The sequence below is a fragment of the Pseudophryne corroboree genome, chromosome 3, assembly GCF_028390025.1.
Source record: "Pseudophryne corroboree isolate aPseCor3 chromosome 3, aPseCor3.hap2, whole genome shotgun sequence".
In the NCBI taxonomy this organism is placed as follows: Eukaryota; Metazoa; Chordata; class Amphibia; order Anura; family Myobatrachidae; genus Pseudophryne; species Pseudophryne corroboree.
Genome location: NC_086446.1, coordinates 772,877,756 through 772,949,844, shown reverse-complemented (window position 1 = coordinate 772,949,844; position 72,089 = coordinate 772,877,756). Strand labels below are relative to the sequence as shown.

General features: G+C 48.8%; 1 long non-coding RNA gene and 1 pseudogene across 1 annotated transcript; one reads left to right on the top strand and one right to left on the bottom strand.

The window, feature by feature from the left end:
- Positions 1–27,551: 27,551 nt before the first annotated feature.
- Positions 27,552–27,624, top strand: LOC134899849 (U2 spliceosomal RNA; annotated as a pseudogene).
- A 13,437-nt stretch (positions 27,625–41,061) lies between these two features.
- On the bottom strand, positions 41,062–45,083 carry LOC135058255 (uncharacterized). The gene is made up of 3 exons (XR_010244709.1): positions 44,180–45,083; positions 42,297–42,887; positions 41,062–41,170 (listed from the first exon to the last, which is right to left on the bottom strand). It is a non-coding gene; the product is annotated as an uncharacterized LOC135058255 (long non-coding RNA).
- Between the last annotated feature and the right edge of the window lie 27,006 nt (positions 45,084–72,089).

Sequence of the window (72,089 nt, the reverse complement as noted above, 5' to 3'; positions counted from 1 at the left end):
TATATTTGAGCCTGGGGGTATATCTGTACCTGGCACTGGGGGGGGGGCATGTTTTTCGGCACTGGGGAATATGCGTACCTGGCACCGGGGGGGAAGGGGGGGGGCATATTTGGCACTGGGGGAGCATATTTGGCACTGGGGGATATATCTGTACCTGGCACAGGGGGGGCATGTTTGGCACTGGGGGTATATGTGTACCTGGCACTGGGGGGGCATATTTGGCACTGGGGGAGCATATTTGGCACTGGGGGGTATATCTGTACCTGGCACTGGGGGTATATGTGTACCTGGCACTGGGGGGGCATATTTGGCACTGGGGGAGCATATTTGGCACTGGGGGGTATATCTGTACCTGGCACTGGGGGTATATGTGTACCTGGCACTCGGGGGGCATATCTGGCACTGAGGGTATATGTGTAGCTGGCACTGGCGGGCATATTTGGCACTGGGGGTATATGTGTGCCTGGCACTGGGGGGTATGTGTGTAGCTGGCACTTGGGGGGCATATGGGGCACTGGGGGCATATGTGTATCTGGCACTGTGGGGGAATATCTGGCACTAGGGGCATATGTGGCACTGGGAGCACAGCTCTAGCAACAAGCATTACCCCCTGGTTACAAGCACAACATCTAGCTCATGAAATCCCTGGCAACAAGCATTACCCTCTAGCAACGAGCATGACACCCAGTGCATGAAACCCCTGGCAACGAATATTACCCCCTGGCAACAAGCATAACACCTACTGCATGAAACTCCTGGCAACGAGCATGACACCCTGAGCATGAAAATCTCTGGCACCGTGCATGAAACCCCTGGCAACGATCAGGTAATTTGAAAGTAATTAGAAGCCTTACTGTAGGGCTTAATGTGTAATGGGCATTGCGGTGTGTGGCATAATGTATCACAGGCATTACGGTGTGTGGTATACTATATCACGAGCATTGTGGTATGTGGTATAATGTCTCAGGGGCATTGCAGTGTGTGGCATAATTTATAACGGACATTGCGGTGTGTGGCATAATGTATCACGGACATTGCGGTGTGTGTCATAATGTGTCACAGGCATTGTATGTGCTATAATGTATCAGGGGCATTGCAGTGTGTAACATAATGTATAACGGGCATTGCTTGTCATAATGTGTCACAGGCATTACGGTGTGTGGCATAATGTGTCGGGGCATTACGGTGTGTGGCATATTGTGTCATGGGTATTATTTTGTGTGGCATAATGTCTAAGGGCCATTGCAGTATGTGGCATAATGTATACTGGGCATTACTATAGGGAGGAAAAATGATAAATAATGTAAGGGGTATGAATCAGGATTATTTTTTTTCCTGTGGTGGCCAACGTCTGGGCGTGCAGGTTGCAAAACTGGGGTATAAGGTAGTCTTTTCCTGCAATGCCACGCCCCTTTATGAAAAACCACGCCCATTTCAGCAAGGCCATGCCCCTTTTTTACGGCGCGCCTTTGCCGCGCACAGATTCATCGCTTTACTAGTGGCAATTATGGGGGGGCTAGAGAATGTTTTGGCTTGGGGGAGAGAAATTTCTAGTCACGCCACTGTCCTCAAGTCTGTGTTCAGGGCCCATTTATTAGCAAATATTTGCAGCACATTCCCCGAAAGCATCTATGCGATAGATTAGGCATGAAGGAAGTTTCAGCAGACTCACCTCACACGTGACTAAACCACTGGAGATCCATCTTTGTTTCTGGCAAATTTCAAAGCCTGAAATTTAAATTAACAAATTGCATACCCTCCAACATGACCCGACTCACTAGGTACAAAATGCTCTGTTTCTGGACTTCCCTCTTAATTTATTATTGCCATCACCTGTGAAGAAACAGCTTTCTTATCATTTAACTAGTTCAACACAGGTGATGGAAATCATAAATTAAGAGGGAAGTCCAGGAACAGAGCATTTTGTACCTAGTGGGGCGGGTCATGTTGGAGGGTCTGAAATTGTACTAAATAAGTTATTTCCATTTCATATTAGCACTTAGGTGTTCACATAGTAGATAGCAAACTAAGCAGCAGTACCCAAAGTAGGATTGCAGCAAAGGAGGCTAATAAGATATTAGCATGCATAAAACCGGCAATTGATGCAAGGGACGAGAGTATTACACTCCCATTATATAAATCACTAGTGAGGCCACATCTTGAATACTGTGTACAATTTTGAGCACCATACTACAAAAAGGATATCCTGGAGCTAGAAAAGGTTCAGAGGTGGGCGAACAAACTAATTAAGGGCATGGAGACACTGGAATATGAGGAAAGGCTTGCAAGGCTAAGCATGTTTACACTGGAAAAGAGGAGACTAAGAGGGGGCATGATCAACATCTACAAATATATAAGGGGTCAATACACAAAGCTTGGGAGGGACCTTTTTTCTATAAGATCAGCACAGAGGACAAGTGGTCACTCGCTTAGGTTAGAGGAGAGGAGATTCCGCACAATGCGGCGTAAAGGTTTTTTCACAGTAAGTGCAATACGTGTTTCGAAATCCCTGCCTGAGGGAGTTGTAATGGCGGACTAGGGTGGTCATTCCGAGTTGTTCGCTCGCTAGCAGTTTTTAGCAGCCGTGCAAACGCTATGCCGCCTCCCACTGGGAGTGTAATTTAGCCTAGCAGAAGTGCGAACGAAAGGATCGCCGAGCGGCTACAAAGTTTTTTTGTGCAGTTTTTGTGTGGCTCAAAACCTACTCAGCGCTTGCGATCACTTCAGACTGTTCAGTTCCTGTTTTGACGTCACAAACACGGCCTGCCTTCGCCCAGCCACGCCTGCGTTTTTCTTGCAACGCCTGCGTATTTTGGAACACTACCTGAAAACAGTCAGTTGCCACCCAGAAACGCCCACTTCATGTCAATCACTCTGCGGCAACCAGTGCAACTGAAAAGCATCGCTAGACGCAGTGCAAAACTACATTGTTCGTTGTACTTGTACGTCGCGCGTGCGCATTGCGCCGCATTCGCATGCGCAGAAGTGCCGTTTTTAAGCCTCATCACTACACAGCGAACGAATGCAGCTAGCGATCAACTTGGAATGACCACCTAAGTCAACACCTTTAAGAATGGGTTAGATAAATTCCTAATGGATAACGGTATCCAGGGTTATGGTGTGGAGTCACGCACTATAGTTACTATAAAAAGAGGAATAAAACACAACGGCTGACATCAGCATCAGACAAATTTAGACCAAAATAATCCTGCATAGGAGACCACAAATCATACTTACCTACCTTCTGGCAGCTCTCTCCGGGAGAGAGCTGCCAGGACGGCTCAGTGGAGGGGCTGGGCAATGTCGAGAGGAGGGGGCGGGGAGGAGGCGGAACGGGGCGGGGAGGAGGAGGGGAGGAGGCGGAACGAGGGCGGGGTTATAGATTTACACGTTTAAACCACGCCCCCCACTCTGTAATGCCGCGATAACCGGCATTTTACAGCAGGGGGCGTGACTATGATGGCGCGAGTCAACAAGAATCGCGTCATCTACTGTCCGGACCGCCCACTTTACTCTCAAAGTGGGTGGCCGGGCAGGGGGAACTTAAAAAAAACGGGAGACTTGCCTGCTCTTCCGTGGGGCCGGGAGGGTCACCCGATTTTCGGGAGCCTCCCGGCCATTCCGGGAGAGTAGGCAAGTATGCCACAAATAGGTTGAACTCGATGCACAAATTGTCTTTTTTCAACCTTAGATACTATGTTACTATGTTACTATATCTGAAAATGGATAACCTCCCCATGCTATTTCTGAGGATAAAAGAGGAACAACGCTTCATATTGCAAAACACTGATCATGTGCGGAATCTTGGTGTTGTCCTGGATAGTGTCAGACAGTTAAAATTCAAGTATCAGCCACTTTTTCATCTGAGGAACATAGCCAGAATTAGGCACTTCATTCCCTCAGAAGATCTGCCTAAAGCCATCCATGTATTTGTATCATCACGCCTAGACTACTGTAATGCCCTCTACCTTGGTCTCCCAGCAAAAGAATTGCATCGCTTACAGCTGGTGCAAAACACAGCTGCCAGGCTATTAACCGACCAGCCCCGTTCTAGCCACATAACACCCATCCTCTACTCCCTCCACTGGCTGCCTGTAAGATGGCAAATCATCTTCAAGATTGGCTTACTGACTTTCAAAGCCCTACATGACCAGGGCCCAAGGAACCTGAAGCAGCTTCTGATCCCATACTGCCCCACTCGCTTAGTACGATCTGTAGATGAAGGAGTTTTAGCAGTACCTAGGCTCTCCCATAATTCATCTGGGGGTTGAGCTTTTACCATGCGGCTCTGACTCTTTGGAACTCGCTTCCCCAGACAATGGGGCAGATGTATTAACCTGGAGAAGGCATAAGGAAGTGATAAACCAGTGATATGTGCAAGGTGATAAACGCACCAGCCAATCAGCTCCTAACTGTTAATTTACATATTGGAGCTGATTGGCTGGTGCATTTATCACCTCGCATTTATCACTGGTTTATCACTTCCTTGTGCCTTTTCCAGGTTAATCCATCTGCCCCAGTGTGAGAAGCCGCCATTCTAGAAACCTTCAAAAACAGACACAAGACCTGCTTACTCACGCGTTTCATAGTGTCCCTTTAGTATCTCCATGCTCTCTGTATTTTATGGAAAGCTTTTCTGTACGTCATTGTTTCTGTGCTGTATTAGGGGCCTAATTTATGTTTGTATGCAAATGTAAAATCCATTGCAATTACGATTTTTTCAGTTACGGAACCGCTTGTGTCAGCAAGTGATGCTGTCGCCCAGAAATGAAAGCAGACACGCACCGAAGCCATTGCACACTCATTCACAACTTACACGCAAAAATGAGGAACATCGCTGCTAAGGGTTGGTTTATGGCTACGTAGACTGGAGACAGCAGTAGCGACTCAGAAGCCCCAAAAACGGGTAAGGCACACCTACGTTTTCCCAACCAATCCCCATAAACTTCCTGTTAACACTCCCAAATGGTCACTTCCCATCCATCACTATTCTATGGAATCCTCATGGCGAGTGGAACGCAGCGGAACTTTGGCGCATGTGCATTGTGATCGATCGCAGCACATGCGTAGTCTGCCGATAAGCGCTCCATTGCGTGATAATTGCCCATTGTGTACAGAGATGAATTAGGCCCTATGTTCATTCTATCTCTTAAGCACCTATTAGGGGAAGAGCGCTATATAAATAAAAATGTTCTAATACAGAGAATTGGTGATGTTGCCCATAGCAACCAATCAAATGCTGTCTGTCATTTTCTAAAAGGCAATAGATAAATTATAGACAACACCTGATTGGTTGCTACGGGCAACATCACCAATTCTCTGTTTTAGAAGCTTTAGTAAATGTACCCCATACACTGAGCAAGGCTTTGTTTATGCCGTCACCTTCCTGTTTTTCCCCCCAGATTTTCTGCTAACCAGACTGCATGAAACCTGCTTCTTCAGCAGACAGAGAGAAGCCGCAGTACAGGACAGGCCAGCAGGGGGTGCACTCAGCACATACTGTAAGGAGCCGATGTCTTGTGACTAAAGACGTGAAACTCCATCTTTGTTCCTGGAAAGTCCCCTCGCCCAGACCTAACAAGATGGTCAGCAGACAGTGATAACTGTATAAAGGCTGCAGCTGTGACCATATAAATGACTGGGAATGGGACACAGCTTGTGATGCAGCCTTTATATCATATGTCACATTCTGTGTAATTACACCAGGATGTGGTCACTGCACACTGGAGTGTCGGCAGCCGTGTCCCAGGACACTGGAGCAGTAAATGAATAACAATGTGCACTGGGCAGCAGCAGAGGATACATATCTGTTATCAGAGGGGGAGAGCGGCACCTGAGCTGCACTATTGCAAATGGCCAGTGGCGCGGAGGAGATTGTGCTGTCTATTATTAGGACTATCTGGGGGGAGAGCTGGTGATTTCTGCTGCATGTAAGCCATATATTTATTTGTCTTGTTTGCAATAAGTACTAGAAGAATACAATTCCCATTCTGTTCCTTAGTGTACGGGAGAGATCGTCAGGTTGGTGGGTAGCGTACAGTACAATACAGAGCTCATTCTGATTGCAAGCAAACAAAACAGAGTCAGATTCTTAGGATATCTGTATATTGCATAGTGATGTGCACCGGACATTTCTCTGACGTCCTAGTGGATGCTGGGAACTCCGTAAGGACCATGGGGAATAGTGGGCTCCGAAGGAGACTGGGCACTCTAAGAAAGAATTAGGACTACCTGGTGTGCACTGGCTCCTCCCTCTATGCCCCTCCTCCAGACCTCAGTTAGAATCTGTGCCCGGCTCGAGCTGGTTGCACACTAGGGGCTCTCCTGAGCTTCTAGAAAAGAAAGTATTTATTAGGTTTTTTATTATCAGTGAGATCTGCTGGCAACAGACTCACTGCTACGTGGGACTGAGGGGAGAGAAGCGAACCTACCTGCTTGCAGCTAGCTTGGGCTTCTAGGCTACTGGACACCATTAGCTCCAGAGGGATCGAACACAGGCCCAGCCTCGGTCGTCCGGTCCCGGAGCCGCGCCGCCGTACCCCTTGCAGAGCCAGAAGCATGAAGATCTTCACGGAAATCGGCGGCTGAAGACTCCGGTCTTCATTAAGGTAGTGCACAGCACTGCAGCTGTGCGCCATTGCTCCCTATGCACATCACATACTCCGGTCCCTGATGGGTGCAGGGCGCTGAGGGGGGGGGGGGGGGCGCCCTGGGCAGCAATTAGAGTACCTTTAAAGTGGCTAATCACACATAATATAGCCTAAGAAGCTATATATGTGTAAAATACCCCTGCCACATTATTATTATAAAAGCGGGAGAAGTCCGTCGAAAAAGGGGCGGGGCTATCTCCCTCAGCACACTGGCGCCATTTCCTCTCACAGCTCCGCTGGAAGGACGCTCCCCAGGCTCTCCCCTGCAGTTTCCAGGCTCAATAGGGTAAAAAAGAGAGGGGGGGCACTAAATTTAGGCGCAAATACTATATATATAGCGGCTATAGGGTAAATCACTTGTGTAGTGTAACTCCCTGCATTATATAGCGCTGTGGTGTGTGCTGGCATACTCTCTCTCTGTCTCCCCAAAGGACTTTGTGGGGTCCTGTCCTCAGAGCATTCCCTGTGTGTGTGCGGTGTGTCGGTACGGCTGTGTCGACATGTTTGATGAGGAGGCTTATGTGGAGGCGGAGCAAGTGCCGATAAATGTGATGTCACCCCCTGCGGGGTCGACACCTGAGTGGATGGATATGTGGAAGGAATTACGCGACAGGGTCAACTCCTTACATAAAAGGTTTGACGACATAGCAGATGTGGGACAGCCGGCTTCTCAGCCCGTGCCTGCCCAGGCGTCTCAAAAGCCATCAGGGGCTCAAAAGCGGCCACTACCTCAGATGGCTGACACAGATGTCAACACGGATACTGACTCCAGTGTCGACGACGATGAGACTAGTGTACATTCCAACAGAGCCACCCGTTACATGATTACGGCAATGAAAAATGTGTTGCACATTTCTGACATTAACCCAGGTACCACAAAAAAGGGTATTATGTTTGGGGAGAAAAAGCAACCAGTGGTTTTTCCCCCATCTGATGAGTTGAATGAAGTGTGTGAAGAAGCGTGGGCTTCCCCCGATAAGAAATTAGTGATTTCTAAAAAGTTGCTAATGGCGTACCCTTTCCCGCCAGAGGACAGGATACGTTGGGAGACATCCCCTAGGGTGGATAAAGCGCTCACACGCTTGTCAAAGAAGGTGGCACTACCGTCTCAGGATACGGCCGCCTTAAAGGAGCCTGCGGATAGAAAGCAGGAGGCTATCCTGAAGTCTGTATATACACACTCAGGTATTATACTGAGACCGCCTATTGCTTCAGCATGGATGTGCAGTGCTGCTGCTGCGTGGTCAGATTCCCTGTCTGATAACATTGATACCCTCGACAGGGACACTATATTGCTAACCATAGAGCATATTTAAGACGCAGTCTTATACATGAGAGATGCACAGAGGGATATTTGCCGGCTGGCATCTAGAATTAATGCAATGTCCATTTCTGCCAGGAGAGGATTGTGGACTCGGCAGTGGACAGGTGATGCAGATTCTAAAAGGCACATGGAGGTTTTGCCTTACAAAGGTGAGGAATTGTTTGGGGACAGTCTCTCGGACCTCGTTTCCACAGCAACAGCTGGGAAGTCGACATTTTTACCCCATGTTCCCTCACAGCCAAAGAAAGCATTGTATTATCAGGTACAGTCCTTTCGGCCCCAGAAAGGCAAGCGGGTTAAAGGCGCGTCCTTTCTGCCCAGAGGCAGAGGTAGGGGGAAAAAGCTGCACCATACAGCCACTTCCCAAGAACAAAAGTCCTCTCCCGCTTCCTCTAAGTCCACCGCATGACGCTGGGGCTCCACAGGCGGAGCCAGGTGCGGTGGGGGCCCGTCTCCGGAACTTCAGCGACCAGTTGGCTCGCTCACGGGTGTATCCCTGGATTCTACAAGTGGTATCTCAGGGGTGCAAGCTGGAATTCGAGACGTCTCCCCCTCGCCGTTTCCTCAAATCAGCCTTGCCAACAGCTCCCCCAGACAGGGAGGCAGTGCTGGAGGCGATTCACAAGCTGTATTCTCAGCAGGTGATAATCAAGGTACCCCTCCTTCAACAAGGACGGGGTTACTATTCCACAATGTTTGTGGTACCGAAACCGGACGGTTCGGTGAGACCCATTTTAAATTTGAAATCCTTGAACACTTATATAAGAAGGTTCAAGTTCAAAATGGAATCGCTCAGGGCGGTTATTGCAAGCCTGGACAAAGGGGATTACATGGTATCACTGGACATCAAGGATGCTTACCTGCATGTCCCCATTTACCCTCCTCACCAGGAGTACCTCAGATTTGTGGTACAGGACTGTCATTACCAATTCCAGACGTTGCCGTTTGGTCTGTCCACGGCACCGAGGGTATTTACCAAGGTAATGGCCGAAATGATGATACTCCTTCGGAAAAAGGGAGTTTTAATTATCCCATACTTGGACGATCTCCTTATAAAGGCGAGGTCAAGGGAGCAGTTGTTGGTCGGCGTAGCACTATCTCGGGAAGTGCTACAACAGCACGGCTGGATTCTGAATATTCCAAAGTCGCAGCTGGTTCCTACAACGCGCCTACTGTTCCTGGGGATGGTTCTGGACACAGACCAGAAAAAAGTGTTTCTCCCAGAGGAGAAAGCCAAGGAGTTGTCATCTCTAGTCAGAGACCTCCTGAAACCAAAACAGGTGTCGGTGCATCACTGCACGCGAGTCCTGGGAAAGATGGTAGCTTCCTACGAAGCACTTCCATTTGGCAGGTTCCATGCAAAGATCTTTCAGTGGGATCTGTTGGACAAGTGGTCCGGATCGCATCTTCAGATGCATCGGCTGATAACCCTGTCTCCAAGGACCAGGGTGTCTCTGCTGTGGTGGCTGCAGAGTGCTCATCTTCTAGAGGGCCGCAGATTTGGCATACAGGACTGGGTCCTGGTGACCACGGATGCTAGCCTTCGAGGCTGGGGGGCAGTCACACAGGGAAGAAACTTCCAAGGACTATGGTCAAGCCAGGAGACTTCCCTACACATAATTATTCTGGAACTACGGGCCATTAACAATGCCCTAAGTCAGGCAAGACCCCTGCTTCAACACCAGCCGGTGCTGATCCAGTCAGACAACATCACGGTGGTAGCCCATGTAAACCGACAGGGCGGCACAAGAAGCAGGTTGGCGATGGCAGAAGCCACAAGGATTCTCCGATGGGCGGAAAATCACGTGATAGCACTGTCAGCAGTGTTCATTCCGGGAGTGGACAACTGGGAAGCAGACTTCCTCAGCAGACACGACCTCCACCCGGGAGAGTGGGGACTTCATCCAGAAGTCTTCAAAAAGATTGTAAACCGTTGGGAAAGGCCACAGGTGGACATGATGGCGTCCCGCCTCAACAAAAAACTAAAAAGATATTGCGCCAGGTCAAGGGACCCTCAGGCGATAGCTGTGGACGCTCTAGTGACACCGTGGGTGTACCAGTCGGTTTATGTGTTCCCTCCTCTGCCTCTCATACCCAAGGTACTGAGAATAATAAGAAGGAGAGGAGTAAGAACTATACTCGTGGTTCCGGATTGGCCAAGAAGAGCTTGGTACCCAGAACTTCAAGAAATGATCTCAGAGGACCCATGGACTCTGCCGCTCAGACAGGACCTGCTGCAGCAGGGGCCCTGTCTGTTCCAAGACTTACCGCGGCTGCGTTTGACGGCATGTCGGTTGAACACCGGATCCTAAAAGAAAAGGGCATTCCGGAGGAAGTCATTCCTACACTGATTAAAGCTAGGAAAGATGTGGCCGCAAAACATTATCACCGCATATGGCGGAAATATGTTGCTTGGTGTGAGGCCAGGAAGGCCCCAACGGAGGAATTTCAGCTAGGTCGAGTTCTGCACTTCCTACAGTCAGGGGTGACTATGGGCCTAAAATTGGGTTCCATTAAGGTCCAGATTTCGGCTCTGTCGATTTTCTTCCAAAAAGAACTGGCTTCACTGCCTGAAGTTCAGACTTTTGTAAATGGAGTGCTGCATATTCAGCCCCCTTTTGTGCCCCCAGTGGCACCTTGGGATCTCAACGTGGTGTTAGATTTCCAAAAGTCGCATTGGTTTGAGCCACTTAAAACCGTGGAGATAAAGTTCCTCACGTGGAAGGTGGTCATGCTGTTGGCCTTGGCGTCGGCCAGGCGTGTATCAGAATTGGCGGCTTTGTCATGTAAAAGCCCTTATCTGATTTTTCATATGGATAGGGCGGAATTGAGGACTCGTTCCCAATTCCTTCCAAAGGTGGTATCAGCTTTTCATGTGAACCAACCTATTGTGGTGCCTGCGGCTATTCGGGACTTGGAGGATTCCAAGTTGCTGGACGTAGTCAGGGCCCTGAAAATATATGTTTCCAGGACGGCTAGAGTCAGATAAACTGACTCGCTATTTATCCTGTATGCACCCAACAAGCTGGGTGCTCCTGCTTCAAAGCAGACTATTGCTCGCTGGATCTGTAGCACGATTCAACTTGCACATTCGGCGGCTGGTCTGCCGCAGCCTAAATCTGTAAAAGCCCATTCCACGAGGAAGGTGGGCTCTTCTTGGGCGGCTGCCCGAGGGGTCTCGGCTTTACAACTTTGCCGAGCTGCTACTTGGTCGGGTTCAAACACGTTTGCAAAATTCTACAAGTTTGATACCCTGGCTGAGGAGGACCTTGAGTTTGCTCATTCGGTGCTGCAGAGTCATCCGCACTCTCCCGCCCGTTTGGGAGCTTTGGTATAATCCCCATGGTCCTTACAGAGTTCCCAGCATCCACTAGGACGTCAGAGAAAATAAGAATTTACTCACCGGTAATTCTATTTCTCGTAGTCCGTAGTGGATGCTGGGCGCCCATCCCAAGTGCGGATTGTCTGCAATACTTGAATATAGTTATTGCCTAACTAAAGGGTTATTGTTTGGAGCCATCTATTCGAGAGGCTCAGTTGTTGTTCATACTGTTCACTGGGTATAGTATCACGAGTTGTACGGTGTGATTAGTGTGGCTGGTATGAGTCTTACCCGGGATTCCAAATCCTTTCCTTATTGTGTCAGCTCTTCCGGGCACAGTTTCCCTAACTGAGGTCTGGAGGAGGGGCATAGAGGGAGGAGCCAGTGCACACCAGGTAGTCCTAATTCTTTCTTAGAGTGCCCAGTCTCCTTCGGAGCCCGCTATTCCCCATGGTCCTTACAGAGTTCCCAGCATCCACTACGGACTACGAGAAATAGAATTACCGGTGAGTAAATTCTTATTTTTTTCGGGTTTTGTGTTTTGGTTTTGGATTCGGTTCCACGGCCGTGTTTTGGATTCGGACGCGTTTTGGCAAAACCTCACCGAAATTTTTTTGTCGGATTCGGGTGTGTTTTGGATTCGGGTGTTTTTTACAAAAAAACCTAAAAAACAGCTTAAATCATAGAATTTGGGGGTCATTTTGATCCCATAGTTTTATTAACCTCAATAACCATAATTTCCACTCATTTCCAGTCTATTCTGAACACCTCACAATATTATTTTTAGTCCTAAAATTTGCACTGAGGTCGCTGGATGGCTAAGCTAAGCGACACAAGTGGCCGACACAAACACCTGGCCCATCTAGGAGTGGCACTGCAGTGTCAGGCAGGATGGCACTTCAAAAAAATAGTCCCCAAACAGCACATGATGCAAAGAAAAAAAGAGGCGCACCAAGCTCGCTGTGTGACTAAGCTAAGCGACACAAGTGGCCGACACAAACACCTGGCCCATCTAGGAGTGGCACTGCAGTGTCAGGCAGGATGGCACTTCAAAAAAATTGTCCCCAAACAGCACATGATGCAAAGAAAAAAAGAGGCGCACCACAGGTATAGAATGTAGATGGATAGTAGACTTAATGACGACACAGAGGTAGGTACAGCAGTGGCCTTCCGTACTGCTATTATATATAGTATACTGGTGGTCACTGTGTCAGCAAACTGCAAAACTAAAATGCACCACAGGTATAGAATGTAGATGGATAGTATACTTAATGACGACACAGAGGTAGGTACAGCAGTGGCCTTCTGTACCGTACTGCTATTATATATAGTATACTGGTGGTCACTGTGTCAGCAAACTGCAAAACTAAAATGCACCACAGGTATAGAATGTAGATGGATAGTATACTTAATGACGACACAGAGGTAGGTACAGCAGTGGCCTTCCGTACTGCTATTATATATAGTATACTGGAGGTCACTGTGTCAGCAAACTGCAAAACTAAAATGCACCACAGTTATAGAATGTAGATGGATAGTATACTTAATGAATGACGACACAGAGGTCGGTACAGCAGTGGCCTTCCGTACTGCTATATATAGTATACTGGTGGTCACTGTGTCAGCAAACTGCAAAACTAAAATGCACCACAGGTATAGAATGTAGATGGATAGTATACTTAATGAATGACGACACAGAGGTAGGTACAGCAGTGGCCTTCCGTACCGTACTGCTATATATAGTATACTGGTGGTCACTGTGTCAGCAAACTGCAAAACTAAAATGCACCACAGGTATAGAATGTAGATGGATAGTATACTTAATGAATGACGACACAGAGGTAGGTACAGCAGTGGCCTTCCGTACTGCTATATATATAGTATACTGGTGGTCACTGTGTCAGCAAACTGCAAAACTAAAATGCACCACAGGTATAGAATGTAGATGGATAGTATACTTAATGACGACGCAGAGGTAGGTACAGCAGTGGCCTTCCGTACCGTACTGCTATATATACTGGTGGTCACTGTGTCAGCAAACTGCAAAACTAAAATGCACCACAGGTATAGAATGTAGATGGATAGTATACTTAATGAATGACGACACAGAGGTAGGTACAGCAGTGGCCTTCCGTACTGCTATATATAGTATACTGGTGGTCACTGTGTCAGCAAACTGCAAAACTAAAATGCTCCACAGGTATAGAATGTAGATGGATTGTATACTTAATGACGACACAGAGGTAGGTACAGCAGTGGCCTTCCGTACTGCAATATATAGTATACTAGTGGTCACTGTGTCAGCAAACTGCAAAACTAAAATGCACCACAGGTATAGAATGTAGATGGATAGTATACTTAATGAATGACGACACAGAGGTAGGTACAGCAGTGGCCTTCCGTACTGCTATATATAGTATACTGGTGGTCACTGTGTCAGCAAACTGCAAAACTAAAATGCACCACAGGTATAGAATGTAGATGGATAGAATACTTAATGACGACACAGAGGTAGGTACAGCAGTGGCCTACTGTACCGTAATGCTATATATTATATACTGGTGGTCACTGGTCAGCAAAACTCTGCACTGTACTCCTCCTATATAATATTATACTGGTGGTCCCCAGTCCCCACAATAAAGCAGCACACTGAGCACAGATATGGAGTGTTTTTCAGGCAGACAACGTATACTGGTGGTCACTGTCAGCAAAACTCTGCACTGTACTCCTGCTATATAATACAGCTGCTCCCCAGTCCCCACAATTAAGCAGTGTGAGCACAGATATATGCAGCACACTGAGCACAGATATGGAGCGTTTTTTTCAGGCAGAGAACGGATAACTGGTGGTCACTGATCAGCAAAACTCTGCACTGTACTCCTCCTATATACAGCTGCTCCCCAGCCCTCCCCACAATTAAGCAATAGTGCACAGCACAATCAAGTTCAACAATAACGGAGAGGACGCCAGCCACGTCCTCTCTAACATTTCCAATGCACGAGTGAAATTGGCGGCGACGCGCGGCTGCTTATATAGAATCCGAATCTCGCGAGAATCCGACAGCGGGATGATGACGTTCGGGCGCGCTCGGGTTACCCGAGCCATACGGGAGAATCCGAGTATGGCTCGGACCCGTGTAAAAAGGGTAAAGTTCGGGGGGGTTCGGTTTCCGAGAAACCGAACCCGCTCATCACTAATATTGCACACCCCATACTGGAGGCAAATAACCAAAAGTAATCCCTGCTCTGATGGGTGGTGTACAATGCAGAGGCCTGTTCTGATGGGTGGTGTACAATACAGAGCCCCGTTCAGGTGGCTGGTGTACAATACAGAGCCTGTTCTGGTGGCTGGCATACAATGCAGAGCTCATTCTGGTGGCTGATGTACAATACAGAGCCTGTTCTGGTGGCTGGCGTACAATACAGAATCCGTTCTGATGGCTGGCGTACAATGCCGAGCTCGTTCTGATGGCTGGCGTACAATGCAGAGCCCGTACTGATGGCAGGCATACAATACAGAGACCGTTCTGATGGCAGATGTACAATACAAAGCCCGTTCTGATGGCAGGCGTACAATACAGAGCCCGTTCTGATGGCTGGCGTACAATACAGAGCCCGTTCTGATTGCTGGCTTACAATGCAGAGCCCGTTCTGATGGCAGGCGTACAATGCAGAGCCCGTTCTGATGGCAGGCGTACAATGCAGAGCCCGTTCAGATGACTAGTGTACAATACAGAGCCCGTTCTCGTGGCTGCTGTACAATACAGAGCCCGTTCTGATGGCTGGTGTAGAATACAGAGCCCATTCTGGTGGCTGCTGTACAATACAGAGCCAGTTCTGGTGGCTAGTGTACAATACAGAGCCCATTCTGGTGGCTGGTGTACAATGCAGAGCCCATTCTGGGGGCTGGCTTACAATACAGAGCCCAATCTGGTGGCTGGCGTACAATACAGAGCCCGTTCTGATAGCTGGCTTACAATGCAGAGCCCGTTCTGATGGCAGGCGTATAATACAGAGCCTGTTCTGCTGGCTGGCATACAATACAGAGCCCGTTATGATGGCTGGCGTACAATACAGAGCCTGTTCTGATTGCTGGCTTACAATGCAGAGCCCGTTCTGATGGCAGTCGTACAATACAGAGCCCGTTCAGATGACTGGTGAACAATACAGAGCCCGTTCTGGTGGCTGGTGTACAATACAGAGCCCATTCTGGTGGCTGGTGTACAATGCAGAGCCCGATCTGGTGGCTGGCGTACAATGCAGAGCCCGTTCTGGTGGCTGGCTTACAATACAGAGCCCGTTCTGGTGGCTGGCGTACAATACAGAGCCCGTTCTGATGGCTGGCGTACAATGCCGAGCAAGTTCTGATGGCAGGCGTACAATGCAGAGCCCGTTCTGATGGCAGGCGTACAATACAGCACCTGTTCTGGTGGCTGGCGTACAATACAGAGCCCGTTCTGATTGCTGGCTTACAATGCAGAGCCCGTTCTGATGGCAGGCATACAATGCAGAGCCCGTTCTGATGACTGGTGTACAATACAGAGTCCATTCTTGTGGCTGCTGTACAATACAGAGTCCGTTTTGGTGGCTGGTGTACAATATAGAGCCCGTTTTGGTGGCTGGTGTACAATGCAGAGCCCGTTCTGGGGGCTGGCTTACAATGCAGAGCCCGTTCTGGGGGCTGGCTTACAATACAGAGCCCATTCTGGTGGCTGGCGTACAATACAGAGCCCATTCTGATGGCAGGCATACAGTGCAGTGCCTGTTCTGATTGCAGGCGTGAAATGCAGAGCCCATGCTCGTTCTTATGGCTATCTTAAAATGCAGAGCCCGTTCTGATGGCTGGCTTACAATGCAAAGCCCGATCTCATGGGTAGCGTACAATGCAGAGCCTGTTCTGAGGACTGGTGTACAATACAGAGCCCATTCTGGTGGCTGGTGTACAATGCAGAGGCCGTTCTGGTGGCCGGTATACAATACAGAGCCCTGTACTGATGGCTGGGGTACAATACAGAGCCCATTTCTGGTGGCTGGTGTACAATGCAGTGCCTGTTCTGATGGCCGGTATACAATACAGAGCCCCGTACCGATGGCTGGGGTACAATACAGAGCCCATTCTGATGGCCGGTATACAATGCAGAGCCCATTTTGGTGGCCGGTATACAATACAGAGCCCCATTCTATTGGCATGTGTACAACACAGAGCCCGTTCTATTGGCATGTGTACAACACAGAGCCCGTTCTGATGGCCAGTATACAATGCAGAGCCCATTTTGGTGGCCGGTATACAATACAGAGCCCCGTTCTGTTGGCATGTGTACAACACAGAGCCCGTTCTGGTGGCCAGTATACAATACAGAGCCCTGTTCTTTTGGCTGATGTACAATACAGAGCCTGTTCTGGTGGATGGTGTATAATACAGAACCCATTCTGGTGGATGGTGTACAATACAGAGCAATGTACTGATGGCTGGGGTACAATACAGAGCCCGATCTGGTGGCTGTGGTTCAATACAGGGCCCCGTTCTGATGGCTGGCGTACAATACAGAGCAATGTACTGATGTCTGGCGTACAATACAGAGCCCGTTCTGGTGGCTGGAGTACAATACAAATACAGAGCCCCGTTCTGGTGGCTGGCGTACAATACATAGCCTGTTCTGGTGGCTGGAGTAAAATACAGAATCCGTTCTGGTGGCTAGTGTACACTGCAGAGCCCGTTCTGATGTCTGGGGTACAATACAGAGCCCCGTACTGATGGCTGGGGTACAATACATAGCCCATTCTGATGGCTGGGGTACAATACAGAGTTCCGTTCTGGTGGCCAGTATACAATGCAGAGCCCATTCTGGTGGCCGGTATACAATACACAGCCCCGTTCTGTTGGCATGTGTACAATACAGAGCCTGTTCTGGTGGCTGATGTACAATGCAGAGCCCGTTCTGGTGGCTGATGTACAATGCAGAGCCTATTCTGGTGGATGGTGTACAATACACAGCCCGTTCTGGTGGCCAGTATACAATGCAGAGCCCATTCTGGTGGCCGGTATACAATACAGAGCCCTGTTCTGTTGGGATGTGTACAATACGGAGCCTGTTCTGGTGGATGGTGTACAATACAGAGCCCATTCTGGTGGCTGGGGTACAATACAAAGCCCAGTACTGATGGCTGGGGTACAATACATTGCCCATTCTGATGGCTGGGGTACAATACAGAGTTCCGTTCTGGTGGCCAGTACACAATGCAGAGCCCATTCTGGTGGCCGGTATACAATACACAGCCCCGTTCTGTTGGCATGTGTACAATACAGAGCCCGTTCTGGTGGCTGAGGTACAATGCAGAGCCTGTTCTGGTGGCTGATGTACAATGCAGAGCCTATTCTGGTGGATGGTGTACAATACACAGCCCGTTCTGGTGGCCAGTATACAATGCAGAGCCCATTCTGGTGGCCGGTATACAATACAGAGCCCTGTTCTGTTGGCATGTGTACAATACGGAGCCTGTTCTGGTGGATGGTGTACAATACAGAGCCCATTCTGGTGGATGGTGTACAATGCAGAGCCCGTTCTGATGGCTTTTGTACAATACAGAGCAACGTACTGATGGCTGATATACAATACAGAGCCCGTTCTGGTGGATGGTGTGAAATACAGAGCCCTGTTCTGTTGGCTGATGTACAATATAGAGCCTGTTCTGGTGGATGGTGTACAATACAGAGACCATTCTGGTGGCTGGGGTACAATACAGGGCCCCGTTCTGATGGATGGCGTACAATACAGAGCAATGTACTGGTGGTTGGCGTACAATAAAGAGCACGAGTTCTGTTGGCTGGAGTACAATACAGAGCTCCGTTCTGGTGGCTGGGGTACAATACAAAGCCTGTTCTGGTGGCTGGAGTAAAATACAGAACCTGTTCTGATGGCTGGTGTACAATACAGAGCTCCGTACTGATGGCTGGCGTACAATGCAGAGCCCAGTTCTGGTGGCCAATATACAATACAGAGCCCGTTCTGGTGGCTGGCGTACAATACAGAGCCCATTTTGATGGCTGGGATACAATACAGACCCCCGTTCTTATGGCTGGGGTACAATACATAGCCCATTCTGATGGCTGGGGTACAATACAGAGCACCGTTCTGGTGGCCAGTATACAATACAGAGCCCATTCTGGTGGCCGGTATACAATACAGAACCCCGTTCTGTTCGCATGTGTACAATATAGAGCCCGTTCTGGTGGCTGATGTACAATGCATTGCCTATTCTGGTGGATGGTGTACAATGCACAGCCCGTTCTGGTGGCCAGTATACAATGCAGAGCCCATTCTGGTGGCCGGTAAACAATACACCTTTCTGGTGGCATGTGTACAATACAGAGCCCGTTCTGGTGGCTGATATACAATGCAGAGCCCGTTCTGGTGGCTGATGTACAATGCAGAGCCTAATCTGGTGGATGGTGTACAATACACAGCCCGTTCTGGTGGCCAGTATACAATGCAGAGCCCATTCTGGTGGCCAGTATACAATACAGAGCCCTGTTCTGTTGGGATGTGTACAATACGGAGCCTGTTCTGGTGGATGGTGTACAATACAGAGCCCATTCTGGTGGATGGTGTACAATGCAGAGCTCGTTCTGATGGCTGGGGTACAATACAGAGCCCGATCTGGTGGCTGGGGTACAATACAGGGCCCTGTTCTGATGGCTGGCGTACAATAGAGAGTAATGTACTGATGGCTGGCGTACAATACAGAGCCCGTTCTGGTGGCTGGAGTACAATACAAATACAGAGCCCCGTTCTGGTGGCTGGCGTACAATACATAGCCTGTTCTGGTGGCTGGAGTAAAATACAGAACCCGTTCTGGTGGCTGGTGTACAATGCAGAGCCCGTTCTGATGGCTTGGGTACAATACAGAGCCCTGTACTGATGGCTGGGGTACAATACATAGCCCATTCTGATGGCTGGGGTACAATACAGAGTTCCGTTCTGGTGGCCAGTACACAATGCAGAGCCCATTCTGGTGGCCGGTATACAATACACAGCCCCGTTCTGTTGGCATGTGTACAATAAAGAGCCCGTTCTGGTGGCTGGTGTACAATGCAGAGCCCATTCTGGTGGCTGATGTACAATGCAGAGCCTATTCTGGTGGATGGTGTACAACACACAGCCCGTTCTGGTGGCCAGTATACAATGCAGAGCCAATTCTGGTGGCCGGTATACAATACAGAGCCCTGTTCTGTTGGCATGTGTACAATACGGAGCCCATTCTGGTGGATGGTGTACAATGCAGAGCCCGTTTTGATGGCTTTTGTACAATACAGAGCAACGTACTGATGGCTGATATACAATTACAGAGCCCGTTCTGGTGGATGGTGTACAATACACAGCCCGTTCTGGTGGGTGGTATACAATGCAGAACCCGTTCTGGTGGCCGGTATACAATGCAGAGCCCTGTTCTGTTGGCTTATGTACAATATAGAGCCTGTTCTGGTGGATGGTGTACAATACAGAGCCCATTCTAGTGGATGGTGTACAGTACATAGCAATGTACTGATCGCTGGCGTACAATACAAAGCCTGTTCTGGTGGCTGGGGTACAATACAGGGCCCCATTCTGATGGATGGCGTACAATACAGAGCAATGTACTGATGGTTGGCGTACAATACAGAGCCCGAGTTCTGGTGGCTGGAGTACAATACAGAGCTCCGTTCTGGTGGCTGGGGTACAATTCAAAGCCTGTTCCGGTGGCTGGAGTAAAATACAGAACCTGTTCCGGTGGCTGGTGTTCAATGCAGAGCCCGTTCGGATGGCTGGTGTACAATACAGAGCCCGTTCTGATGGCTGGTGTACAATACAGAGCCCCATACTGATGGCTGGTGTACAATACAGAGCCCTGTTCTGGTGGCCGATATACAATACAGAGCCCGTTCTGGTGGCTGGCATAAAATACAGAGCCCATTCTGATGGCTGGGGTACAATACAGACCCCCGTACTTATGGCTGGGGTACAATACATAGCCCATTCTGATGGCTGGGGTACAATACAGAGGTCCGTTCTGGTGGCCAGTATACAATACAGAGCCCATTCTGGTGGCCGGTATACAATACAGAACCCTGTTCTGTTCGCATGTGTACAATAAAGAGCCCGTTCTGGTGGCTGATGTACAATGCATTGCCTATTCTGGTGGATGGTGTACAATGCACAGCCCGTTCTGGTGGCCAGTATACAATGCACAGCCCATTCTGGTGGCCGGTATACAATACAGAGCCCTGTTCTGTTGGCATGTGTACAATACAGAATCTGTTCTGGTGGATGGTGTACAATACAGAGCCCATTCTGGTGGATGGTGTACAAAAAAGAACCCATTCTGGTGGCTGGCGTACAATACAGAGCCTGTTCTGGTGGCTGGGGTACAATACAGGGCCCCGTTCTGATGGCTGGTGTACAATACAAAGCCTGTTCTGGTGGCTGGAGTAAAATACAGAACCTGTTCTGGTGGCTGGTGTTCAATGCAGAGCCCGTTCTGGTGGCTGGTGTTCAATGCAGAGCCCGTTCTGGTGGCTGGAGTACAATACAGAGCCTGTTCTGGTGGCTGGAGTACAATACAGAGCTCCGTTCTGGTGGCTGGTGTACAATACAGAACCCGTTCTGGTGGCTGGTGTTCAATGCAGAGCCCGTTCTGATGGCTGGTGTACAATACAGAGCCCCGTACTGATGGCTGATGTACAATACAGAGCCCAGTTCTGGTGGCCGATATACAATACAGAGCCTGTTCTGGTGGCTGGCGTACAATACACTCCCCACTCCCACAACATAACCCTCCCGTCCCACAGCCAAACCCTAACCTCCCCCTCCCATAGCCTTACCCTAACCTCCCACTACCTGCAGCCTAACCTCCCCGGCCAATCCCACAGTCTAACTCTAACCCTCCCCTTCCACAGCCTAACTCTAACCCTCCCCTTCCAGACCTCCGTTCTTATGGCTGGGGTACAATACATAGCCCATTCTGATGGCTCGGGTACAATACAGAGCTCCGTTCTGGTGGCCAGTATACAATGCAGAGCCCATTCTGGTGGCCGGTATACAATACAGAACCCCATTCTGTTCGCATGTGTACAATATAGAGCCCGTTCTGGTGGTTGATGTACAATGCATTGCCTATTCTGGTGGATGGTGTACAATGCACAGCCCGTTCTGGTGGCCAGTATACAATGCAGAGCCCATTCTGGTGGCCGGTATACAATACAGAGCCCTGTTCTGTTGGCATGTGTACAATACAGAATCTGTTCTGGTGGATGGTGTACAATACAGAGCCCATTCTGGTGGATGGTGTACAAAACAGAACCCATTCTGGTGGCTGGTGTACACTACAGAGCCTGTTCTGGTGGCTGGGGTACAATGCCAAGCCCATTCTGATGGCTGGGGTACAATGCCGAGCCCATTCTGATGGCTGGGGTACAATGCCGAGCCCATTCTGATGGCTGGGGTACAATACAGAGCAATGTACTGATGGCTGGCATACAATACATAGCCCGTTCTGGCGGCTAGGGTACAATGCAGAGCCCCGTTCTGGTGGCTGGCGTACTATACAGAGCCCGTTCTGCTGGCTGTTGTACAATACAGAGCCCGTTCTGGTGGCTGCAGTAACATATAGAATCCATTCTGGTGGCTGATGTACAATGCAGAGCTCATTCTGATGGTTCGGGTACAATACAGAGCACCTTACTGATGGTTGGCGTACAATACAGAGCCCGTTCTGGTGGCCGGTATACAATGCAGAGCCAGTTCTGGTGGCTGGGGTATAGCACAGAGCCAGTTCTGGCGTCTGATTTATAATACAGAGCCCGTTCTGGTGGCTGGGGTATAATGCAGAGCCCGTTATGTTGGCTGGGGTATAATACAGAGCCCGTTCTGGTGGCTGGTGTACAAAACAGAGCCTGTTCTGGTGGCTGGGGTATAATGCAGAGCCCGTTCTGATGGCTGGGGGAATAATGCAGAGCCCGTTCTGGTGGCTGGTGTACAATACAGAGCCCGTTCTTGTGGCTGGCGTACAATACAGAGCCCGTTCTGGTGGCTGGTGTACAATACAGAGCCCGTTCTGATGGCTGGTGTACAATACAGAGCCCATACTGGTGGCTGGTGTACAATACAGAGCCTGTTCTGGTGGCTGATGTACAATACAGAGCCTGTTCTGGTGGCTGATGTACAATGCAGAGCCTGTTCTTATGGCTGCCATACAATACATAACCAGTTCTGGTGGCTGGTGTACAATGCAGAGCCCATTCTGATGGCTGGAGTACAATACAGAGCTCTAGGGGTAATTCCAAGTTGATCGCAGCAGGAATTTTGTTAGCAGTTGGGCAAAACCATGTGCACTGCAGGGGAGGCAGATAACAGATAACATGGGCAGAAAGAGTTAGATTTGGGTGGGTTATTTTATTTCTGTGCAGGGTAAATACTGCCTGCTTTATTTTTACACTGCAAATTAGATTGCAGATTGAACGCACCACACCCAAATCTAACTCTCTCTGCACATGTTAAATCTGCCTCCCCTGCAGGGCACATGGTTTTGCCCAACTGCTAGCAAAATTCCTGCTGTGATCAACTTGGAAATACCCCCCAATGTACTGATGGCTGGCATACAATACAGAGCCCGTTCTGGTGGCTGGGGTACAATACAGAGCCCCATTCTGGTGGCTGGTGTTCAATACCCGTTCTGCTGGCTGTTGTACAATACATAGCTCATTCTGGTGGCTGAAGTAACATACAGAACCCATTCTGGTGGCTGGTATACAATGCAGAGCCCATTCTGATGGCTGGGGTACAATACAGAGCACCATACTGATAGTTGGCATACAATACAGAGCCCGTTCTGGTGGCTGGGGTATAATACAGAGCCCGTTCTGGTGGCTAGTGTATAATACATAGCCCATTCTGGTGGCTGGTGTACAAAACAGAGCCTGTTCTGGTGGCTGGGGTATAATGCAGAGCCCGTTCTGATGGCTGGGGTATAATGCAGAGCCCGTTCTGGTGGCTGGTGTACAATACAGAGCCCGTTCTGGTTGCTGGTGTACAATACAGAGCCCGTTCTGGTGGCTGGTACAATACAGAGCCCGTTCTGGTGGCTGGCGTACAACACAGAGCTCGTTCTGGTGGCTGGTGTACAATACAGAGCCCGTTCTGATGGCTGGTGTACAATACAGAGCCCATTCTGGTGGCTGGTGTACAATACAGAGCCTGTTCTGGTGGCTGGTGTACAATGCAGAGCCCATTCTAATGGCTGGAGTACAATACAGAGCAATGTACTGATGGCTGGCATACAATACAGAGCCCGTTCTGGTAGCTGGGGTACAATACAGAGCCCCATTCTGGTGGCTGGTGTACAATACAGAGCCCGTTCCGGTGGCTGGTGTGCAATACAGAGCCCGTTCTGGTGGCTGGTGTACAATGCAGAGCCCATTTTGATGGCTGGGGTACAATACAGAGCACCATACTGATAGTTGGCATACAATACAGAGCCTGTTCTGGTGGCCGGTATACAATGCAGAGCCCGTTCTGATGGCTGGGGTGCAATACAGAGCAATGTACTGATGGCTGTCATACAATACAGAGCCCGTTTTGGTGGTTGGTGTATAATAGCGTCCGTTCTGGTGGATGGGGTATAATGCAGAGCCCCTTCTGGTGGCTTGTCTACAATACAGAGCCCGTTCTGGTGGCTGGGGTAAAATGCAGAGCCCGCTCTAATGGCTGGGATATAATGCAGAGCCCGTTCTGGTGGCTGGTGTACAATACAGAGCCCGTTCTGGTGGCTGGTGTACAATGCAGAGCCCGTTCTAATGGCTGACGTACAATACAGAGCCCGTTCTGGTGGCTGGGGTACAATGCAGAGCCCATCCTGGTGGCTGGGGTACAATGCAGAGCCCGTTCTGATGGCTGGAGAACAATGCAGAGCCCGTTCTGGTGGCTGGCGTACAATACAGAGCCCGTTCTGATGGCTGGCGTACAATACAGAGCCCGTTCTGGTGGCTGGTGTACAATACAGATCCCATTCTGGTGGCTGGTGTACAATACAGAGCCCGTTCTGGTGGCTTTTGTACAATAAAGAGCCCGTTCTGGTGGCTGGGGTACAATGCAGAGCCCATTGTGATGGCTGGGGTACAATACAGAGCAATGTACTGATGGCTGGCATAAAATACAGAGCCTGTTCTGGTGGCTGGGGTACAATACAGAGCCCCGTTCTGGTGGCTGGTGTACAATACAGAGCCCGTTCTGCTGGCTGTGGCTGTTGTACAATACAGAGCCCGTTCTGGTGGCTGGTGTACAATGTAGAGCTCATTCTGATGGCTGGGGTACAATACAGAGTACCGTAATGATGGTTGGCGTACAATACAGAGCCCGTTCTGGTGGCCGGTATACAATGTAGAGTCTGTTCTGGTGGCTGGTGTATAATGCAGAGCCCGTTCTGGTGGCTGGCGTATAATACAGAGCCCGTGCTGGTGTATAATGCAGAGCCCTTTCTGGTGGCTGGCGTATAATACAGAACCCATTCTGGTGGCTGGTGTATAATACAGAGCCCGTTCTAGTGGCTGGGGTATAATGCAGAGCCCGTTCTGGTGGCTGATGTATAATGCAGAGCCTGATCTGATGGCTGGTGTATTATGCAAGCCCGATCTGGCGGCTGGTGTATAATACAGAGCCCAATCTGGTGACTGGTGTATAATACAGAGCCCGTTCTATTGGCTGGGGTACAATGCAGAGCCCGTTCTGGTGGCTGATGTATAATGCAGAGCCTGATCTGATGGCTGGTGTATTATGCAGAGCCCGTTCTGGCGGCTGGTGTATAATACAGAGCCCGTTCTGGTGACTGGTGTATAATACAGAGCCCGTTCTGGTGACTGGTGTATAATACAGAGCCCGTTCTGGTGACTGGTGTACAATACAGAGCCCGTTGTGGTGACTGGTGTTTAATACAGAGCCCATTCTGGTGGCTGGTTATACAATGTAGAGCCCATTCTGATGGCTGGGGTACAATAAAGAGCATCGTAATGATGGTTGGCGTACAATACAGAGCCCGTTCTGGTGGCCGGTATACAATGTAGAGTCTGTTCTGGTGGCTGGGGTTTAATACAGAGCCTGTGCTGGTGTATAATACAGAGCCCGTTCTGGTGGCTGGTGTATAATACAGAGCCCGTTCTGGTGGCTGGTATAGAATAAAGAGCCCGTTCTGGTGGCTGGTGTATAATACAGAGCCCGTTCTGGTGGCTGGTGTATAATACAGAGCCCGTTCTGGTGGCTTGTATACAATGCAGAACCTATTTTGGTGGCTAGGGTAAAATACAGAGCCCTGTACTGATGGCTGGCGTACAATGAGGAGCCTCTGGGATGTGCAGGACTAGCATTTCTTGTTTATTATATTATTTTTTAACTCTTATAACTAGTTCCAGATACAGGAAGAAAAATCATTGAAGTCATTTAATTAATTATAGAAGTGTCTGAAGACTTGTCCGGAGCGTGGAAGCTGCTATAACGCTTGTATCAGCTTGTAGACGAGCGTGTTCCAATCAGTCATTAGATACAGAGCCCGTGATCTTCATCCAGAAGGTCTGCACAGCAGAACAAGGGCTATATTAACTAAAAGACGATTTTAGGTCTATTTAAGATCGACCAGAATAGAACCAGCATCCCGATAACATCGATTGCAGTGTTTCTATTACAAATAGCTCATTAGCTAAAAGTCGATTTTGAGTTCCATTTTAAAATCACTGGGTGATGTGAGTTCTATTTGAGGTTCTAAATGTGGTCTATTCACCAAATATCGACCAAACATCGTCCAAAAATCGATAAAATTGATCAAAAATCGACCCACGTCAAAATTATACAAAGCATTCCTATTGGCCACATGCACTGTAATACTCACAAACACCTTTATTCCTGGGCTAATTTGCATATCCACGGAGAGGAAATGCAGGTGGTTGTCAACAGGGGCGGGGCCAGGTTAGTTACATCATTAAGCCCCGCCCCCTCATCAGGAAATTGCCGCAGTTGGCATAAATTTGCATAAGGGCTGGTCCAGGAGATACATTTACATAGAAGAGTAATTATACCAGGCCCCCTTCTCGAGGACCCTAGGATTTTTTGCATTAAACTCCCCTTTCTGCCTACTTCACTAGGAATTGTGTGGAGTGCGGGAGGGCTGCCCACTCTTCTGGGGCTGCGGGTGACAACCCAAAAAATCGTGCGTCTCCCGCAGGATCCGGGAGAGTTGGTATGATAGAACTGCTTCTGATGGTTCTATTGAAAATGGTGATTTGTGGTTGATTTTGGGCTGATTTTCAAATCAACTCTTAGTAAATATAGGTTAGAGATTGATCTCTATGTTAAAGTATTGAAGGTTCTATTATACTTCTATTTAAGTGTAAAGTTCTATATACTTAGAAACATTTGCAATTCAATCATACTGTAGATGCAATGTGTGCGGCGCACACGGGCCCCTACAGTGGGGGTCCCACACACAGCACCCATGTTGTTTTAATACTTACCTCTCCAGAGTCTCACGACGGGCGCTGCAGCGGCCGCTGCAAAAATCACTCCCAAAATGGCCGCTGCGCATGCGCTGTAGGTAATTAGTCTCCGGACCATGACGGGCACCATGTTTCCGGAGACCTGCGCACTAAACTCCAGCACAATGCCGGAGCCTGCGGCACCGTGGAGGGGGTCCACCCAAAGTCTGCGCACAGGGTCCCTCCTCTCTTAAAACGCCCCTGGTAAGAAACTTAGAGCTGTAAAGTTTTATAAACAGTTCGTAAATACCTATCACACAAAATCGACTTTTAGTAAATACAGGGTATACCCCAAAGCGTCAGCTTAGATGCAGGTGAAAGTGCGGCTGGTGTGTGCTACAAACACAAGTTATAAAGGGTTAACAGCTCATCGGCAGCAGAGAGAGAGCTCTGGGCGGTTTTGTTGTTTGTTGTTCTGCAACCGGGACAGGAAATTCTCCTTCATACTTCGCTTTGGGCACTCTCAGTGGGTGTGGATCATAGGGACGACCACACTTAGGTCGACAGTGTCTAGGTCGACCACTATTGGTAGGACGACATAGTTTCTAGGTCAACATGACAGAAGGTCGACATGAGTTTTTTAAATCTTTTTTGGTGTCGTTTTCTCCGTAGAGTGACCGGGAACCCTAATTAGTGCACCGTGTCCCCTCGCATGGCTCATTTCGCTCGCCATGCTTCGGGCAAGGTTACCATTCCCAATTGTATCGCTTCTTAGCCTTTTGGCTAAGATCAAGTGTAGTACCTGCTCGAGGGAAACACTTGGTGGAGTACCTGTTCTTACACTAGGAGCGTGAGAGGTTCCTAGATGTGGAATGGAGAAACACCTTGTGGAGTACCATGCCGGGGTGTGGCAATGCCTCTGGTCGAGAGAGGAGAAAAACTGGGCTTAGTATCCGCTGCCTATTTATGGGTTGAAATAGGACCCCTTACGTGGAGTGGGAACGGCCTGGTCTAGTATCTACTCTCGTACTGGGGGTTGACCCTGGCACAGCCTGGTATGAAGCTTGGTCTGGCTGGGAGGTCGGGAGCAGCCTGAAGCACGAGGTGTTTTGTGCCCCTGGAACTAGAAGGGACAGGGGTGCCGGAAATGCACTGGGGTTTCGAGCCACCTTTGCACTAAGGCACTTTTAGCACTTAACACTTCAACCCTTCCTGTCTGCACCCACTTCCTTTGCCCTGGCCTTTTGGCTAGGGCAAGGATAATTTTTTATACCCCGCAGCCTTCTGGCTGGGGCTTATTTATTTACCCACGCACGTGTTTTGCACTTTTGGGCACAACACCAGCACTTATTTTTGTTTAATGTGTCACGTCACGGTTTTTTGTTCGGGGTTTAGGTGAGACCCTTATTGGCCACCCTCTCCTCTAGTTGCCGAGGCCTTCTCCTTTTGGGGAGGGCCAGAGGCTGTTTCGATCCCTAGGGGGAAGCTTCGGCCAACCTTGGGGATATACGAGGGTCCCTCTACGCATCGGCAAGGGGGGACCCACAGTCCCTTTTTCCCCTCAGTAGGCCTTTTGGCTCTGGGGGGTAGGGGAGTAACTGGGCCCTTCTCCTTTTGGAGAGGGTCCAAGAACCTACGCCCCCAGCACGTTTGGTCACAGACACTGGGTGATGAAGCCACGCACCTCGTGCTTCAAGTAAAACAAAAACAAAAAATTGTAGTCCATGTGGATTGTAAAGCATGAAAAAGTGAAAAAAATGTGAAAAACTCATGTCAACCTTCTGTCCACATAGAGACAGTGGCGGATCCAGGGGGGGGGGGCACTTGGGCCCGTGCCCCCCTGTCATTTGTGCCAGTTCTCCCTCCCTCCATCCCGTCCCGCCCCCCCCGGCATTGGCGCCGCACAGGGAGATGACTGGCGCTTGCTGAGATTGTGTTACCAGCGGGTGCCCGCCTCTCCTCACCTAAACCTGGAGGCAGGAGCTCAGTACTGAGCTCCGGCTTCCGGCGCTGTCACTGTGCGGCGTGCGCTATGGGAGAGACGACAGTCATGACGTCTCTCTCATAGTGCTGAGGAGAGGACGCCAAGAGGAGGACTGCAGCGATCTGGAAGCGGGAACAGGGATCGGTAAGTATGATGGTTGTATTTCTTTCTTAGTGCAGCGGGGGCATCTACTGGGGGCAAACTACGGGGGGACATTACTACTGGGGGGCATCAACAAGGGGCATTAATACTGGGGGGGCATTACTACTGGGGGCAAACTACTGGGGGCATTATTACTGGGGGGCATCTACTGGGGGGCATCTATTGGGGGCATTACTACTGGGGGCAGCTACTGGGGGACATTTTTACTGGGGGGACATCTACTGGGGGCAAACTACTGGGGGGCATTATTACTGGGGGGCATCTACTGGGGGCATTACTACTGGGGGGTCATCTATTGGGGGCAAACTCATGGGGGGCATTACTACTGGGGGCAAGCTACTGGAGGACATTATTACTGGGGGGCATCTACTGAGGGCAAACTACTGAGGGACATTATTACTGGGGACCAACTACAAGGGGGCAAACTACTGGGGGTAAGCTACAAGGGGGCAAACTACAAAGGGGCTAACTACTGGCGGCGTAACTATAGGGGCATTACTACTTGGGGGCTAAACTACAGGGGGGCCAAACTACTGGGGGATAACTACAGGGGCCAAACTACTGGGGGCATAACTACAGGGGCCAAACTACTGGGGGCTAAACTACAAGGGGGGGCATAACTACAGGGGCTAAACTACAATTGGGCAAACTACAGGGGGGCATTACTACTGGTGGCTAAACTACAAGCAGGCAAACTACTGGGGGCATTACCACTGGGAGGCTAAACTAAAGGGGGCGGGGGTAAACTACTGGGGTCATAACTGCAGGGGCATTACCACTGGGGGCATAACTACTAGGGCGCTAAATGACTGGGGGCATTACTACAGGCGACATTACTACTGGGGGCAATACGGGCATTGCATAAGGGGCACCACTACTATGGGGTCTAAATAAGGGGCACTACCAGTACAGTGGACATTGCATAATGAGCGCTACAACTGTGGGCATTGTATAAGAAGCGCTACTGTGGTGGGCATTATGTGTATTACGGGGTGCTACTACTGTGGGCATTATTATTATTGTGTGACCACGCCCCATTCTTTTGGTGACCATGCCCCTTCTTTGCGGCGCGCGCGCAATACCTTTATTACTTAGGCGCCGTGGGGAGGGGCGTGAGTTCCACCACCTCTGTAGGACCACTTTAAGCACTGCCGCCCGCCCACTATGCAAGTGCTTCAGCCGCAGCCAGAGCAGTGAGGGTCCGGGCATCCCACATATCTCACTGCGCTGCTGCGGCTGGAGTATTTGCATAGTAGGCGGCATCCTTCCTGCTGGTACTAGTCCAACCTACCAAGGAGCGCCTCACATTGAAGATCGGAGCTGCTGCGGTGGGTATGATGGCTGAGAAACCGCTTCCGACCTCAGCTGCTGAGCCTGGACACTGGTGCCAGGAAGCAGGCTTAGGTAAGCAGGAGGGGGGCTGGCCAGCTTTGCTGCTGAGAGGCAGCCCCTGTGATCAGCTCACTACTCACTACCCTGGCAGCAGCCCACATATGAGAGTTCTCTTCAACCCCACACTCACACACAGCCCCCTGCCCCTCACACACTGCCCCCTGCTCTCACACCCTGTCCCTCACACGCTGCCCCCTGCAGCTCACATGGTGCCCCCTGCCTCTCACACACTTCCCCCTATACCCTGCTCCTCACACGCTGCCCCCTGCCCCTCACACACTGCCCCCTGTACCCAGCACCTCACACACTGCCCCCTGCTCTCACACCCTGTCCCTCACACACTGCACCCTGCCTCTCACTCCCTGTCCCTCACACGCTGCCTCCTGCCCCCTGCACCTCACACGCTGTCCCCTGCCCCTCACACCCTGCCCCCTGCTCCTCACACACTGCACCCTGCTCTCACACCCTGTCCCTCACACGCTGCCCCCTGCCCCCACACGCTGCCCCCTGCAGCTCACATGGTGCCCCCTGCCTCTCACACACTTCCCCCTATACCCTGCTCCTCACACGCTGCCCCTCACACACTGCCCCCTGTACCCAGCACCTCACACACTGCCCCCTGCACCATGACCCTCACATGCTGCCCCCTGCCCCTCAAACGCTGCCCCTCAAACGCTGCCCCCTGCACACTGCCCCCTGCACCTCAACATGCACCAAAGCCGCACGCAAATGTACTTGCCCCTTCCATGGTGCCCCCCCTATCATTTTCTTCTGAATCCGCCCCTGCATAGAGACCATGTCGACATAGAAACCATGCCGACCTACTTACTGTCGACCAATAGTGGTCGACCTAGACATTGTCAACCTAAGTGTGGTCGACCTAGAGACCGGATACCATCTTCAGCTGCATTATAAAGTGATTGCACATTGGCCATTATGTATAGGTTACTATTCCCAATCGTAGTCCACGTGGATCGTAATGTATGAAAAAGGTTAAAAAAAAAAAAATTTTTTTGAAAAACTCATGTCAAACTTTTTCCATGTCGACCTAATGACCGTGTCGACCTAGTGATCTTGTCGACCTAATGCATGTCGACCCAAGTTCTGTCGCCCTAATGACCGTATCCCCAAGCAGCAGCTCAGGGAACGAGCGTTACTGTACAAGGTCTTAGAGGCGGTTTCATCTTAAAGTGGATTAATAGCCGTCCCACTCCGTAACAGAGAAGCGTCAGGACTTGGAGAGGGGAGCCGGGAATGCTGGTGTGTTCTAAGCATGGGATGGTCAGCACTGACATCAGTGGCATAGGCAAACGCGGGAGGGAGGGGGGGCGGGGTTCCGGTTGCCTGGAAACCACCCCTCCTCTTGGCAAGTGGCTCAAATTATGACAATAATAGCAATGGTATGTAATATGATTACTAGCGATGCCACCACTTCATGCAGTGTAAGGGACAGAGCAGAGCTGCTGCACATGCCCAGTGGTAGCAGCTTCTTCTACCAAGTTTTCTTTGTGTGTGGATCCTGAGGTGTCCCCAATCAGTGCTCTGGTCTAGAGAGTAGCTACCATGAAGAAGAGACAGGAGCCTTACCATGAGGTGGGAGAATGTGCTCTTAGAAAATACAGTTCTGTCTCCTACTGGTTCTGTTATGTTTGTGTATTTATGTATTATGAAATGTTTAACCTTCCATACAGTATCCAGTGTATAAATGGACCAATGTTTATATTAATGTCCAGAGTTATTATTACTAGGTTCTTCTGCTACTCCCGCACTTACTCCAATGTTCCGCAGAGTTAGAGATTGTGGACTGCATTTGGAAACCCCCCGCTAGAAATCCTGCGTTTGCCACTGAGTGTGTACGTGACCTGACGTGCATGCCAGACCTTTGTAAATAAGATAATCTGCAAACGTATTGGTCTAAGAAATGACAGGGCGCTCTGGATGGAAAATGCCTACAGATCGATGTGTCCGGCTCCGAAACCTATTTTCAGCCCGGTCAGCAGAGAGAGACCATAAAACCTTCCACGCATTAAACTTGTATTCTAATAGAACTATGTTTTATTTATAAGGGACTACAAAGTGTATGCAGCGCTGTACAGGGCAAACATAGCAAACAGTAACAGGGTATCAGATATGGGGGTCATTCCGAGTTGTTCGCTCGCTAGCAGTTTTTAGCAGCCGTGCAAACGCTAGGCCGCCTCCCACTGGGAGTGTATTTTAGCTTAGCAGAAGTGCGAACGAAAGGATCGCAGAGCGGCTACAAAGTTTTTTTGTGCAGTTTTAGAGTAGCTCCAGACCTACTCAGCGCTTGCGATCACTTCAGACTGTTCAGTTCCTGTTTTGACGTCACAAACCCGCCCTGCGTTCGCCCAGCCACGCCTGCGTTTTTCCTGGCACGCCTGCGTTTTTCCAAACACTCCCTGAAAACGGTCAGTTGACACCAAGAAACGCCCCCTTCCTGTCAATCACTCTGCAGCCAGCAGTGCGACTGAAAAGCTTCGCTAGACCCTGTGCAAAACTACATCGTTCATTGTGCTTGTACGACCCGTGTGCGCATTGCACCGCATACGCAGAACAGCCGTTTTTTTTTTTTTGCCTGATCGCTGCGCTGCAAACAACAGCAGCTAGCGATAAACTCAGAATGACCGCCCTGGAACGGCAGATCGGCAGAAGTATATAGTATAGTAAGCGCCAAACAGATTGGACCCTGTGAGTTCTACATTCAGTTGTTTGCAGGAATAAAAGCGAATGTGCTTTCATGTAAGATCTGCTATCGCTTTAAACATCCCATGAGGAGGAAACTGTAAATGGAGCGGAGACAAGAACCTTGAACCTGCAGCGCTGAGTTTCCTCCCAGCAGCCGGGCAGTGGGAGCAGTCTGCAGAGAGGAATGCGGCGGCTGCACTGCTGACTGCAGCACTGTCACATTCATGAGACCTGCCGGCAGCCACCCTTTATTGCCTAGATGCCACCATGTGCGCCCTGAGTCACAATGACCTATTTTACAGATATTAAAAGGTGGGCGTTTCTGATTTCTGACCCCCCCCCCCCCCCCCAAATAAAAGGAATCATCCTGTTAATAAAAATTAGGGATGGCCATGAATGGGTTAACTATTAGTGTTAAATGTTTTTAGCCATGAGGGGAAGTGGGGGGGGGACCATCGATAGTTAAACCATCAATGGCTGAGGACTGCACGTGCACGAAGGACAGGAAATTGCGGCTGTGCACTAATCAAAAACTATTGGTCGATAGCCGTCTTGCGCTTGCGGAAAAAGGCAACGACACGCGTGCGCAATGTGTCCGCCGTGCATGCACATTTCTGACCCGTTCGAACCGCTGCGACAAACTGCAGCGTGCGAACGGGTCAGAATGACCCCCCAGAGATGGGATCTGGAACTCCGCTCAGCAAAGATATTCTCTAGAAGCTGCACTTGTGCTTCTGTCCAGCAGGTGGCGGTGAATATTCCCAATACTATTTTCGCAACACTGGCTAGTGTCAACGGGTTCATTGAACAACTGCAGTGTGTGTGTTTGAGGAGGGTGGCACCAACCCCCCTCCCCCCCCCCTTCCTCCCCCTCATTCCCTGCTTCAAAATTCTGTATGCAAGTACCAATCAATCAGCTCCTGTCATTTTTCAAACACAGCCTGTAACGTGGCAGTTAAGAGCTGGTTGGTTGGTACTTTATCTCTCTCCACTTTATAACAGTTTAAACAAATGTGTCATCTGTCAATTTAGGTACGATATCCTCGCAGTCATAAGACCGACTGCTGAATCCCAACAGACCCTGGTAAGGATTTAACTTTTAACCCTAGCCCACCACTCCCACAGCCTAACCCTATCACCCCCCCCCCCCCCCCCCCATAACCCTTCCCTAATCCTTCCCCTCAGTGGCTAGCCCTAATAGCACTACCTACTGGTGGGATTCCACTGACGGTCTTCTGACTCAGGATTTTGACCACATCCCCGAATTATTTATTTTCTGTTTACATTTCTTCTATTTATTCACTTACTGTGGGAGGGGGGGGGGGGAGTGGCTGGGAGACTGTTGCGTGAATCCATCGCCACCGCTGTAGTAGGGATGGCCATCGTCCATCGATGATTTTAATTGATGGCCTTTGATCAATGTTGAATATGTTTACCATCTATGGGGTAGAACCAGATGGTTTCCCACCATCGATGGTACAGAGCTACTGAATTTTTTATTTTATTTCTTCGCCCCACCCCCAACACCTGGAAAGCCCCGCCCCATGCTTTGATTGGCCCTTAGCCCTTAGCTCTTTTAACAGTAATGCAGGAGTGACCATTGGTGGGTAAAACCATCGATGGTTTCCATACAGATGGCTTTACACCATGGCTAGGGAGCCATCAATGGTTTCACCCATCGATGGTTATCCCTGTTTTAATATGTAGTGGGCTCTGGGCCAATCAGTGACTGGGGACGGAGCTTCACTGATGTCAGGGGGCAGAGCTATGCTCCGTGTGCAGACACATTGTAAAGGGGCAAAAAAACTATTTGGTTGGTCTTTACCATCGACGGCAGAAAACCATGTGGTTCTCCACCATCGATGGCCAAAGAATTCTACATCGTCCATAGACCATCGATGATTTTGAATCGTTGATTGCCATCTCTACTTCTGATGCCGCTCCCACCGAGGAAACCGCCCAGATAGTGATAAGCTGATGCACTAGTGATCTGTGCTAGGGGTCATTGAGTGGACATTGGATGTTTGTATCTTGTCTGCCAGTGTTAAATCAGAGCTAATTCTTGAGCATCATCAGGGAGGTGTCAGCGTCAACATTCCAGGAGCCAGACAAATAGCAACTGAGTGTAAGGCATGAGACGCAGCAGTTACTGAAAGCTGCGGGAATAGGTAAGAGAGAGATCAGATAAGGGAGAGGCGGAGAGTCTGCCGTCTGTCCCCATTCTACTGGCAGACTCTCCGACCTCATATGACTAAGATGATGACTGCTCCCTTTGTATGCCGATCATGCTTATTCTAGCAGTGTAAGGAGGTCTACGTAGTGGAGAGAGATAAAGTACCAGCCAATCAGCTCCTAACCATACTTGCCTACTCTCCCGGAATGGCCGGGAGGCTCCCGAAAATCCGGTGGTGCTCCCGGCCCCCCGGAAGAGTGGGCAAGTCTCCCAGCCGAGTGTCCACCACTCGCAACCCCCCCCCCCGCATCTCCTAACAAACCCCCAGCGGCGTAGGTCAAAGTGGTCGGTCTGAGGGTCAGATGACGCAATATTATCGGCATTGCTAGATAGGGGGGGCCATGATGACGTGATCATGCGGCCATACCCCTCAATCCCGCCCCTAAACATCATCCTCCACCTCGCCACGCCCCTGCTGCTCCGACCTGGCTGCCTCCTCCCGGGGGGCAGCCAGATTGTTGGTAAGTACGCTCCTAACCGCCATGTTACAGGCTGTGTTTGAAAAATGACAAAAGCAGGTTGGTTGGTACTTTATCTCTCTCCGCTTTATCTCTCTTCAAGAGCTTAGTAATAGGAAGCACTACGGAACAATTATTAAATATCTGGAGGCCACTACACCAATCCCACTTGCAGCCCAGTGACGTGAAAGCTGGTAATCTGCTCCTTTGTCCGCAGGAATGCAAAAAGCTTAAATTCAGAGTCATCTTCTGTTTTTTTTCTCCACAGATAATTTGTTCCCCCTGGGGAAATTTACTCTTTCCTTTTCAAATTTTTAGGAGGGAGATAGGATCTGGAATTCCTCTCAGCGAAGATATTTTCTATAAGCTGCACTTCTGCTGCTGTCCAGCAGGTGGCGATGAATATTCCCAACACTATTCTCTTGCAGCACTGGCTAGTGTCACTGGGTTCATTGAACAACTGCAGTGTGTGTGTTTGGGGATGGTCTCCCCCCGCCCCACCCACCCACTTACCCCCCTTAGAGCCTTTCCTGCTTTAAAATTCTGTAATAGTCTTTTAGCAACGACATGCCCGAATTACCTCTGTTCTTCATTTATTTAGGGTATTCGTAATGTAAAATTAAGTGTATCTAGCCCACAGTAATGGGGATTACCAGGTTTGGAATTTAATCCTGAAAGTCGGGACGCCGGCGGTCACATGACCGACACACCGGCAGCCCGAAAATGAAGATCCAGACTGCGGATGGGTTAAGTTTTTCTACCCTACCCTCCCCTAACCGGTATCCTTTTGGCAGGTCGATCCTACTTAGGTCGACAGTCGCTAGGTCAACTACTATTAATCGACACTGACATGGTCAACATGGACAAATGGCCGACGCATGAAAATGTCGACATGGCTTTTTTAAATCATTACTAGATTTGTAACTTTTTATACGTTACCATCCACGTGGACTATGATTGGGAATAGTAACCTGCAAGGGGACGCGGGGAGCTAGTTGGGGTTCTTGGTCATGTTACGGAAAAAATTACACCAAAAACAGTTCAAAAGTCCATGTCGACCTTTTCATGTGTCGACCTGTCCCGTCCCGACCATTTCATGTGTCTACTATTAGTCCATGTCGACCAATAGTGGTCGACCTAATGACTGTCAACCTTAACATGGGCGACCATTCATACTAGAACCCCCCTAACCCTCCGGGGGTAGCGGCTATGGATAACACCCCCCTCCCCCCCCTTCCCCGGTGACTAACCCTCACACCCCTCTGGGGCTTAGCCCGCACCCGATACTCACCTTCGGGATAACGGCTGTTGGTCTTCCAGCGCCGGTCTCCCAAGCACTGTCGAGAGTCTGCCATCGATCACATGACTCCTGGCATCCCAATCGCCGCAATGTGGAACGCATCCCCATTTGCCGGCTAATCCATTATCCCCGGATAATCTTGCACAAAAGTGTTCGCTGGCCCATAGGGTAGAATTTGGCATTCGGTCAGCGGGGCGAAGGTTGCAAGATGGGCTACCGGCATTTAAACGGTGCAGCAGTGGCAAATCGCAGTTTAATTCCCCCTTCGATATCTCGTCTTGAACACCCTATGACCGCATACTTTAGGGTGCAGCTCTATTAAAATAAGCAGAAATAAAGTGCAATGTACAGTAGCTATACAGTATTTTCCACCTAAGGAAATAAATGCAGATTTATTGCACTGACCGTCAGCTGGCGGTGACTGGGTGGTAGCTTATCGCACGCACAGAGGTGGTCTATGTTATGGGAGTGCTGGTGAAAGTGGCACCATATACAGCTGCCCGACCGCTCACACAGGAGACCACAGTCAGACAGATACACCGCCCCTGCCACAGGCCTGAAGCACGTTTTGATGGTCTAAGGCCGCAACCATTGGCATTTCCGTATGTAACGATGCTGAAAGTGGGCGTGTTGCACATGCAGATGCCCAGATTCACAAAAGGGGAGAATTGCATAAAGTCGCAGAAGGATGTCTGCCGATAGACGCTATTGCTGCTGCGTGCGCTACTTCATCCGCCTCAAATGCTGACACCGCCCACTCCTTCAGCAGATAGACATCATGAACCAGCGGAGGACAGATCCTATTGTTTTATCACTTTCTGCACAAGCCTTAGATAGCGCAGTGTTACGCTCACACCCGCGGGGTGCTATGTGATTTAGAATCAGCGAACGGTTTCTACTGCGCATGCGTATGCACCTTTTTCTGGGAGTGGCGCGGCGAACGCAGGCGTGTCCAGGCATTTGGAGGGTGGATGTCTGACGTCAATTCCGAAACCTGCAACGCTGGATTAATCGCACAGGGTAAGTAACTCCTACCCTGGTCTTGTTCTACTGGCCATTTCTCTCCCAGAGTGCAACTAAACTTATCATCCACTCACTGGTCATCTCACGACTTGACTACTGCAATGTTCTCCTCACTGGCCTCACTTGCTCCCATCTTTCTCCCATCCAATCTGTCCTCAACTCCGCAGCTAGACTTATCTTCCTCTCCCGCCGCTCCACATCTGCCACTCCCCTTCAACAAAATCTACACTGGCTCCCATTCCCCTACAGAATCCTCTTCACACTCCTCACCCTCACATACAAGGCCATCTCTAATTCCACTGCTCCCTACATCTCCAACCTCCTCTCCCTTCATACTCCCTCCCGCCCACTACGGTCGGCCAATTACCGTCGCCCTGGTCACTGCTTCCCATGCTCGAGTTCAAGATTTTGCCCGTGCTGCACCCCTTCAGTGGAACGCGCTCCCCCGCTCCATTAGACTCTCCCCGACCTTGCACAGCTTCAAACGGGCACTGAAAACCCACCTATTTATCAAAGCGTACCCTTCCGATGCATAACCCAGTCCTGAAGCCGCGCCTCCACCCCTCTGCCTCGTGCCTTGACCATCTCTGCTTTGCTTACACCCTGCCATCAGGCTAACTCCCGCTTGCTTGCACCTCATGTCATCTGTCTGTCGCCCCTCCCCACTAGATTGTTAGCTCTTCAGAGCAGGGCCCTCTTTCCTCTTGTTTTCTAAGCCGTCTTCTCGACACATTTCACTCACAGCTCTCCCTTACTCAGCTGGTAAAGGCTCATCTCCATCTATGTCCGCCAGCCCCTAGTAGTACAATGATCACTCACTCACTACTTACATCTTAGCTGTATTATGTATGAGAACTGTGTTGCTCTCTGTTACCTGTACTCTATTTCTGTTATTTATTTACTGTAATGCTGAGTTTTGTCTCCCTGTACTGTCCTTTGTATGGCGCTGCGAAACACTTGTGGCGCCTTATAACTAAAATTTGATAATAATAATAATAATAATAATACACAAAACTGTTTTTGCATAGCAGGGCTACACAAGCGATCGCATAGTGCCCCCCTGCAATAATATAAATGCAGCGCTGCCAGGTCTAGATCACTGATCAGAGAATAGACCAGCCTCAGATGTGCCCGCTGTGCTTGGTGTTAATGTGGTGCCATCCTGAGATGCTCCAGTAAGATGGCCGGGCACCACTGTGAACCCATTTCTGCACCGCCTGGCAGCACGCGTCAGTCCTCAGTTCTGCCGTGTAGATTCAGGAATGTTATTTTCCACCTCTAGTCGGCCTCTTCCTCCCTCTGGAAACTGCTATTCCTGCAGAATATATTTTACAATAAAAAAAAGGGAATTGATCTGTATTCGGCGCCAAAGTATGCAAATGCAGTGCCGGCCGCCCAGCGTCAGCACAATCCGTCTTTGTTGCTGGTCAGCGTTGCGATCTGTCTGGTCCGTATACGGGGAAGCCTCCTTTTCTGGGCACTTGTGACATTAAGTCTTGTCACCAGAATTTGTCACCACAAAGGTAGAATTCAGGGACGTTTTTCACAACCAAATATGCGCCTAATTTCACTAGAATGTTCCACGTTCCACCGATGGAACTTGGCCTTAGGAGTCTCCAGACTTATCCCGACCACCCACCGCAGCAGAACGGTATCCGGATGGGAGGTCAACAGTCAACCACTAACAGGTCGGCACATGAAAAGGTTGACATGACTTTTTTACAATTTTTACACATTTTTTACTTTTTCATACTTTACCATCCACATGGACTACAAGTGGGAATAGTAACCTGCAAGGGGACGCGGGGCACTAGTTGGGGTTCATGTTACGGAAAAAAACAACACCAAAATCATTTTTAAAAATCTCATGTTGACCTTTTTCACATGTCGACCTGTCCCGTGTCTACCTTTTTCATTGTGTCGACCTTCTCACTTGTCGATCATATCCATTTCGACCAATAGTGATCGACCTGTTAACTGTCGACTTCATTCAGAACGACCCTTTGATCCATAACCAGCAGAAAACAATTATTTCCCCAGTTCTCTCTTAAGGTGCGTACGCAATAGGCGATATTTTACACGATATTGCTCATTTTTCACCCCTCTGAGCAATATCGTTTAAAATATTGCTCAGTTTGTACGCTACGACCAATGGACGATGCCCGCTCCCGCGCATCATTATCGGCCCCCTCTGTTGCCTGTGCATGCAGCTTAATTTTGGACATATTGGGGGTAATTCCAAGTTGATCGCAGCAGGAAATTTGTTAGCAGTTGGGCAAAACCATGGCCCTCATTCCGAGTTGATCGCAAAGTTTTTCGGACGCACAACATATTCGCAAAGTTGCGTTAATTTAGTAAATTTGCGAACCTCCGCCCTCAACGTATTTTTGCAAATTCGCACGCAGTATTACACAAAGTGGGCGTACGCCAAATGACATCGCAGTAATGCGAAACCATCGCAGCATTGCGAAATCATCGCAATAACACATACTTAATCGTAAAAATACTAAGTTTGAGTATATTTACAAAGTTTTGCGTAAAAATGCACACTTTTAAGGTAAAACGCACAAAAATGTTTTTTTGGCCTATTAAGTGCAATGACACCTTTCCTTTTAAAGACCACAAGCCCTTTTCAATTACGAACCCAATTAGTGTAATGATTGATAATGTTCCAAAACAATTAAGTCTGAGAATAAAAAAAAATTAACACTTTGTTGCCATAATTGGCCATCAACATGTCAAAGTGTAATTTTTTTTTTTTTTTATTTCACTTTTTTAATTTTTAAAGGTGTTGTTTGTGAATGAAGGTGTTTACATGTTTCTTAACACAATAATCTCCTTTTTTTTTTGGTAAAAATGTAACGTTAGATGTGTGTAATTTTTTGTACAAAACAAATTCTGCCTGCCAATCTGCTGATCCTTTTTTGCATTAATAAACACAACACCCGGTTAACTTTAATCAACTTTTTTATTTTTGTATTTGTTAATTTTTTTTTTTTTTTTAAATCAAAGAATAAAAGTCATGCAAATTTTTGCAAATGGTCCACACAATCCATCATTCCTTGCAGGTGTTGGCGCATGGTGTAAAGTATCCCTGAAAAACTTGTGGGATCTCCAACTGCAACATCTGAAATTAAGATGCAACACAAACATTAATAACTTAATTACATTACTTATTAGCCAAGCAAGGCGCAAAGCACACTTAAATGCTGGCATGTCCAAACTGCTGGACTCCAGCTGTTGTGAAACTACATATACCAGCATGCCTTTACACAGTTTTGTGGTCAGGGAATGGCAAAGCTGTGTCAGGGCATGCTGGGATGTGTAGTTTCTCAACAGTTGGAGTGCCGCAGTTTGGACAGGCCTGCTTTAATGTCAAAGTTACTACATCCTGCCTGTTTTATGGTACAATCATTAGCAGAACACACAAGCCTGCTCAGCCTTTTAATCAGATTTTAAAGTGTTCCAGACCATGTGTTACATTTACTACTATGTGAGTTATATTTAAGATGGAACGTTGCCCATAGCAATCAAGCAAAAATATGATTATTATATTGTAGAAGTGGATCCCAATTTTTTAAGTATAATCTTATTGGTTGCTATGTCCGACATCCCATGTTAAAGATAACTACCATCTTCGTCAATGTGACACCATGTTGGCATTCATTCCCATTTGTTGTTTTATTTGTTTTTTATTTTTAGTGGGTTGGTCCTGCATCATCACACTGCATATCCACATCTTCAGAAGGCCAACATATCATAGCATTCCCACACTCCATGAAAGCTGCCCTTACTAAATAAGTGCAAACATGTTTGACTCGAACACTTATTAATTTTGAGAATGTAACTTTCACACAAAAAAACAGTGTGTCATTAGGCTGCATAACAAAGTGAAGCATGTGATTTTTAAGTGTAAATATTCAGACTACACAGGCCCAAGTGTAAAAGGCAAACATACTAAACTCCACTCAGGTCTAACTGTTTCCCAGAAAAAGTAACACATATAAACCCTGTTCTCCTGGCAACCCTGGCTACCTAATGAGTGTCAACCTAGAGTGGACACACAAAACATTGCACACATACACACTGTACATATAATGACACTCACAAATATGTAAAGGCAACATGTACACCATGATGAAATGTTAAAATATTTTTCCAGGGTCCAAGAATTCAAACAGTACAACACTGCATGTTTTGGCATTGTAAGTGTAAGTGGGTAATCTTATTGTATAAAATTTAAATAAACTTACTTTCCTCGGAAACATCCAGACTCCCGGAATGTTCTGCAGGGGCTTCCTCTGCCCATTCACTTGGTGGGGATGTTGCCTGGATGGGGGAAGGCGGCTGGATGGGGGAAGGATGAGGGATTGGGGAAGGAGGAGGGATTGGGGAAGGAGGAGGGATTGGGGCAGGAGGCTGGATGGGGGAAGGAGGCTGGATTAGTGCCGCAAATTCAGAGGGGGGGTCTGATTGAGAGGGCGAGGGGGGCGGAGAGAAATTTAAAGCAATAGAGGGTGAGGGGGGTTCAGATGGGGATGTCGAAGTGGAAGGAGAAGGGGTATGGGAAGGAGGAGAAGGGGTCCCAGAAAGAGATGGCGAGGTGTGGTGAGAAGGGGAATGGAAAGTGGAGTGGGCCAGGGAAGCTGAGGGGGACTGGGAAGCTGAGGGGGACTGTGAAGATGAGGGGGACTGGAAAGCTGAGGGGGAGTGTGAAGGGGAGGGGGAGTGAGAAGGGGAGGGGGAGTGAGAAGGGGAGGGGGAGTGAGAAGGGGAGGGGGAGTGAGAAGGGGAGGGGGAGTGGGAAGGGGAAGGGGGTGGGGAGTTGTGCCGTTGTTGTTGTCCTAGAATGAAAATATTGTCCACATTTTTTAATCATGCAAAATTACATAGTATTGATTTTTAAATATAAATGTTATGTTACATGTTTTTTTTTTTTAAATTTAAAATAGAAAATCAAACATGTTAAGATCCTCTTCATGTTGGCCATAGCAAACAAAATGAAGCCAAACTTTAACTTTGAAGCTCATTCCTTAATCTAGTCCATTGAGTCATAGTGATTTGTCTAGGCAACATCACCAGATTACTATTCAAGGGCCCTTATTATATAGCCAGCACTTATCAAGTATTTTGGACCAGTTTCCTGGCTGCTTCTTATTTCTTGGAAACATGCACTTGTTTCGTGTCACTTTACTACAGTCAGTACTGTTTCCCCTAACCACACACACTGACCTAATTTCCTAAAAAGGAGACTGAAGGTTGCAATTAGCCTACCACTTACTGTAAAATGTAGGTAATTCAAAGGGGATTACAGCTGGAATGTAGTTTGCAATTGTCCAAAAGCATGTGCTCTGCAGGGGTTGCATATATAACATGTGCAGAGAGAGTTAGATTTGGTGGACTTTTTCAATTATGGCCATGGAAAATACAGGCTGTTTAATTTTAACACAGCAAATTATTGAGATGCTTTAACACACCCCACCCAAATCTGACTCACTCTGCACATGTTACATATGCTTCCCCTGCAGTGCACATGGTTTTGCACAATGGTTTACAAAAAACCTTTTGCTAAAAATTGGGAAGATGAAGCATTATCACATTTTAAGCAAAAAATCTTATGTAATGTAACTTACTTCGGGTATGGAGAGCACGGATTTGCTGGCGGATCTCCGCCAACAAATCTGGAGTCCGCCTGCGGAGATCACTCCATCGCCTCTCGAGCTGGATGATTGTCCGCCTGCTGCGGACGCGAGTCCGCAGCAGGCGGCGGACCTCCGCGTAGGCCTCGCGCTTCACCCGATTGGGGATGAAGCGCCCAACGCGGCCTACGCGGCGGTCCATCACCGCTACCAGCACGCGGAGCTCCCGCCTGGAGAACGGTGCTGCACGCATCATGGCAATGGCGTTTTCCTTATTTGGGCATATATTTATAGTGTCTGTTAGCATGTGATTGGCCAAAAATATGTCATTTCTAATAACTTTATTGATCTTTGCAATGCTGTGAAGAGCAGAGTGTTATTTTGCACGAGCGGAAATTCGCATTAGCATAAGCAAAAATGTTTGTTAGAAACTATTAGAATAAACACACAGAGACACAGACTTTACTGAAAATTACTAAACATATCTGTGTACTCACCACAGGTCGTGTGATCATTCAGCTGGACAGTCACAAAGTGTCAAACATTGAGGATCATTTGTTTGTGTGTTTGTTTACATAATCAGTATTTGAGGATATAAAATAAATAAGGACACTATTTATTATCATTACAGTATTTAAATTATTACATAAACATTGTCAGCTTAACGTGTTTTTGTTTTTTGTGTTTAAAAAGAAAAAACCATTCAAACACAACAACAGCATTACCCAATCACTTTACAAGAACATACTAAATGCAATCATGTTTAAAAATACATAAGCATACTGGGTTGTATTATTTGTGCAAATATAAATGTTAAAAACACTGTACCTGAAATGTTCTGCTACAATTCTTGCCCTCACTTGGCTCCCCCTCCGTGTCACACTCCCCCCACCGAAGCGTGGCACAACCCCTGGCTCCTCATCAGGCAATTCCTCTGCCTGAGGAAGCTCGACACTACTCCTTACCGCGATATTATGGAGTATTGCGCACAGGACCACTATTTTACTTGCCATCTCCGGCGAATACATGGTGTCGCCACCCGTGCGGTGGAGCACACGAAAGCGCCCTTTCAGGACACCAATTGTGCGCTCCACCAGCTGCCTAGTGGCAGTAAGCGCGGAGTTAAATGCCATCTGTGGTCCTGGCCTGGGATTACGGTAAGGAGTCATGAGCCAGGGGGTGCAAGGATATCCACGGTCTCCTGTTGGAATAAAAGCAAAATTTTAGTTCACAATTTTCATATATTTTTGTAAGTTTGTAACTAAAATATTTGAGCAACAACTCACCCAATAACCACATGTCTGGTCGTTGACTTGATCTTAATCTCTGCCATATCCCTGATTGTCTAATGACATACGCATCATGGGAACTTCCTGTAAACTTTGCGTTCAGGGAAAGGATCTGGAGGGATGGCCCACAAACAACCATTACATTCAGAGAATGAAACAGTTTCCTGTTTCTATAAATTTCTTCATTATGTCTTGGTGGCTGAATAGCAACATGTGTGCCATCCACAACCCCAATAACATGTGGGAAGCGACTACCACCTTCCGCAAATTGCCGCTTCACCACATCTAGGGCACCAACATCCAAAGGCATAGCAATAAATTGCTTAACACGCTTGATGAAAGCCTGGCAGACACGTCGCAGGACCTTACTGAACTGGCCCTGCGACATGCCAACCAGGTCTCCAACAACATGCTGGAATGATCCTGTGGCCAAAAAATGTAACACTGCAAGGAATTGTGTCAATGGTGGTATTGCTGTAGGATACCGAATTTCAGACTCCAGATCACTCTCTATTATGGAGAGAGTGTCTAGGATTAGATGTGGTGGCAGCCGGTATCTACGCACCACCACATCATCTGGCATCCCAAAAAGTATGACACGGGTTCTGAAAATTGGTGGCCTAGCACGCCTCCGTTGCCTTGGTTGATGAGGAGCCGGCTGTGGTTGTGGGGCTGGCGGTTGGGGTGGGAGTGCTGGCGTGGGTTGGGGAGGTAGGGCTTCTGCCGCAATATGTATTGACATCACACACTTTTTGGAGAGAATGTTAAGAAATGTCAATTAAAAAAAAAACAAAGTTTTCCAAAATTTTACACAATAACTGTTTTTACAATTGTGGTGTCAACTTACTGCAGGAGCGTACATTTTTTCTGTGTTGAATTCATGTCAAAAATGCAAAAATAAAAAGCAAATAAAACTAAATTTAATATTTGGATATAAAAAACATATATTAATGCAAAAAATCTTTAGAAAAAAAAAAAAAAAAATAATAAGAAATTTAGTACCTAGTCCAGGAAAGACAAACACTACTTTGCAGATCAATCCTGGAAACCCCAAACACTTTGTTTAGCAAACTTTACACAAAAAATAAAAAAAATAAAAAAACACAAACAAGCACCAACACAGGCCAACGACACTTACCTGCTCCTAAAGAAATAAAGTCTTGTTTTTGTGGACCACACCCAAAAATAAAGACAAAATTGGTTTTTCTCACCAAAAAAAAAAAACCTACAAGAGAACACAAATGACAGTCAAAAACAGCATACAGACACTTCCAACAAACAAACTCCAACACAGGCCAACGACACTTACCTGCTCCTAAAGAAATAAAGTCTTGTTTTTGTGGACCACACCCAAAAATGAAGTCAAAATTGGTTTTGCTCACCAAAAAGTAGATTCCTACAAGAGAACACTAATGACAGTCAAAACAAAGAAGCACGGGAATATTTTCACAAATGGACTTGCAAAATATATATGTGTTATAAAAATTAAAACATTAAAATTTATTACAAAAACTTGCAAACACAAAAAAATTAAAAAAAAAACAGAATACTCACAAACGAAAATACACACAAAAAATGACTGTCTATATTCAAAACGCAAAGAAAAGGACAAAGGTATGCTTGACAATTACTCACTCTGCCAATTCCACTATCACCTTCCCGCACAAGCCAACAACTCAAACGCCAAACTACCAACACTTACAGCATGCACAGTAGGCCCTTAAATAAGCAGTGCAATCATTCAACAGAATAAGTGTACACCTGTGTGAATTAACGAGTCGCACGTAGGTATATAAGCGCACACACCTCGGCGTACACACGTCATCACAAACATGGCTTCTCGTGAGCAAATCGCAGCAGAGATAGACCGCATTGCAGAGCAGCAGATGGCATTGCAGAAACAACGGATAGAGTGTCAAAGGCGCTTGTTAGAATACGCCTCTGCGGAGGTTAATGCAGGACCTAGTACTCTGCAAATTTCTGCTTCTGAACCTCAAGAATTGAGTGTGGATACCCTGCCACACACACATAGTGAGCAAACTGAGGGAGAATTGACTTTAGCCACACAAACACAGCAGACAGAAGCTGCTAGTGAGGAGGAAGATGGAGATGACCAACCTGAAGAAACCTCACAGGCTACCTCCAGACGGAAAAAAAGACAGCCTGCATTCACTAAGAGGGAGTTGCGTGTCTTGGTCACGCAGGCCATGTCCAAAATACATAGGGGCCCCAAAAACATGGGGGCTGCTTCCAAAGAACGCATCTGGAGAGACATCACAAAATCTGTGAATGAAGTTGGCTCTGTCGTCAGAACATCACAGGAAGTGAGACGACGGTAAGTGCATCTTGACAATCCTTTTTCTGTGCTAAGTTGCCTAAAAAATGTAGTTACATGTCATGTTATGTCTAGCAAACACAAGCAGAACATGTGTGCTAGATATTTACTTTGAACAATAAGAAGACTCAACTTTTTCCCTCTTTCACAATATTTATGTAGGTGGGCCGACTTCAAATCCCGCCTGAAGGCAAAGAGGGCTGCGGAGTGGAATGCCTCAAGGGCAACAGGGGGGGGACCACCTGTCGCTGTGGAGTATACTGACTTGGAGGAGATGGCGATGGCCTGTGTGAGTTATGAGGAGGGCCAAGGGGTGTCTCATATGGACACGGACCTGCCTGAGATTGTGACGGGACATGACTTGGAAGGTAAGTTTACACATGTATTTGTCTGAAATTTGAACTGTATTAATAATCTTAAACTAATTTTGACTCCAACTTTTCCCCCACACATTCTTCTATTTGCTTGCCACAAAACACAGCACAGGGGGGTGAACAGTTTGAGTCACAGGCCGGTTATGTGGTTGAGGCTGAGGTGGAGGGACCTAGTGGGTCTGCCAGTGTGGGCCAACAAAACCCACCTATGCAGGTTCCTACTGGCCCCCCCACCCAACCCTCTGCTATCCCGGAGATCCTGCTTGAAATTGCTAGGTATGGTGAGAGCCTAAACACATTTCAAGACGGGGTCATCCGGGAGGTAAGCCAGATAACTGTCCGGCTCACTGAGATCCGAACCTGTGTTGAGCAAGGTGTTGCTCAACTCTGCCAAAGTCTGGCAGAGATCAGGCAGGCCCAAGAACAACTGGCCTCCTCAAACCAAAGCCTTGCAACTAACATCTTGCAAGGGCTCCAGGCCATCGCTGTCTCCCTTGCCCACAGTGGCAGAGAGCCAACCACATCGGCTCCCTCCCCTGCCCCTGCCCAGGAAGAACAGGACACTGGGCAGGCCCAACGAAGGTCACTCCGCAGACCAAGCAAAGAAGATCAGCCTCAGGCGGGGCCAAAAAGAAGAAAGTGATGTCTCTCCAGATGGGCAGCACCCATGTTTTTGTAGTTGCCTCTATGTTATTTTGGACTTGGCTTGTGTGGCCAGAATGGATCACTCCCTCTTAGTGAAATGTCTTTTTTTCTGTTTGGAGGAATTGTAGCCTGTGAGTTTCTTTTAAAAAACAACAGAGCCATCTTCCTCTCACTAGTGTGCTGTGTATTGTTGTGTTTGTGTGGTGGATACTAATTATTTCTCAGTTTGTGTCACATTTTTGTGTGGCAGGGTGTGAAATATGTTGAATTTATGAATTTATAAGATACTTTTGTCAGAAGCAGAAATTTGCAGAGTACTGAGTTCTGCAATATAATTTTTGTCAGTGCCATCTGCTTGGTGCTTGGTCTATCTCTGCCTGTGAGACTCATGTGGAGCCATGTTTAAATGTTGGATCATATTATTTCTGAAATAAAAAATATAATTTCAAAATGTGTGCAATTTCTTGAAGGTAATGCATTAGCAAAATCTTACTTACAAAAATATTATGTCAACATATAGACACTTGGTGACCAATCTGCTAATTCTCCTTCAAATTTTTTTTTAATAAAAAAAAAAGGTATGTTTTGCACCACACTTTAATGTCCATATTAATAAAACAGACACGACAACTTGATAAAATATCTTTGGACAACATGACATCATTGAAAACATTGACAGATGTTAAAAACCTATATTATTGTGACTTTGAAAAATAAATCATAGTGTATGCGGCATTATGTGGGTGTTGGTTAATTGATCAGAATGTTGCAGAATTATCTAACTTTAAATAAAAATGTAACTTGTTTGTATTTAGTAGTCTAACACACATTCAAACATTTCTGCACAATGCTTACACACCAAGTTAAACACAAATAACAACCTTATTTAACAGTGTGTGAGATTAATATGTGAGTAGAATAAACATGTAATGTGTGTTCAGTCAATTGCTGGTTGGTAACTTTCATGGGCTCAGTAATTAACAAGTAATTGAACATCAGATGAATGTGCTCTCCAATTAACTGCTAATTACTGCATACACACTTGTACCAGTACTTCGCAAATGTAGAGTAACTGCAGACCTACTCTGCTGCTGCGTGAATGTTGCTACGGTTTCCTATGTTAGTTTTAACAGCGACAAAGTTTATGTGCGAAAAACACGCCCATTGCAAGTTGCATACTCCCACACAGTACGCCCACTTTCACGCCCATGTCGGAGCATTGCGAAGTCTCGCCTCCGCCACGCCCACGCCACTCCTTGTTTTCGTTTGGCAGTTACGGCTTTTTTTGTCCAAAGTAATTTTGCACAGTTGTCGTACGTATGTCTTCGCGCATGCGTAATCACGCATTTGCGCATGCGCAGATACTTACATTTCGGACATTTGCGATGCGATGACTCTTAGCGATCAACTCGGAATGAGGGCCCATGTGCACTGCAGGGGAGGCAGATATAACATGTGCAGAGAGAGTGAGATTTGGGTGTGGTGAGTTCAATCTGCAATCTAAATTGCAGTGTAAAAATAAAGCAGCCAGTATTTACCCTGCACAGAAATAAAATAACCCCCCCTAATCTAACTCTCTCTGCACATGTTACATCTGCCCCCCCCTGCAGTGCACATGGGGGGTCATTCCGAGTTGTTCGCTCGGTAAAAATCTTCGCATCGCAGCGATTTTCCGCTTAATGCGCATGCGCAATGTCCGCACAGCGACTGCGCCAAGTAAATTTGCTATGCAGTTAGGAATTTTACTCACGGCTTTTTCATCGTTCTGGCGATCGTAATGTGATTGACAGGAAATGGGTGTTTCTGGGCGGAAACAGGCCGTTTTATGGGCGTGTGGGAAAAAACGCTACCGTTTCCGGAAAAAACGCAGGAGTGGCCGGAGAAACGGGGGAGTGTCTGTGCGAACGCTGAGTGTGTTTGTGACGTCAAACCAGGAACGACAAGCACTGAAATGATCGCAGATGCCGAGTAAATCTGGAGCTACTCAGAAACTGCTACGAGGTGTGTAATCGCAATATTGCGAATACATCGTTCGCAATTTTAAGATGCTAAGATTCACTCCCAGTAGGCGGCGGCTTAGCATGAGCAAATCTGCTAAAATCCGCTTGCGAGCGAACAACTCGGAATGACCCCCATGGTTTTGCCCAACTGCTAACAAAAATCCTGCTGCAAACAACTTGGAATTACCCCCATAGTCCAAAACGGCCTGTACGGGTCGGTGGCACCATTATGTCACTGAATATCGTTAGCAATATTGTACAGTGTGTACGCATTATATTGGCCACCCAGGAGGTTAGGAATAACACTCGCCAATATCGCTCATAGGGGGTAGCTCAAATCTGATTGCTGCTGTGTGTTTTCGCACAGCGGGCGATCAGATCCGAACTGCGTATTTACAACAATGCGCAGGCGTGATGGACGGCTGCAAAGCGGGTCGCCGGTCAGCGACGGGTTTATGCGAAGGATCAATTCGCACGGGCGTTGGCAAGGAGACTGACAGGAAGAAGGCGTTTGTGGGTGTCAACTGACCGTTTTCAGGGAGTGTCCAGAAAAACGCAGGCGTGTCCAAGCGTTCGCAGGGCGGGTGTCTGACGTCAGTTCCGGCCCCGATCAGCCTGATGTGATCGCAGCGGCTGAGTAAGTCCTGGGCTGCGCAGAGACTGCACAAAATCAGTTTGTGCAGCTCTGCTACACATGCGATCGCACACTTGCGATCCTTCGCACAAAAATGTCTCTGACTGGTGATCCCCTTTGCCAACGTCCATCGCGCCTGCGCATTCCGGTGCATACGCATGCGCAGTTTGTATCTGATCTCTAGCTGTGTGAAAACGCACAGCAGCGATCAGATCTGAATTACCCCCATGGAGACACAGGAAAATATAGAGGTTCCCCCCTCATATCTGTTAGGACAGAGCATGTAATACAATGTGCTTGGTACTCTGTGCCCGCTGTCCTGGGCAAGCTGTGACAGCAACAGATCAGTGTGGCATAGGGCAAGCAGGGAGAGCATATTACACAGAAGGGGATATCCAGTTACCCGTGGTACATTATCGCGGGTAATGATATCGCCCAGGGCTATCCTATTAGCCCCGATAAGCCGGCACGACTGGCGAGTTATCGGGGGTTACCTGTTGCTGCACCGGGTGCTGGCTCCTGACAGCTCCCTGTGCAGCGCTGCACCTCCGGCTTCCCTCCGGTCACATGACTGCTCCCCCGTCATGTGACTGCTGGCGGGGAAGCGGAAGGTTGTGGGTCACGGTGCTGCCCCGGCTTGCCTGCTGGGGGTCACAGGGCTAAATGCCGGATCCCCGGCCGCTGCAACCTCCTTGCAGTCTCAGCCTGCTGCTGCGGCGGGCATGGGACACTGCAGGTCGCCGCGGATATCGGAGATTTTGTTTCGCCTGCCTCAGAAACAGAAACTGTGCGAAAAACGCAATGTGGTTTTACCTCTAATTGGATACCCCTAAAAATCTTCCCCGGGGAGACAATGGCGTATCTATAATGAGACCAGGGGGGGCCCACACCGCACCTATATATAGTTATACTTACCTCTCCCTTGTCTCCAAAGTCCCATGTCACCCGGCAGCCCCAAGTTGCATCGGCCATTTTCCCACTCACTTGCACATGCGCATTAGAGAAGTCCCTGGGAATAAGGCGTGACGGCCATTTTCCCGGAGACCTGCACATGAGCAGTAGATTCTGGGACAACGCAATGCCAGAAAGAAGGGGTCCACCACGGAGCCTCACAAGGGCACTCTTCTCTCTTAACCTGCCTCTGCGGGGAGAATATTCAATCTCCACACAAAACGAAGCCGATGTGCATAGACTGGAACTTGTTCCCTAGAGCAGGAGGTGGGGCCCCAGGCAGTGTGACCCACCGGGGGTTTCCCCTGTCCAACCCTGAGTGGAGCACATCAGTTGGAATAGTGCAACGAACGATGCGTGTAAACGATAGATTGGGACGTGCAGATTGGCTGAAGGTACCACGATATATTATACAGTGTGCACCCAGTTTAAGCCGCTTGTTGCGAGCGTTCACAGCTCCCTGGTCAGGTAGAAGAGTCCTGTTCTGCAGCGTTGGCCTGCTTCCGCCATTATACTAGCACAAGAACAAAAATGGAAGCATTCCGTCACGGCGCAAGGAGGATATTCTAATCTAGGGCCCTGTACACGATGGATCCAGGGAAACTGTAAGTAATATTTTATTCTGTGCCTGGTAGGATGGCGCCTCATATTCATGCACACAGGACCGAACGTTCTATCTATTGGAAAGGAGCATTTTTACCTCCTGACCTCAATAGGAGCAATGGCAGCGGCAGGTGCTAGGAACAAAGCACTGAGCAGACTGAAGAGGAAGGACACAAACCTGTGATTGCATATATCAGGCATGTCCAAACTGCGGCCCTCCAGCTGTTGTGAAACTACATATCCCAGCATGCCCTGACACCGTTTTACTGTCAGAGAATGCTAAAGCTGTGTCAAGGCATGCTGGGATGTGTAGTTTCTCAACAGCTGGAGGGCCGCAGTTTGGACATGCCTGGCATATATGATTCTGGGGGAAATGTATCAAGCCTGTGAGAGAGATAAAGTATCATCAACAGCTGTCACTTTATAGGCTGTGTTTGAAAAATGACAGTTAGGAGCTGATTGGTTGGTACTTTATCACTCTTCACTTTATCTCTCTCCAAGCTGATACCTGTTCATTCCTCCATTGTACAGTATCTTGGAAAGCTCTGGTGCAATCGTCATAACCCAGATTCCCAGTCTTTCCCCAGGCTCCCAGCCCTTCTGCTGCAGAGTACCCCCGGGAATAAGGTCTCGGTAGCGGAGCAGTGGCGTATGAGAGTACGTCAATTATATTGTAATCATCTAGTTCAAGGCTTAGCCCAAAGCTCCCGGCGCTCAACACAAACACACCTGTGTCATACGGCAACGCTCTCTCCCAAGGTACCAGCTGCCCCTGATCGTGCCGTAACTATTTCTCCCGTCTGTCGTTGTAGAGATGCTGCAGCGGATATAGGGGGTCATTCCGAGTTGAGCGTAGCTGTGCTAAATTTAGCACAGCTACGATCTTCTTCCCAGACATGTGGGGGGACGCCCAGCACAGAGCTAGCACACTTCGCATGTCAGTGCCGCCCCCCCACCCCGCAGAAGTGCAAAGGTATCACACAGCGGCGATGCCTTTGCACTTCAAGAGTAGCTCCCGGGCAGCGCAGCTTTAGCGTGCTGCCCGGGAGCTACTCATCGCTCCCGGCCCGCAGCGGCTGCGTGTAACATCATGCAGCCGCTGCAGCCCGGCCCCCATTCGGTCCGTCCACTCCTGCATTGGCCGGACCAAACCCACGAAACGCCGGCCAAATGCCGCCGTTCCGTCCCCTCCAGCCCAGTGATCACCTCTGCCTGTCAATCAGGAAGAGGCGATCGCATCCCTGCTACGGCCTTCGACCGTCTGGCATGCGCCGGTGCACTACTGCACCGGCGCATGCGCAGCAGGGACCCGTTTGCTCTGCTGCATTAAAACGCAGCGAGCGAACGGGTCAGAATGACGCCCATAAAGTTACAGACGGTCATTAAATCCTTGCAGTGCATTATCCTCTGATATTTTAGCAACACCAGTGGTGACAACGGGGGTCATTCTGAGTTGATCGCACGCTGCCGATTTTCGCAGCGCAGCAATCAGGTTACTACTGCGCATGCGTGTGCCCCACAATGCGCAGGCGCGTCGTACGGGTACAAATGATTCCATTCGCACAGCCGTTCACAAGGAGATTGACAGAAAGTTTATGGGTGTCAACTGACCGTTTTCTGGGAGTGGTAGAGAAAACGCAGGCGTGTCCAAGCGTTTGCAGGGCGGGTGTCTGACGTCAATTCCGGGACCGGACAGACTGAAGTGATCGCAGCGGCTGAGTAAGTTCAGACCTACTCAGAAACTGCGCAAAACTTTTTCGTCCCGCTCGGCAGCACAGGCGATCGCACACTTGCAAAGCGAAAATACACTCCCCCGTGGGAGGCGACTATACGTTTGCACGGCTGCTAAAAACAGCTAGCGAGCGATCAACTCGGAATGAGGGCCTATACTCCAGTTTATTTTCTAGATTTTTTTTTACTGGTAACGCGACTCACAAGAATTGTGGCCAGACAGGAACAGTGAGCCCGTCCCTTTAATTTTGTGAAAGGTATGCACGCTGTAGGTTCTGCGGCCAAATCAGCATTTTATTCAGATTTATTGGTGTTAACGAGTCACAGAACCTGTAACTCAGCGCCGTAACTACGTGTGTGCCAAGGGGGCTTGGCACACAGCGCAGTTGCCCTGAGGGCGCAACGGCCAGCGGCATGTAATGAGTCAAATTGACTCATTACATGCCGCCTCTGCTGTGTGCGCCGCCGCCGCGCTGTGGAGGGGAAGACAGAAGCGCCGAGCAGCGGAGAGAAGGAGGAGGAGGGAGGGGGAGCAGGGAGCCGCAGCAGCGCTATTTGATTGGTAGTAAGCGCCGCTGCAGCATCCCCCTCTCCTTCTGTATTGGCTGCCCGGCGCTGCTATGGATGCTGGGATGCGGTTCCTTCATCCCAGCATCCACAGCAGCGCCAGGCAGCCAATACAGAAGGAGAGGGGAATGCTGCAGCGGCGCTTACTACCAATCAAATAGCGCTGCTGCGGCTCCCTGCTCCCCCTCCCTCCTCCTCCTTCTCACCTCACTGCCTGCACCGAGAGGGAGATGCCAGCACGAGGAGCCTGTCAGGTAAGTCTCTCTCTCTCTCTCTCTCTCTTTTAGGGGGACACCGTCTGCCATAATGTGTAAAAAGGGGTCCTGGCTGCCGCATTGTGTAAAAAGGGGTCCTGGCTGCCGCATTGTGTAAAAAGGGGGACTGGCTGCCGCAATGTGTAAAAAGGGGGACTGGCTGCCGCATTGTGTAAAAAGGGGGACTGTCTGCCGCAATGTGTAAAAAGGGGGACTGGCTGCTGCAATGTGTAAAAAGGGGGACTGGCTGCCGCAATGTGTAAAAAGGGGGACTGGCTCCCGTAATGTGTAAAAAGGGGGCCTGGCTGCCGCAATGTGTATAAAGGGGGACACCGTCTGCCGTAATGTGTATAAACGGGGACGCTGTCTGCTGTAATGTGTAAAAAGGGGGACTGTCTGCTGTAATGTGTCAAAAGGGGGACGCTGTCTGCTGTAATGTATAAAAGGGGCTCTACCTGGTGTAGTGGCGCTACTGTGCAGCGTAATTTGAATAATGTAGACTACTGTGCACCGTAGTATGAATTGCTATTATTTTGTGGCCACGCCCCTTCCCCATGAAGCCACGCCCCTCTAATTTTTTCACGCGCCTACGGCGCGCACTGCCCCTGTCTTACATGGGGGGGCGCCACTGTAGTTTCTTGCACACAGCGCTAAAATGTCTAGTTACGGCACTGCTGTAACATTTATAGGTATCATTATTTACACAGCAAATGCCAATGGTGAAACACTTTCCACTTACATATAAAACATTGTAAACAGTATATTAACCAATTGATATATAAGCAGTTCACTCTCCGCTGCCTTATGGATGAAATGCAGCACTTACAGGCTAAATCCACTTTCACTGATTTCTTTTTTTGCCTAGGGGTTAAGTATTTAACTCTTCTACAAATGATCTATTTAGGAAACATAGCTGCGTTCGCTGAAGTGCAGAAATCGATATTTGAACATTTTTGCACTTCAGCACATGCGCGCGCACCTCTGCGTGCATGCACAACGACGTAGATTGCGATCACACGCAATCACAATCTAAGTCCAGGCTGGGGGAGGTTTTGGGGGCGGCTTTGAGGAGGGGAAGGGGGGGGGGTGCGGTCCGGACAACAAAGAGTATCCGGACCATTTGTGGGGCGGGCCGCGGCAGCAGTATGACATCTCATGCAGCAGCTGCAACCCAAAGCATATCGGCCCGGTGACTGCCTTCATCGCTAGGCTACCCTTAAGATGCGATGTGCATCAATGTTTAGCGATGCACTTGCATTGCAGCGGAGGGAGAGTGGGACCTGGCATGCGGGCAGCCTTTACCTTTGCTGGGCGGCCCCCCGCTTCCTAGAGAAAGGAGTTGTAGTTTTGCAAATTTTAGCAAAACTACAACTCATGGGGGTCATTCCGAGTTGTTCGCTCGCAAGCTGATTTTTGCAGATTTGCTCACGCTAAGCCGCCGCCTACTGGGAGTGAATCTTAGCTTCTTAAAATTGCGAACGATGTATTCGCAATATTGCGATTACACACCTCGTAGCAGTTTCTGAGTAGCTCCAGAGTTACTCGGCATCTGCGATCAGTTCAGTGCTTGTCGTTCCTGGTTTGACGTCACAAACACACCCAGCGTTCGCCCAGACACTCCCCCGTTTCTCCAGCCACTCCCGCGTTTTTTCCGGAAACGGTAGCGTTTTTTCCCACACGCCCATAAAACGGCCTGTTTCCGCCCAGTAACACCCACTTCCTGTCAATCACATTACGATCGCCAGAACGATGAAAAAGCCGTGAGTAAAATTCCTAACTGCATAGCAAATTTACTTGGCGCAGTCGCAGTGTGAACATTGCGCATGCGCACTAAGCGGAAAATCGCTGCGATGCGAAGATTTTTACCGAGCGAACAACTCAGAATGACCACCCATGCTAAATTAGGCCCATAGGGGGTCATTCCGAGTTGATCGCTCGCTAGATACTTGTAGCAGTCGTGCAAACGCATAGTCGCCGCCCACGGGGGAGTGTATTTTCGCTTTGCAAGAGTGCGAATGCCTGTGCAGCCGAGCGGTACAAAAACATTTTGTGTAAAACAAGACCAGCCCTGTAGTTACTTATCCTGTGCGATAATTTCAGCGACGAAGGTCCCGGAATTGACGTCAGACACCCGCCATGCAAACGCCCGGCCACACCTGCGTTTTCCCAGACACTCCCAGAAAACGGTCAGTTAAAACCCATAAACGCGCTCTTCCTATCAATCTCCTTGCGATCGGCTGTGCGAATGGAATCTTCGCTAGATCCAGTGCAAAGCAGCGATGCTCTTTGTGCCCGTATGACGCACGTGCGCATTGCGGCACATATGCATGCGCAGTTTTGCCGTTTTCTTACCTGATTGCTGCGCTGCGAAAATCGGCAGCGAGCGATCAACTCGGAATGACCCCCATAATTCCTACTCTTGCATGCTTGATAGATGCACACCCCAGTAAGGTAGAAGTTGCAGGAGAGAGGTAAGGGCTAGATACTCCCCACTAGAGAATATATCCAACAAATGACTAAAAGTTAAGAGAGGTACATTTGAAATATAAACCCTCCACAAAAGTTCTCTCTATTTATCAGTGTCCTACGCATGGGGATAATTCCAACTTGATCGCAGCAGGAAATTTTTTAGCAGTTGGGCAAAACCATGTGCACTGCAGGGGAGGCAGATATAACATGTGCAGAGAGAGTTAGATTTTGGTGGGTTATTTTGTTTCTGCGCAGGGTAAATACTGGCTGCTTTATTTTTACACTGCAATTTAGATTGCAGATTGAACTCACCACACCCAAATCTAACTCTCTCTGCACATGTTACATCTGCCTCCCCTGCAGTGCACATGGCTTTGCCCAACTGCTAACAAAGTTCCTGCTGCGATCAACTCAGAATTACCCCCATACAGAGGTAGATTTCCATTCGTACGTGGTTCTAGAACCAATTGTGGCAAATTGGACAAATCCAGCAGTTTAGCCCTTGGCTGCATCAGATGGAGCATAAGTAGCGTGGTCAGATGATGAGAGGGCAGCGATCGCCATCTATACACATTTTCTGCCACTTGCAGTCAACACTGTGGGGTCCGTTACCTCTGCAACAGGGTTGTGATTGCTGATTTAAAGAGGCAATATTATTAAATGCAACACACGTCAGGTTTTGTACTTGTAATATTATTGCCCATATAAATCCAGCGACTGAGTGAAAACGCTGATGGCTTTGGAATGCACCGCACAGTAAAAATGCAGATGAAGGGTCGATTGATATCAGGAGTCATTGGTGGTCATTCCGAGTTGTTCGCTAGCAGATTTCGTTCGCTGCGCAGTGATCAGGCAAAAAAACGGCACTTCTGCGCATGCGGCGCAATGCGCACGTGCGTCGTACTATTACAACGAACGATGTAGTTTCACACAAGGTCTAATGAAGCTTTTCAGTCGCACTGCTGGCCGCAGAGTGATTGACATTTAGTGGGCGTTTCTGGGTGTCAACTGACCATTTTCAGGGAGTGTTTGAAAAAACGCAGGCGTGCCAGGAACAACGCATGCGTGGCTGGGCGAACGCAGGGCGTGTTCGTGACGTCAAAACAGGAACTGAACAGTCTGACGTGATCGCAAGCGCTGAGTAGGTCTGAAGCTGCTCTGAAGCTGCACATCATTTTTTTGTAGCTGCTCTGCGATCCTTTCGTTCGCACTTCTGCTAAGCTAAAATACACTCCCAGTGGGAGGCGGCATAGCGTTTGCACGGCTGCTAAAAACTGCTAGCGAGCTATCAACTTGGAATGACCCACATTGTGTGCCCGTGTCCGCTGTGATTTGCTGCCGGCTACATCTATGGCAAATTTTGCAGCAGGTTTGGGCTCCTTGGACCTCATTCCGAGTTGTTCGTTTGTTCTTTTTCATCGCATCGCATCGATTTTCCGCAACCTGCGCATGTGCAATGTTCGCACTGCGACTGCGCCAAGTAAATTTGCTAAGAAGTTTGGTATTTTACTCACGGCATTACGAGGTTTTTTCTTCGTTCTGGTGACCGTTGTGTGATTGACAGGAAGTGGGTGTTTCTGGGCGGAAACTGGCCGTTTTATGGGAGTGTGTGAAAAAACGCTGCAGTTTCTGGGAAAAACACGGGAGTGGCTGGAGAAACGGGGGAGTGTCTGGGCGAACGCTGGGTGTGTTTGTGACGTCAAACCAGGAACGAAACTGACTGAACTGATCGCAGTGGCAGAGTAAGTCTCGAGCTACTCAGAAACTGCTTAGAAATTTCTATTCGCAATTTTGAGAATCTTTCGTTCGCAATTTTGATAAGCTAAGATTCATTCCCAGTAGGCGGCGGCTAAGCGTGTGCAATGCTGCTAAAAGCAGCTTGCGAGCGAACAACTCGGAATGAGGGCCCTTAAGCGTTAATGGTTTTGCAGAGTGCGGGAACATTGTTGCAACAATGAAACAACTGACAATTTCCCTTCCTGGCAGTTTCTAGGAAAGCAAATAGGAATGAGATAGGGATGTGAGAGACAGGATTGTTTCTCAAGCCGAAGTGGATACATGGCAGCCGAAATCTACAGGACGGGTAGAAATATTTTCTAAAATAAACTTTTGCTTTTCCGACACAGGCGGAACATTACAGGCCTGATTCTCACCGTGCACGCAGCAGCGAAGGCAACGACGAATAGTTACCGTTTTACGATGCAGATCTAAATTGCATGCAGAGATTGACGTTCAATGGCTGTTTCTGGGTGGTAACACCGGGGGTGGCTAGCCAGACATGGCAGTGTCAAGGGCCGTGTGGCTGTCGGCGATTACATCCAAAGACCCAGTAATACTGACACAGACGCCCGTGTTCAAACGGCGAAATTGCGCCTGCCTTAGGGTAGGTGCAATGATGGTGCGTCGTAGTACGTGCTGCAAAAGAGTAGCGCCACACCATGTGGGAGTCTTAATAGGCTGAGAATCAGTAGCGATATTTGAATAAATAAATACATATGCTGTTGCGGGGGAAACAAACTGCGTCTACCTTTGAATCTGGCCCTAAATAATAATACATAAGGAAATCTTTATTGTTATCTTCTTCTACAAAGCACCAACGTATTTTGCCGCCCAGCACACTAAGGGGACCCAGGCGCTAACAAATTCCATATTTGTGTTACATTTAACGTCTGGCTTTTTAGTTCACAGTTCTGTGGTAATGCAAGGGGCTTATTTGCTGAAGTGGTGCCTTGAAAGAGGTGCGAAGCAGCTTCCAAACTCAGAGGCCGGTGTTGTCACCAAGCGTCAGGGCTCATATTAAGGTTACTTGGTGAAGCCGCTGACTCTTTACATTTGGTGCAGGTCAAGGAGGCGTCTGCCTGAAGGGAGATTAGCTGTGATCCGATTATATCAGAAGAGATTATTATGCGGGGATAGCCGGACGGCAGCTGTGTATCACTTCCTATGCCTGTCCTGAGCTGCGTGGGACTGTCAGGCTGTACTGTCACAGGTTACAGTCACAACACTACCACGCTCCTCCTCTGTAAGCAGCGTCGCCATCCTGTGACTGAATGGCTATAGGCCGAACTGCAGAACTAAGTATAACACAGAGGTGTGCTAAATGCTCAGTTGGCTGCACAATCCACATACGCCTATCCTCAAATCGCGCCAAATAGCACCATTTGGTGCACCATGCACGTTGCGTGTCAGCTGCGCTACGCGTCTCCCCACAGTCTTTCCCATAGCCGCATTGCTAATGCAACAAGCGTACATTGGGGGTAATTCCAAGTTGATCGCAGCAGGAATTCTGTTAGCAATTGGGCAAAACCATGTGCACTGCAGGGGAGGCAGATATAACATGTGCAGAGAGAGTTAGATTTGGGTGTGGTGTGTTCAATCTGCAATCTTATTTGCAGTGTACAAATAAAGCAGCCAGTATTTACCCTGCACAGAAATAAAATAACCCACCCAAATCTAACTCTCTCTGCACATGTTATATCTGCCTCCCCTGCAGTGCACATGGTTTTGCCCAACTGCTAAAAAATTTCCTACTGCGATCAACTTGGAATTACCCCCAATGCACGGATGCGCTGGACACTGGCAGTGCATGCAGCTGCTGTGCGCTTCACTAACCTGTGTAGAAAAGACAAAGGGCCGATAGAAGTGGGCTGCACCAGCGCGGTGCTTAATCTGTGACCTTGTACCAATTCCTGTGCAAAAATACCACGGAACACTAATCCTAGCGCCTATTACCCGGATTCTGTGTTGCACGCAGCAACGGCTACTGGGGGTCACCCATCTGCGAGTTTGTGCAACTATCGCTACAAACTCCTCCCCTTGTGCAAGGACTGAGACGCCCCCGTGCACACTGTAACACTGATTGGTGCGTCCTTATATGCCCACGTCGCACCATGGAAATGTGCCACAGCTCTCTGGCTGCTGCAGTGTTTCCGTCTGACCGTGGCCTCCAATGCCTGTGGCTGTGTGTCTGGGACCGCAGCTGCTGGCACGGACACAGGGCACTAACATAACAAGCCCACAGTATGGACCATTTTTGCCCACACTGGTAAGTGCCTGGGAACGCTCCTCACTTTTCCATCACCTTATCGATACCTTCTGATCGGATCTTACATGGAATCAGCAGCGATAGCAGTAATATGGTAACGCAGCAGGGGGCGTCACGCCTCCTCCTGCATTACTGATCAGAACTGCGGCCCAAGATGCAGTATCGGCTGGCTGTGTGACACATGAAGTCACGCGGGCCGGCCACTGCATGTCCTACACAGTGACCGGCAAAACTCCATCTTCTGATGGAGATCGTGGCCTCTTCCCTCCCCTGCAACAGCGGCAGAAACAGAGGCCACGGACACCCCCAAATAGCATAAAACCGTCACAGTCTAATGCCGAGCGTCCATCATCATAGAACAAGTCCTGCACATGCACAAAGTACCGATAATCATTACTTTGCTGCATGTAAACCAACACCAATCACATCTGAATTACCCCCACTGTGTTGCTCAGTTCTACTTGTCAGTCTGAATGGGGCCAGGCAGACCTGGCCCAGCCTTACTAGTTGTACTCCGGAACCATAGCTTGGGCTAGAACCAGAAGTAAAGCCCTGTATTGTGCTTTTAGTAGAGATGATGTCCGTCGCAGCATACCTAGTAATGGGGGGTAGCCATCGGAAGGTAACCATTCAATGGTATAAGCTGGAACTTTGTGTATGTGCTAAAGAGCTGTGCTGCATACTTTGCTTACCTAGTAATGTAGGGTAGCCATCGGAAGGTAACCATTCTATGGTATAAGCTGGAACTTTGTGTATGTGCTAAAGAGCTGTGCTGCATACTTTGCTTCCAGTTGTCAGCAGCCAAATGGATGTAATTAAACATTGAATGAGCCATCGGAAACAAGCTGTTAGGTGCCGCGGTCCGCGGCGCCGCTCAGTCTGCTTCCGAGCGACGCTCACGGCCGCCGCACCTCCCTCCCTGCCCGCCCGGCGCCTAGCAATGCCAGGACGCCGTGCGTACTGTAGCCGCCGGGTCCCTGGCAACGCTAGGATGCCGGGCGTCCTCAACCGCTGGGTCCATAGCAACGGGGACGCCATTGGCGGACCGCGTTGCCAGATAGGATTGATTAGTTGCTCGTGCAGCAGGGCAGCTGCACGGCAACTAGTAATTAGGGTCTGGGGGCTGGTCTTGCTGGCCCTCCTGTCATTGGCCAGCAGGGTCTTTTTATGGGAGCCAGCACACTGCAGCCTCGCCGGTGATAGCTTCCTGTATGCTGTTCCTGCCTTGCAACGTCTGTTCCTGGTCAGCTGTATCTGGTCGATCCTGCTCCCTGTGCTCCTGAGTTCTGGAGTTCTGAAGCCGGTCCTGGGAATCCTTCCTGTCCAAGTGAACCTCTTGCAGTCATCTGGGGGTTCTCGCTTGTTGGGGTTCTCTCCCGGTTTCGTGAGTAGCGGCTTCTGCCGCGTGTTGCGGCCTAAGCCGCTTAGTCCTTGTGTTAATTTTGTATTGGTGGTTTTTGCGGCGGTTTCCGCTTTTCACTGTCCTCCCCGGAACTCGGCGGTGCCGTGTGGGGGAGTGGACAGTGGTATCATTTGTTGTTCTTTTCCTTTGGCGGCGTGCCGCACATATATTTAGTTTTAGGGTAGTTAGTAGCCCCTAGCTTTCTGTTTGCTTTAGTTAGAGGTCCCCTTGTTATTATCCTGTCTCGGTTCACGCCTTGTCTCACTCTAAGACCTGGGGGCATCGGAGTTGGGCAGACCTAATCCGCCCTTCAAACGCGGCTGCCGTCGGCCCAAGAAACCATAGTCACTCAGGTGTGAACTGACCACACGGGTAAAACAATGGAGGTAGGGTGCTAGGGGCTATTCCCGTACCACCCCTTATTTCAGCGTCACGTCCTGGTGCTCTGGACTCACTACGCAACATCTCTCTAGTTCTGAGCATCAGGAACATAACATTATCACCGGCCCAAAAACAAAAAAAGAATAATATAAAGAGTTATCTGTTTTTGGTGGGCCTTGAAATTCGGCCTCATGAATCCGGCAGTATTAGGACCGAATCCCAGCCAGCTTTTGGCCAACCAGATTCAGGAACTAACTCAGATGGTTCAGGATCTTACTCTTCGGGTGAGATCGCAGGAAGATCTTTTGCGAGCTTCCCCGAGTATGATTCCAGAACCAAAGATGCACCTTCCTGACCGTTTTTCAGGTAACCGAAAGGATTTTTTTAATTTCAAGGAAGCTTGTAAGCTTTATTTTCGTTTAAGGCCCCGATCCTCTGGTACTGAGTCTCAACGGGTCGGGATTGTGATGTCTTTGCTACAAGGCGATCCGCAAACCTGGGCTTTTGGGCTAAAAGCCGATGATGTTGCCTTGCTTTCTGTAGATGCCTTTTTTAAGTCTCTAGGCCTTCTGTACGATGACCCTGATAGAGAAGCGTCGGCTGAGAGCCACCTGCGTGCACTTAAGCAAGGGAAAAATCCAGCAGAGGCGTATTGTACCAAGTTTCGCCGTTGGTCGAACGACTGTGGCTGGAATGACCCGGCCCTGCGCAGTCAGTTTCGCCTCGGTTTGTCTGAAGTTATTAAAGACAGTCTCCTTCAGTACCCCGCTCCAGAGACTTTAGACAAACTCATGGAGCTTGCTATTAAAATTGATCGTCGTCTCCGGGAGCGGAGGGCTGAAAGAGGAGCTAGTTTCAGGCCTAGTCCATGTGTGTATACTTTCCCTGAGGACGTCAAGGAGCCCATGCAAATGGGTCTCTCCCGGCTGTCCCCAGAGGAAAGAACCAGAAGGCTAAATTCTGGTCTTTGCTTGTATTGTGGTGGCAAGGGATTACGTGCGATATGCACGTAATTGCCCGAATAAGCAGGGAAACGCTCTGACCAAGTGAATTGTGAGGGGGTTCACTTGGGTCTGCAACTGATCTCCTCTACTGATTCCTTATTAGTTCCTGTAAAAATTTCCTTTGGTAGTCTCAGTTCGTTGGTGTCGGCCTTCGTCGACAGTGGAGCTGCGGGAAATTTCATGGATCTTGGTTGGGCTCAGGCTTTGGGCGTTCCACAGATACCTTTGGATAAACGTATCACCATGCACGGCTTGGATGGTGGTCCGCTTTCTAATGGGGTAATCACTCACCGCACACCTCCAGTACAACTGACAGTGGGGGCCCTACATTCGGAGAAAATCGAATTTTACCTTACCCATTGTCCGGCTGTCCCCGTAGTTTTGGGTCACCCCTGGCTTGCCTTTCATAATCCCACCATAGATTGGCGGTCTGGGGAGATTTCCCGATGGGGTCCCTTTTGTATTAAGGAATGTATTTCCCGTCCAGTCCGGGTTGCGGCAGTCACCCCAGAACTTATTCCTTTGGAATATCAGGACTTTGCCGATGTTTTCTCCAAGGGTAATGCGGATATTCTGCCTCCTCATCGGTCCTATGACTGCGCTATTGACTTAGTTCCCGGTGCCTCTTTGCCTAAAGGGAGACTATATGCCCCGTCTGGGCCGGAAACTACGGCAATGAATGATTATGTACAGGAGAGCCTAAAAAAAGGCTTCATTAGGCCCTCGAAATCTCCATTGAGTGCAGGGTTCTTTTTTGTTGAGAAAAAAGATGGGTCGCTCAGACCATGTATTGATTATCGGGCTCTGAATAAAATTTCTGTTAAAAACACCTACCCCTTGCCACTGATTTCAGTACTATTTGATCAGCTCCGGACTGCCGTTATCTTTTCCAAGATCGATCTTAGAGGGGCTTACAATCTCATCCGAATAAAATCTGGGGATGAGTGGAAGACGGCTTTCAGCACACAGTCGGGACATTATGAATACCTGCTGATGCCGTTTGGGCTGTCTAATGCTCCTGCTGTATTTCAAGATCTCATTAACGACGTCCTTCGCGACTTTCTAGGATAGTTCGTAGTCGTTTATTTAGACGACATTTTGATTTACTCTGAGTCTTTTGAACAACATATTACCCATGTGCGACTGCTCCTTCAGAAGTTACGGGAAAATCATTTATACGCCAAACTGGAGAAATGTGATTTCCACATCACAGAAGTGTCCTTCCTGGGGTATATTATTTCTCCTAAGGGGTTTTTCATGGAACCAAAAAAACTCCAGGCCATCCTAAATTGGGCACAACCCACTAACTTAAAAGCAATTCAGCGCTTTTTAGGGTTTGCAAATTACTATAGGCGTTTTATTCATACCTTCTCAGATTTGGTTGCTCCTATTGTGGCATTGACTAAAAAAGGAGCGGACCCTTCCAATTGGTCGCCTGAAGCCAAGTCTGCCTTGCTGGCCTTAAAGCAGGCCTTTGTCTCAGCTCCAGTACTCAGACACCCTAACCCGGATCTCCCCTTTATTGTCGAGGTAGATGCCTCAGAGGTTGGAGTGGGGGCTATCCTTTCTCAGGAAGACCCGGAGTCTCAGGAATTACACCCATGTGCCTTCATGTCCAGAAAATTCTCCTCCGCAGAATCAAACTATGATGTTGGTAATCGAGAATTGTTGGCAGTTAAATGGGCTTTCGAGGAGTGGAGGCACTGGCTGGAAGGAGCAAGGCATACCATTACGGTGTTTACTGACCACAAGAACCTGCAGTATATTGAGTCAGCTAAACGGCTTAATGCTCGACAGGCACGTTGGGCGCTGTTTTTTACTCGTTTCAGGTTTATTATCACCTTCAGGCCCGGTTCCAAGAATACAAAAGCCGATGCCCTGTCACGTTGTTTTCTTCCGGTTCACAATAACCACCTGGCTACTACCCCCATAGTCCCATCGTCTGTCATCCGGGCTGGCCTCACACAGGATTTATTTACACAGCTAGTCCAGCTTCAGCAGCAGGCTCCCACAGTCACTCCTGCAGATCGTCTCTTCGTCCCTGAATTTCTGAGAGGCACTGTTCTAGCTGAGTTTCATGATAATAAGGTTTCTGGTCATCCGGGTATCACTAAGACCTTGCAGTTAATCTCTCGCTCAGTGTGGTGGCCTAATCTTTCTAAAGATGTAAGGGAATTTGTCCGTTCCTGTCAGGTTTGTGCTCAGTACAAGGTATCTCGATCGTTGCCGGTCGGGCAACTCATGCCTCTAGCCGTTCCTCTCAGGCCATGGTCACATATATCCATGGATTTCGTGGTGGACCTTCCTCTTTCAGCTGGATTTCGAGTCATTTGGGTGGTAGTAGACCGTTTTAGTAAGATGGCCCACTTCATTGCTCTCCCCCGATTACCCTCTGCTCAAGGGTTGGCAGTTTTGTTTCTCCGCCATATGTGTTCAGGCTCCATGGTTTACCCAGGGATATTGTCTCTGATCGGGGACCGCAATTCATCGCCCGTTTCTGGAAACGTTTTTGTGCCTCATTAAATATGAAACTCTCTTTAACATCTGGGTACCATCCACAGTCTAACGGACAAACTGAACGTGTTAATCAGTCGTTAAAACAGTATTTACGGCTATATTCGGCCAAACTTCAGAGTGATTGGTCTGAATTTCTTCCTTTGGCCGAGTTTGCCTATAATAACTCTTGTCATTCTTCCACCAAGGAGTCCCCATTTTTTTCGGTCTTGGGCTTTCATCCTAGAGCCAATTCTTTTTACCCTCATTTTCCAGTCTCCTCGTTGACCTTAACTTCCCGTCTCAGAATGATTTGGAAAAAAGTGCACCTTGCCCTTAAGAAGGCTGCCTTTCGTGAGGGGGGGGGGGGGGGGGCGCCCTGGGCTGCAATTAGAGTACCTTAAAATGGCAAAAAAACACATAATATAGTCTAATAAACTATATATGTGTAAAAATCCCCTGCCATAATATTAATAAAAGAGCGGGATAAGCCCGCCGAGAAGGGGGCGGGGCTATCTCCCTCAGCACACTGGCGCCATTTTCTCTTCACAGTTCCGCTGGAAGACAGCTCCCCAGGCTCTCCCCTGCAGTTTCCAGGCTCAAAGGGTTAAAAAGAGAGGGGGGGCACTAAATTTAGGCGCAAACTATACATGTTAAGCAGCTATAGGGAAAAATCACTTTCTGTAATAGTGTAAATCCCTAATTATATAGCGCTGTGGTGTGTGCTGGCATACTCTCTCTCTGTCTCCCCAAAGGACTTTGTGGGGTCCTGTCCTCAGTCAGAGCATTCCCTGTATGTGTGCGGTGTGTCGGTACGGCTGTGTCGACATGTTTGATGAGGAGGCTTATGTGGAGGCGGAGCAGGTGCCGATAAATGTGATGTCACCCCCTGCGGGGTCGACACCAGAGTGGATGGATATGTGGAAGGTATTAACCGACAGTGTCAACTCCTTACATAAAGGCTGGATGACGTAACAGCCGTGGGACAGCCGGCTTCTCAGTCCGTGCCTGCCCAGGCGTCTCAAAGACCATCTGGGGCTCACAAACGACCGCTACCTCAGATGGCAGATACAGATGTCGACACGGAGTCTGACTCCAGTGTCGACGAGGATGAGACATATACACAATCCACAAGGGGCATCCGTTGCATGATTACGGCAATGAAAAATGTGTTACACATTTCTGACATTAACCCAGGTACCACTAAAAAGGGTATTATGTTTGGGGAGAAAAAGCAGCCAGTGTTTTTTCCCCCATCAGATGAGTTGAATGAAGTGTGTGAAGAAGCGTGGGGTTCCCCCGATAAGAAACTGGTAATTTCTAAAAAAAAATTACTGATGGCGTACCCTTTCCCGCCAGAGGATAGGTCACGTTGGGAGATATCTCCTAGGGTGGATAAGGCGCTCACACGCTTGTCAAAAAAGGTGGCACTGCCGTCTCAGGATACGGCCGCCTTGAAGGAGCCTGCTGATAGAAAGCAGGAGGCTATCCTGAAGTCTGTATATACACACTCAGGTACTATACTGAGACCTGCAATTGCTTCAGCATGGAGGTGTAGTGCTGCTGCAGCGTGGTCTGATACCCTGTCAGATAATATTGATACCCTCGACAGGGATACTATTTTGCTAACCATAGAGCAATATTAAAGACGTAGTCTTATATATGAGGGATGCACAGAGGGATATTTGCCGGCTGGCATCTAGAATTAATGCAATGTCCATTTCTGCCAGGAGGGTATTATGGACCCGGCAGTGGACAGGTGATGCTGATTCTAAAAGGCACATGGAGGTTTTGCCTTATAAGGGTGAGGAATTGTTTGGGGATGGTCTCTCGGACCTCGTATCCAGAGCAACAGCTGGGAAATCGATATTTTTACCTCAGGCTCCCTCACAACCTAAGAAAGCACCGTACTATCAGGTACAGTCCTTTCGGCCTCAGAAAGGCAAGCGGATCAAAGGTGCTTCCTTTCTGCCCAGAGGCAGGGGGAGAGGGAAAAGCTGCACCAGACAGCCAGTTCCCAGGAACAAACATCCTCCCCTGCTTCTACTGAGTCCACCGCATGACGCTGGGGCTCCACAGACGGAGCCAGGTGCGGTGGGGGCGCGTCTCCGGAACTTCAGCGACCAGTGGGTTCGCTCACAGGTGGATCTCTGGGTTCTACAAGTGGTATTGCAGGGATACAAGCTGGAATTCGAGGCATCTCCCCCTCGCCGTTACCTCAAATCAGCCTTGCCAACTACTCCCCAGGACAGGGAGGTAGTACTGGCGGCAATTCACAAGCTGTACCTCCAGCAGGTGATAATAAAAGTTCCCCTCCTTCAACAGGGACGGGGTTACTATTCCACAATGTTTGTGGTACCGAAACCAGACGGTTCGGTGAGACCCATTCTAAATTTGAAATCCTTGAACACTTATATAAGGAAGTTCAAATTCAAAATGGAATCGCTCAGGGCGGTTATTGCAAGCCTGGAAGAGGGGGATTACATGGTATCACTGGACATCATGGATGCTTACCTACATGTCCCCATTTACCCACCTCACCAGGAGTACCTCAAGGTTGTGGTACAGAACTGCCATTACCAATTCCAGACGTTGCCGTTTGGTCTGTCCACGGCACCGAGGGTGTGTTCCAAGGTAATGGCCAAAATGATGATATTCCTTCGAAAGAAGGGAGTTATAATTATCCCGTACTTGGACGATCTCCTTATAAAGGCGAGGTCCAAGGAGCAGTCGTTGATCGGAGTAGCACTATCTCAGGAAGTGCTACAACGGCACGGCTGGATTCTGAATATCCCAAAGTCGCAGCTGGTTCCTACGACGCGTCTGCTGATATTGGGCATGTTTCTGGACACAGAACAGAAGAAGGTGTTTCTCCCGGAGGAGAAGGCCAAGGAGTTGTCATCTCGGGTCAGAGACCTCCTAAAACCAAAACAGGTGTCGGTGCATCATTGCACGCTAGTCCTGGAGAGGGTGGTAGCATCTTACGAAGCAATTCCCTTCGGCAGGTTCCATGCAAGGAACTTTCAGTGGGACCTGTTAGACAAGTGAGGATCGCATCTTCAGATGCATCAGCTGATCACCCTGTCCCCGGGGCCAGGGTGTCTTTGCTGTGGTGGCTGCAGAGTGCTCATCTTCTCGAGGGCCGCAGATTCGGCATTCAGGACTGGGTCCTGGTGACCGCGGATGCAAGCCTCCGAGGTTGGGGAGCAGTCACTCAGGGAAGAAATTTCCAAGGACAATGGTCGAGTCAGGAGACTTCCCTACATAAATATTCTGGACCTAAGGGCCAGTTACAATGCCCTAAGGCAAGCAGAACCCCTGCTTCAAAACCAGCCGGTGTTGATTCAGTCAGACAACACCACGGCTGTCGCCCATGTAAACCGACAAGGCGGCACAAGAAGCAGGATGGCGTTGGCAGAAGCCACAAGGATTCTCCGATGGGTGGAGTATCACGTGCTAACACTGTCAGCAGTGTTCATTCCGGTTGTGGAAAACTAGGAAGCAGACTTCCTCAGCAGGCACGACCTCCACCCGGGAGAGTGGGGACTTCATCTAGAAGTTTTCACGCAGATTGTGAACCGTTGGGAACGGCCACAGGTGGACATGATGGCGTCCCGCCTCAACAAAAAGCTACAAATGTATTGCGCCAGGTCAAGAGACCCTCAGGCGATAGCTGTGGACGCACTAGTGACACCGTGGGTGTACCAGTAGGTTTATGTGTTCCCTCCTCTTCCTCTCATACCCAAGGTACTGAGGATAGTAAGTAAGAGAGGAGTAAGAACTATACTCGTAGTTCCGGATTGGCCAGGAAGAACTTGGTACCCAGAACTACAAGAAATGATCTCGGAGGACCCATGGCCTCTGTGTCTCAGACGGACCTGTTGCTGCAGGGGCCCTGTCTGTTCCAAGACTTACCGCGGCTGCGTTTGAAGGCTTGGTGGTTGAACGCAGGATCCTAACGGAAAAGGGCGTTCCAGATGAAGTGATTCCTACGCTGTTAAATGCTAGGAAAGACGCTGCCTGAAGTTCAGACGTTGTTAAGGGAGTGCTGCATATTCAGCCCCCTTTTGTGCCTCCAGTGGCACCTTGGGATCTCAACGTAGTGTTGGTTTTCCTAAAAATAAGATTTTACTCACCGGTAAATCTATTTCTCGTAGTCCGTAGTGGATGCTGGGAACTCCGTAAGGACCATGGGGAATAGCGGCTCCGCAGGAGACTGGGCACAACTAAAGAAAGCTTTAGGTCACCTGGTGTGCACTGGCTCCTCCCACTATGACCCTCCTCCAAGCCTCAGTTAGGACACTGTGCCCGGACGAGCTGACATAATAAGGAAGGATTTTGAATCCCGGGTAAGACTCATACCAGCCACACCAATCACACCGTATAACTCGTGATACTATACCCAGTTAACAGTATGAATATAACTGAGCCTCTCAACAGATGGCTCAACAATAACCCTTTAGTTAGGCAATAACTATATACAAGTATTGCAGACAATCCGCACTTGGGATGGGCGCCCAGCATCCACTACGGACTACGAGAAATAGATTTACCGGTGAGTAAAATCTTATTTTCTCTGACGTCCTAGTGGATGCTGGGAACTCCGTAAGGACCATGGGGATTATACCAAAGCTCCCAAATGGGCGGGAGAGCGCGGATGACTCTGCAGCACCGAATGAGAGAACTCCAGGTCCTCCTCAGCCAGGGTATCAATTTTGTAGAATTTAGCAAACGTGTTTGCCCCTGACCAAGTTGCAGCTCGGCAAAGTTGGAAAGCCGAGACCCCTCGGGCAGCTGCCCAAGATGAGCCCACCTTCCTTGTGGAATGGGCTTTTACAGATTTTGGCTGCGGCAGTCCAGCCGCAGAATGCGCCAGCTGAATTGTGCGACAAATCCAGCGAGCAATAGTCTGCTTAGAAGCAGGAGCACCCAGTTGTCTGGGTGCATAAAGGATAAACAGCGAGTCAGTTCTCCTGACTCTAGCCGTCCTGGAAACATAATTTTTCAAGGCCCTGACTACGTCCAGTAACTTGGAATCCTCCAAGTCCCTAGTAGCCGCAGGCACTACAATAGGTTGGTTCAAGTGAAAAGCTGATATCACCTTAGGGAGAAACTGGGGACGAGTCCTCAATTCTGCCCTATCCATATGGAAAATCAGATAAGGACTTTTATATGACAAAGCCGCCAATTCTGATACACGCCTGGCCGAAGCCAAGGCCAATAACATGAC